Genomic DNA, 72,089 nt, shown 5'->3' with positions numbered 1-72,089 from the left:
TTGGATGGAACCCACGATGGAGAGCCCAAAAGAGCAAAGAAGCATTACAAGACTGATTAAAATGATAATGGGTTAGACTTTGTAATAGAAAGGCCACCCTAGATTGACCATAGATCCATTGCGGGTTCAGTGGATCACATGCGCTTGTGATCATCCAACAAGGGCGTGCCAGGATTGTTTTGCATATGGTGTATATTTTAATATTTAAACTATGATGTGTTTGGAATGCATCTGTTTATACTCCATGATTAAAACTAATACATGCAAAAATCTAATAATGATGAGGTCTCAGTTACAACAAACTTAACTCTCACTTGGATGGTCCAAGTTATATATTAGGCTCATAATGGATTAAAATTCAAATAGTTTGATTAAATCCAATCCTTCCATCCACAATAATATGGTGTCTGTGCTACTTTCATCCATTCGTGGTCTCACTACTCATGGCACGTTTGAAATGGAAGAAAGCTACACTATTATTATGAACAAATAGAATATAATCCTATTTCCTGTCTCATGAGTCGTGGGGGGCAGCAGTTGAGATATTCATTTGGTTGATGGATCGGGCCTAATGCTGAGTAGCATGATTTGCTTAGAGTCATCGGGATTACGTTAAGAAGCGAGGCAAAACAACTAATGAATCTCATTAGATGAGAACGGTATGGTTACCTCCCATAAAGCCTTTTCCTGTGTAAATCGTAAAAGTGGGACATGGGAATTGCATTTGTGGACTCCAAGCACATTGTAAAATGATTTTCCAGAACCCTACTTGAGAGTGGTGGAATTGTTTGAAGAAATAATGCGATAGGTTAATGACTGAAGGTCAAGTCTTAAACTTGATATTTAATATTACAATAATCTATTAAATTTCTATTTACATTTTATGTAGATGTCTAAGAATTCATTCACTGTAATTCTTGAGGGTATAAATTTAACGAAACAAACTACAATGACTGACTGCCAAATCTTAGGATTGTCCTAAATTTTGAGAACCATATCTATGTTCTAGAGAGATCTCTTCCTCGGGCCTTGCCAGAAGGGTCTACATGCGAAGAACGTTTGACGTTGAAAAAGTGGCATGAGGACAACCGGAAGGTTTGCTGTACCGCACTGGCGCCAATGACCAATGACATCCAAAAATAGTACGATACCCATGATGATGTCCAATCGATAATGCTCTACATGAGCTAGGTTTATGCAGTTCCGGACCGGCATATTAGATATGTCGTGACAAAAGCATTTTTCAATGCCAAGATGATTGAAGGGTCTTTTGTACAGGAGCATGGGGTTAAGATGCTATCCATTGTGGAGAAGCTCAAGGACATCAAGGGTGGCCTTGAAAATGAGACGCACATTTTATCCTTTAGTCTCTTCCTCCCTCCTTCGATTCGTTTATTATGAAGTATAACATGAATGGTCTTGACAAAGTCTTTCATGAGTTGAAAAAGATGTTGGTCCAGCACGAGACAACTGTTAGAATAGATGACCAAAAGCCAATTAGATTGGCGGTTTTGAAAACCATTAAAGAAATCTTTATTTAAGAAATATTGTTTCGACGAAAATGGTAAGTATTCATCTTTGGCTCATGTGTCTATTATGCCTACTAAATTAAGTTAAGCACTGCTTCGACGTCGTAACAAATGCCCGCAGACCACTTAATAACCCATGTAGTTGGACTGTGCATTAGATGGCGGCTATGTAACCAACTTTTGAGAGTTGCTCTGAAATGTTCCAAGTCGAGAACCTCTAGACGGGTATCGAGAGTCTTACTGAGACTTGCACTAAGTATTACGTTCATTGGATAAGTGCCGCGTTTCATCAATGAAGGACATTAGATGTTTATGCAATTTCAGTGGGTTAGTTGACAAGGTAGTCAACTGACTGAACTGAATCATTGGGATCATCATATGGAAACTTCGAGGTTTGGTCTGTATGACTTGAGTCCCCAGCTCTGGTTGTACTGGAGTAGTCCTCAGACTTGAGGAATCATGGCAATTAGGTATATACGATAATTGTATCTTGGATCTGTGGGAGGTGATTGTGTCGTAGAGATAATCATCATAAATCTTTTCCAGTGCAGTCCACTAAATACACATTACCTCGATCAACCGAAGGATTTAAATTTTGCAACCAATTTGGTTCTCCACTTCAAGTCTAATTCTCCAGACCTTCCAAAGGTCCTTAGACTTGTGAACCCCCTTCGGGCTCTGTGTATCCAATGACTCATAAATGTCTAATTGGATCCAATGCAATAGACCATTGGCAAGCACACTTTGTCCTACAAAGTGCTTCTCGGTCCTCATCTTGTTGAGGATGGACTTGCAAGCTTGTAGACTCAATTTGTCTATTTCTAAACTCGTTGAGTTTACCAACTTTCTCATCCTAACCAGAGAAATGTGACCTAGGCTCGCATGCCAGATTTGTGAGTTTATCTTGATTATCTATTTTAACCATTTCTTTTAAGCCCCTATAGTCCAATTATAAGATACTGTTGAAATAATTACGTAAACAACCTAATAAACAAGAATAATCATTCTTTGTCAAATGAAATAACCATCATTGGTCAAATTGTTCCAGTAACTCACTATATTTCGGCTTCCCGAGGGATTACTAAAACACCTTAGTTACCTAATACGTACAGGTTCTGAGTCTGACCAATCAATTGGACTATGATCCAAAGGCATAAGCAGAAGTGATATAGGATATTAGGTTGGATGAATGGCTTGGAGCCATGAGATTTGACATGGAGTACAAACTTAGTGTGAAACTTCTTGTATCTGGCATATTCGTTTAGACAAGGTCATACAGGGTATGGTTCAGGTCGAGAATGAGTTGGAAGGTCAATGGCAGCTTAATATTGTTTCTAGTGTTTTAGGTGCGAACGTCTTACTCATTTGGAATGATGTGAAGATGTTGGGAAGTACTGAAGCACAAACATTATTCATGCAATTCTTAATGAAGGAATTGGATTCCTTCCTTTTTCATAAGGTTAAGCTTCCAAGACTCAATTTTCATGGACTAATGAGGAGCCATGAAATATGTTTGACATTCCCTATGTGTTTTGCCGTTGACATCATGCGTATGTGGTCCGATGCACTGGGCCGAAAGTTATGTGTGCTTTGATCATAACAATGGATATAAGGAGTATAATGAGAAGTCACTGCATAGCAGTCAAGATTACTCTTTAGTACCTCAAGAAAACAGGTATCAGAGACGAAAATTTCCGTCTCTGAAAGTCGGATTTCCGTCTCTAAAGCAAATTAGCGACGGAAAAATCCATCGCCGAAGTCTGTGGCTGAAAGCCCCGTGGCTAAATTATTAGCGACGGAAACATTCCGTCTCCAATTCTGAGACGGAAAATTCCGTAGCTAATTCCGTCAACAAACGAGAAGAAAGTTGAAGTGTAATCCGTCTCTGATTTCCGTAGACAATCCGTCTCTGATTTCCGTAGACAATCCGTCTCTGATTCCGTCGATAAATAAAAGAACTTTTCGTCTCTAATCTGTCTCTAAAGTAAAGTATTTGCTTGCTATTTTCCATCTCTAATTCCGTCTCAAAAATAGACAAAATGTTCTGTCTCTAATCCGTCTCTAAAACATTACAAATGTCCGTCTCTAATCCGTCTCTATTTCGGCCTCTAATTTTTCAAATTTTCCGTCTTAAATCCGTCTCTAATTTTTTTTTTATTTTTGTTGGATATATTTTTTAATTTCTGTACCCAAATTAATATCTTGGTCATTATATCATCAAATACATTCCATCAATACCAAAATTTGAATTTTCCAAACAAGAACAACAAATATTAACAAAAAAGATACTCATAATACAACAACACTAATATAATTAATGTCATCCAAATACTATCAAATAATAATATCAATGTCTGCACTCACAAGTCAACAAACATAAGTCAAAGTACAATCGAAAGCAACATACACTAAGTCATAAACAATGAAGAGAAAAAAATAAACTAATTATCTTTCCTGGAATGTTGTTCCTCCTGCTGTCCAGACCCACCAGCAAATTGATGGTTTGTGTATCTTACATCTTGAATTAGTTTTCGAACTATTCTTGTAGCTCTGCCTCCCTCTTCCGAGCCTCTTCCTCCCTCTTTCGAGCTTCTTCAAGAGCACTTTCAAGTAGACTGTGAATTAGTTCCTCCCTTTAGAAGGACCTCCAGTGATATCATACCAATTTGAGATATCGAAAGAAGACTGTGAAGAAACATCAGTACAACCCGTTTTTGCAAGGTATTCTTCCTGTACAAGTACATTAGATACAAAGGAACATTTATGCAATAAAAGTCTAATAAAATTTCTCAATAAATATATATACTAACCAATATTTAAATCTAATGACAAATTATACTTACACTAATTCTTTTGGATTTGTTGTCGATGAACTCCCCAATTCCTTTGATCTTTCTATGACATCTTTGAAATAGCTCAAGATCAGTCACTTCTCTACCAAGTTCTTTTTTCTATAGTTTACAAAACAATATTAATTCACATGTCAATAAATTGCATAAAAGATATCTAAAAACTTATATATACTTAAAACTTACCAATTTTTGCCTATGTGCCCCTACAGGAATCGAACCACCAGTGTGTTTTGTTATCGAACCATATTTTTCAGTCAAACGATTTTTTTGGGCAGTTCGACATTTTCCTAAATAATCTTCTAAGGCCCAATACTTCTGAACTAGATCATTCCATAATTGATTATTCAACCAATAAGGACCTCTATCAATCATATCACTCATCTCTGGTTCTCTACCTAACTGTTTGTGAGCATCATTCAGTGCCTTTTGCTTAGCTTTGTACATTATCTCTTTGAATCGATCACTCGTATTTTCATTCCACACCTTCCTCATTTCCTCGTCGGTTAAATTATCCCCTTCCTTTGTCTACGTAAATATATAATCTCCTTCCTTTGTCTTTTCCAAAACCTTTTAAATTGCCTTCCAATTTTTAAACACATTCAAATATGGAAATCAACATTGTGACCACACCTACACTCAAATTTGTGTTGGTAAGACAATTGGGCCAACTGAAACTTGACCCCAATCTATTCTCATAATTCCAATTGATAGAGAATGAGAACCAGCCTGCTATGTTTAAGGGTCCAAGCCCAACAAATTACCATTACTTCTGGACTGTACAACCGCCTCACCACCATGTACACCTCTTGCTTCATACACATAGAATCACACACACAGACTGCTCTCCCACAACCCATCACGCCTTCAACTGTTGTATTTTTTACTAACACAAAGCACACGCACTCCCACCCACTTATTTTCACTGTCACAACACGAAACATCAGCTCCACTTCACTCAAACCCCAATTTCTCATCATTAACCTCAAGAACAACAATTACACAACGACTAGAATTGCAGAAATTGTTTCACACAACGGGAGGGAAATTGCAGAAATTGCAGAAATTTCACACAACGACTAGAATTTTCCAGAAATTGCAGAAATTTTTCAGAAATTCCAGAAATTACAACATTACATACAACATTAGATAAAGAACAAGGAAGAAAAACGATAAGAAGAGAGAGAAAGATATGAGTTTTTGATTATTGACTTTTTGTATAATTATTATTATTATTATTATTATTATTATTACTACTGTTATAAGTATTAGTATTAGTATTAGTATTAGTATTATTGTTACTATTATTATTATTATTATTGTTATTATATTATTATTATTGTTAGTATTACTATAATAATAATAATAATAATAATAGTTATAATTATTATTATTATTATTATTATTATTATTATTATTATATTAAATCATGAGATCGAATCATAAAATTTTTACATAGATATAGTTGAAATTAATATATGTTCACAATCTGCAAAATTTATATATTTATAAATGTTAGTATAACATTGATATAACTATCATCATATATTGTTGAACAACATGGGTTAATCTGGCCATCAAAATTCAGATCAGACCATTAGATATAATAAAACTTACAAAAAAATACATTTGGTAAAGTTATAAACTTATTGGATATACGGATGTCGAGATATCGTACTCGAAACATAAGAGTAATCATTCAAGAAGGTGTATCGTTGAATCAGACCATGTGATTTTAAATCATACCGTCTGATATGATCTAACGGACATAGTCTTGTATATATTTAAATTTCGTATGAATAAGGTGCCCAAATTTTAAGATATCGTAATTATTGATTAAATTTTTTAATCTCATTATATATAAAATCAAATAATAATTAGAATTATTCAACTATCATCATCATCATTATTATTATTGTTGTTGTTATTATTATTATTATTATTATTTTTAGATTAATTCATAGGAATTACTAAATTTTGACATAAATTTATAAATAATAAAAAATTATATATGAATTACTTGTCAATTTAAGAAAAATATAACGTAATACAAATATATATTAAAATATAACATCAAGTTTATATAGGTCATATTAAATAATAATTTAAATTATAAAAAAATATAATTTACTTAAGTTGTTGATTAAATTTATTTTTATATAAAGATTAAATTTTGACATAAAAGTACGATAATTTATTATTATCCAAATATGATATTGATTAATAATTATAATATATGGTCAATTTTGATTATAAAATTTATCAAATATTAAATATAAAATAATATATATAAAAAATTCAAAAATAAAAATATATATAAAAAATAAAAAAAATTAATATTTTGACATAAAAGTACGATAATTTATTATTATCCAAATATGATATTGATTAATAATTATAATATATGGTCAATTTTGATTATAAAATTTATCAAATATTAAATATAAAATAATATATATAAAAAATTCAAAAATAAAAATATATATAAAAAATAAAAAAAATTAATAAAAAGTTTTAGTTTTATTGTAATTAATTAAAATTAAAAATACATTATAATTATACAAATATATATATTATCATGTCATATAATTACAACTTAATTATTTATTACATAAATAAAAAAAATCTTATTTTGTGTTTTAATTCTATTTAGACCATCAGAGACGGAAATTTCCGTGGCTAAATTAAAGAAAAAAATTAGCTACGGAAACAGAGACGGAAATAACCAATTCTCAGCCATCTCGATTTTTAAGCAATAATTTAACAGTATCAGAGACGAAAATAGAGACGGAATTTCGCGAAATTATAAATCCGTCTCTAAATCTGTCTCTAAAATAAAAGTTATTAATAATTTATCATAAATAAGAGTTCCGTCTCTAAATCCATCTCTAATAAAGACGGATTTTGTTTCGTCTCTAAATTTTGGTCTCTGATACCCTGTTTTCTTGTCTCTAAATTTAAATTTGGCGATACTAGCTTCTTATTATATGTGAATGGTGACTAGTCTCAATTTGAATGTACATTCAAACTTGGAGGATAACATCTAGGCTATGGCACAAGCAAAAGGGCCAAGATTTCATCCAAGAAATATTCTCAGACGGCACCATCAGTTTGGAAAGATGGTAGGAAGAGGTGAAGTGCGGTTGGGCCACGTTATTTTGACAAAGGATATGGTAGACCCATGAGACGAAGCAGGTACCGTAGATTGCTCACTTAGATAAGTTTGAGGGATATGGAGGATTGGCTTTAGGTCAAGTGAGAGATTGTTAGAAATGGTGATCAGAAAGCCAATTGGATTGGTGGTTTCGGAAATCATTTAGCAATCTTTATGAATGGGCTATTATCTTGATGAATGTAGTAAGCATTAATCTATGGCACCGTGTGTTTGTTGTGCATACTATTTACGTTGAACAGTATTTTAACATGACAATAAATGCCCACAGACCAATTGAATAACCCATGTAGTTGGATTGCGCGTTGGATGGCAATTATGAAACCAACTTCTGAGGGTCGGTCTGAAACTTTCCAAGTCGAGGACATCGACACTAGATATCGAGAGTGTTATAGAGACTTTCACTAATTATTGTATTCATTTGATGAGTGTCATGTTTCATCGACGACATACATAGGATGTCTATGCAATTTTAGTGGATTAGTTGACATCGTTATTCACTGATTGAACTAACTCGTGGGAATAATCATATGGAAGCCTTGGAGGCTTGGTCGGTATGCCTTGAATTCCCAACTCCGATAGTACAGGATTAGTATTTGTATTTGAGGAATCATGGCAGTCGCATGCATATGATGGCTATACCTTGGATCTGCTGAGAGATTATCTATTGAGGACGGTGGATTTCAAGATAGAATTCATTCCCTATCAGTATATGATGGATATATCTCCTATGTGCTCTGAGATGGTTTAGACTCTTTAAGTCTATGGCCATGGCGATTGATCGAATAGGAAATGACTTTCGTTTGTCGATTAATAGAGTAAATACATGTCAAGTATTCAATATAGTTGTCTGGTCGAGGATGGGATCGACGCCCAATTTCATGCCCTAGACTAAAGCCGAGAGATAATCGACGAAAGGAACATACCTGCATGGAACTCGAGAGCCTAAATGTTTACTCCGATATTCACCTAGTCACTAGTGCCATAGACCATTGCTAGACGATCACCAATGGTAACGGGCGTTTCTGATTAATGTTTAATTGAAAATATTTTTATGTTGAACACATTGTCCAAGTCTAACTGAGAGTGAACCTAAAGAGTCATACACAAATCACTATAGAATTGGTGGAATTAATTTAGAATTAATTCGAGAATATCATTTATTTAATTTGATGGATTGCTCAATAATTAATTAATTAGATTAATTAATTTTGGGTTTAACACCTTAAAATTAATTGGATTAATTTATTAGGTTTGGCTTAATGAATTTGTTAGATAGTGTTTGGACTTATATTTATTTAATTGGATTAAATAATTAGTGCGGCCTACAGTAGATGAGTCGTCTGTTGTTTCAAACGGCTGGGCCGTTTTGTGCCCTTTTTTCTTGTTTCAGAAATTTGGATTTTCCTAATTTCTGCAATTTTTCTGAAATTATTAATTTTGAAAATTTTTATTTTTAGTTAAATTGGATTTTTTCTAAAATTAAATTGTGCCTTAATTAATTTGGATGTATGGTTGATATCCTTTTTTCTTCGACCTCAAAAGTGAAACGCAAAGGGGCCAGATGCCGGAGAGGGAAGAAGGGTAAGACAGAATTAGCTGCTGCAAAGCGCTCAGAGCGTTCCTGTAGGCGAGCTGGGCATGGGCAAAGGGAAGACGAAGCGGCTCGACAGTCATGGATTCCAAAATATGTTTGTACTAATTGCCATGAAAATTAGAAGACGGAGTGTCCTAAAGCCCTATATAATCAAGGTATAATCTGTTATTGAGCCTTAATGTGACTACTGTTACCCTTCTTGGGTATTGGATACCAGGTGTAAAGCTCATATTTGCAAATGGTTAGTAGGTGGTGAACAAGAGTAGAAGGTTGAGACAAATGGTACTGAAACTTAGCAATGGCAAAGATGTTGCTACTGAGGTTAAGGAACTAGATTGATTTAGCTACTAGTGATCATGTTAGGATAAAGTTGATAGGATATAATTATGTAACCTAGCATGATCAAATTATGTTTTTTCGTTGTTGGACAATTTAGATTACATGATTTGGATCAATGATGGTCATTTCATTTGGCAAAAAATGATTATTCTTATCTGCTAGGTTGTTTACGTAATTATTTCAACACTATCTAGTAATTGGATTTGAGTGCTAAAAACGAACGTTAAAATGGATAATCAAGATAAACTCACAAATCTAGCATGCGAAGGTATGTCACATTTTCTAGTTAGGATAAGGATGTTGGCGAATTCAACGAGTCTAGAAATAGACAAGTTGAGTCTACAAGCTTGCGAGTCCTTCTTGAGCAAAATGAGGATCGAGAAGCACTTTGTAGGAAAAAGTATGCTTGGCATTCGTCTATTGGATTGGATCCAATTAGACATTTTTGAGTCCTTTAAATACACATAGCCAGAAGGGGTTCACAAGTCTATGGACCTTTGGGAAGGTTCAAAAAATTAAACTTGAAGTGGAGAACTAAACTGGTTGCAAAATTAAATCCTAGGATTGGATCGAGGTAGTGTGGATTTAGTGGGGGTTTTAGAAGTATCTGATGAGAAAGGAATTCCACTCAATGGAGTTCTTTTCTAGAGTGCCACAATTGAACTGTGTCTTTGATAAGGAAGGGATCGAACCTTGTTGGACTTGGTTCAACTGTTCTTTTACTGAACTACCTTGGCTCATATGGCGTGGCAGCGTATTTCCACAACGTACTTTAGTATATGGGATATTCCTACATACATGAAAGGACTAGTGGGAGGCAAACTAAGTTTGTACAGGTTCATTTGTTATCCTAAGAAAATTGAATTTCATTGGATAACTGACTTGACGAGTAGCTCTTGAGGAGCTACTCGAAAGCGTAAAAGAAAAAAATTATTTAAAATGTTTCAAAGGGGTGTTTCCTTTTAAATTCTTGGTCATTCGGTGTTTGTCAAAATCAAAAATAATAAACATATAAACATGCTAGACAAGTGGCTAGAGGATGAAACAAAAAGCATAGAAATAAAACATGTAACTTTACCTTTTGTTTCTATAGATGAGCAGCAACATGCATTGTTTCCCTTTTCGTTCCTCTTCCGTTCACTTTAGGATCCAAATTAGAACCCTTGTAACTTGTCCACACCACACTAAAGAATAGATGTAGTTGTTTTCCTATTACTAGATTGAACAAAGAACAAGAAGAAAAATAACTCTAAACTAACACTATTGTTCAGTGCTTTGGATTGTTTTATTTTCTAATTTGAATCCAATTCAGTATAGAACAAAAACGAGAGTATTTTTGAGAGAAAAATTCAGCAAATTTCATGGCTCATTAGTTGTTTTATTGGATATGTCTATAGTATTTTATATTACATATAATTGAATTCAAAATTCAATAATTACCAAGTTTGCCTCCAAGGGAACCTATACATACACATGCATATCATCTTCAACCATGATAACGACTCCATTATCTTCATCATGGTGAGGAGTTTCAACTCCTTAGCTTGCTCTAACCTCCCTCAAATGGGCTTGGACTTCATGTATGGACCGGACTTGATTTAATCAAATTAAATGAAGCCCAAAAAAACTCCATTGAACAGTAATTAATTAAATGAATTTTACCCCAACTAAGTTCAAAGAATTTATTTAATCCAATTAAATCAATTTAAGTCCAAACTCTAATTATTTGATCCAATCAATTAATTAAACCAAACCTAATAAATTAATTCAATTAATTGAAAGGTGTTACGCCCAAAATTAATTAATCCAATTAATTTATTCTTGAGCCATCCATCAAATAGGTTATTAAATAAATGATCCAATCATTAATATATTCTCCTTGAATTAATTTAATTTGAATTAATTTAATCAAATTAAATTAATTCATTTCTTCTCGAATTAATTTTAAATTAATTCCACCAATTTCGTAGTGATTTGTGTGTGACTCTTTAGGTTCACTCTCAGCTAAACTTAGGTATTGTGTCCAATATAAATAATTATTAAATTTAATTGAATTAATATTTTCAATTAACCATTAATCGAAAACGTCCGTCACTATGGGTGGACGTCTAGCAACGATCAATGACACTAGAGATTAAGTGAATGTTGGCGTGAATAATTAGGCTCTCGAGTTGCATACAAGTCCTTCCATTGACCATCTCCTGGCCTTAGTCTGGGGCATAAAATTGGGTGTCGGTTTTCATCCTAGACCAGGCAACTATACTCAATACTTCAGATGTTTGTACTCAATTAATCAACAAAGGAAACTATTTCCTATTCGACCAACCACTATGACCATAGACTTAAAGAGTCTAAACTATCTCAAAGTACATAGGACATATATCCATCATATATTAATAGGGGACATATTCTATCTTGTAATCCACGATCGTCAATACATAATCCGACTACACTGGATAAGGCTTATAACGGCCACATAGACGACAAAGTCATCTCTCGCCAGATCCAAAGTAAGTTATCATATGCAAGCGACTACCATAATTCCTAAATTTCAAGGACTAATCCTGTATTATTAAAGCCGGAAATTCAGGTCATACCTACCAAGCCTCCAAGACTTTCATATGATGATTCCCGCGAGTTAATTTAATCAGTTAACAACCTTGTCAACTAATCCACTAAAATTGCATAAACATCCCATGTTTGTCACCGATGAAACATAACACTCATCCAATGAATGTAATTCTTAGTGCAAGTCTCTAGAGGGCTCCGTTGCCCTGTCTCGAGGTACTTGACTTGGAACGTTTTAGACCAACCTTTAGAAGTTGGTTCCATAGCTGTCATCCAATGCGCAACCCAACTTCATGGGTTATTCAATTGGTCTGTGGGCATTTGTTGTAATATTAAAACACCCTTCAGCTTTAATAGTGAACACAACAAGCGCATGATGCCACAGATGAATGCTTATGACATTCATCAAGATAATATCACATTTATAGAGATTGTTAAATGGTTCCCAAAACTGAAAATCCAATTGGCTTTCTGGCCACCATCTTTAACAAAGTGCCCATGGCTTCAATCTATATGTAGCGGGAGAGTAGAACTATGGTACCAAGGCCATACTTAGAAGGAGTTCAACTATTGGGATGAACTTGTGGTCAATGTTCTGGAGAGACTTGAGGATCTGGACAGTAAGAGGGTTATGAACAAGCTTCACCTGTAAACCACTGTCAATGCTTACTTAGAGAGGTTTGAGTAACTTAAGGATCAAATATTGATATTTAATTGGAATTTAGAAGACTACTTCTTCATTATTAAATTCATAAGTGGACTTAAAGAGGAGATGAAGTCCTTTGTATCAACCTGCACCCCAACATCATTAAATCAGGTTGTCATATTGGCTAGGAAGCAAGAGCATACTAGCAATGTTGTTAGAATAGGTGACCTAACAACCAACTGGATTGGCATTCTTATAATTTATTCTGATAATAACTCGAGTTTATGTGATATATTCAGTGAATAAAATGAATATTCACTATTGCCATTTCATTTGTTGTGCTCATTACATTTATGTTTAATTTCTTTCAAACATCACAACAAAATCCACAGACAACCTTGAACAACCGTGCAACAGTTGGACTGCACATTGGATGGCGGACATGAAACAAACTATTTAAGGTTCGGTCTGACATGTTTCAAATCGATGACCTCGAGAATGGGCATCGAACTGTCCGATAGAAACCTGCATTAAGAGTTGCATTCATTTGATGAGTGTCGTGTTTCATCAGCGACCAACGTGGGACGTCTATGTGATCTTAATGGGTCGATTGACTAGGTGTCGAATCGACTGATGACTCGTGAGGACCGTCATATGGAAGCCTTGGAGGCTTGGTCAGTATGACTTGAGTTCCCGACTCTAATAGTACGGGAGTAGTCCTCAAACTTGAGGAATCATGATCGTCACATGCATGCGATGACTGTATCTTAGATTTGTGTAAGAGGTTATCATGTTCAGACATGGTCATCATAAGCCTTGACTTGTGCATTCAAAGTATGTAGCAAGGATGGTAAGTTCCAAGAAGAGGATCCGTCCCCTGTCAAAACGTGACAGAGATATCCACTATGCACTTGGAGATGCTTTAACGCTCTATAAACCTGTGGCCACAGTTATTGGTTGAATAGGAAAAAGTGATTCCTAGGTTGAGCAATTTGGCGTAAGACGATCTCAAGTATTAAGCATAGACGCACCCGAAAAGGGATGAGGAATTAATTGGTAATTAATTCCATAAGTAATTGGATTACTTGTATATAAAAAGGATCTATTGGATGGGTAAGCCCAAGGATAAATTAATTGGATTACTTTATATTGGACTTGCCCTTATTATTTAATAAGTTTGGACTTATTATTTAATAAAGGCTTATTGGGTTCATACATTTAATTGGATTAAATATGTGATGGACTTAATTAAGTAGAATTTAATTAAATTTGATTGAGTTATGATTTATTGGGCCTTGTATTTTAATTAATTTAAATCGGCGCAAGCCCATTTATTAAGTTGCTGGAAATGATTAGAAAAGAAAATTATTAACTAACAAATTGACTTTTAGAAAGTGCCATATTAGTGATCCTTTATTTGGAATAAAGGATTTTATTACCTTATGGATAGTTAAATGAAGCTAGACATATTTTAATGCATCCATACAAGGTATATATATGTATATTAGTTATTGGAATAACTAATGAATACATAAAAAAGCAATAAAATAATTTCCCTCTCTCCAATCACTCCACTCGGCGGAACCCCCTCTTGTGCACACTTGGTGTGTTTTTTTCCTCAATTCTATTCTCGTAAATTGAGTTGAGGAGTCCTAAGTTCCAGTGTGGTGTTGGATGCAATTATCAAAGCCTTGCGTGAACGGATCAAACAAAGGAGGTTTGAAATAAATCAAATCAAAGGTAATTCTTGATTTATGATTTATGCACCTCTCATTTTACATTCAATCATTAGCCCCGTTAATTTCATTGTTGTTTCATTGTACTAACTACATCGACCTGGGAACTAAAACTATGGATTTATTGCGTTTTTATTTTAATTTAAGGATTTTATTATTGCCGCTTCCACTTGCAAGTTCCCGGGCCGATCCACTCTCACTTTGAGGTGCTTTGAAATGCTATTCCCAAGAGAGTACACCGACCAAATAGAAACAATTCCACCAAAACCTCCCTTCAAACCACCTAACAAAAACCCTTCACTTAAAACAAATAATCAAGCAAGGAGATTCTTTACTGACGCTAAGGTTAGAGCAAAGGAGGAAAAGAACTTATGCTATAGATATGAAAAACCCTATGTACCATGGCATAGGTGCAAATATAGGCAAGTCTACATGTTACTAAGCAATGAAGAGGCCCAAGACTTTGATCAAGCTGAGCAAGGAGAGTCAGCTACTAAAAATGAAGAAGCAGAATCAGACATCACATTCTCTCTGCATGCTATGAAGGGAAATGTAACTTGTAAAACCTTGAAGGTTGTTGGCCTTGTACGGGATAAAGAAATACTTATTCTCATTGATACTTGAAGCACTCACTACTTCTTGGATGAAAAGATAACTATTGTACTGGGTTGTGAGTTGGAGGATACCACTACTATGACCATTAGGGTGGCTTATGGGAGTAAACTCATTAGCAATTTAGTATGTTCCAAATTTAAATGGGAGGTAAAAGGGCATAAATTCCTACATCCAGTCAAGCTGCTAAAGTTAGGGGCATATGATCTAGTGTTGGGGTGTGATTGACTCAGTAAGTATAATCCAGTTGAACTGGATTTCCATCAGCTAAGATTCACTCTTAATCAAGCAGGCAAAAGAGTGATTCTCAAAACTCTACCTCACTCGCCAGGGGCAGAATGATGGTTGCATAGTCTTTAGTAAGAATAATTAGAAGGAGGAATTACCAGGTAGAACGAGAGTTGTACATGAATCACAAAACTGTGGTTCATAAAGGAGAGGAAGCCAAGGTGTTTGTTACTGCAGCATTATGGGGATGTGTTTTAAGAACCAAATTCTCTTCCCGCTAAAAGGAATATAAAACACTGCATAGAGCTATTTCCTAATGTCATACCCAAGAAACAACACCCCTATAGGTATGCTTATGGGCAGAAAACTGAGATTGAGAGGATAGGTAAGGACATGTTCAAGAATGGGATCATAAGGCCTAGTCAAATATCCTTTGCGTCTCCTATACTCTTCGTCAAGAAAAAATATGGTGGATGGAAGCTTTATGTAGACTACATGTACCTTAACAAAGTCACAATTAAGCACAACTTCCCTATCCCTGTAATTGATGAGTTACTTGATGAATTACATGGGGCTACGTACTTCTCTAAGATTGATCTAAGATCGGGTTACTTTCAAATACGAATGAGAAATGAAGATATTCCAGAAAACTAGCTTCATAACACATAGTGACCACTATGAGTTTTTGGTTATGCATTTTGGATTGTGCAATGTTCTTTCTACCTTTCAAGCCCTTCAGAACACTGCGTTTGAGCCTTATCTTAGGACGTTTATCTTGGTATTCTTTGATGATATTCTAATCTATAGCAAGGAATGGGGCATGCACCTACTGCACTTCAAGAAGGTCATGGACTTGTTAAAGAAACATCAACTCTATGCTAAGAAGAGCAAGTGCTCTTTTCCTCAACTGAAGATAGAGTACTTAAGGAATATTGCAAGCATGCTTAAGTGGCCAACTCCCACCACTGTCAGGGCACTTAAAGGTTTCTTGGGGCTCACTGGGTATTATAGAAAATTTATCAAGGGATATGGTGCAATCAACAAGCCTCTAACAACTTTCCTTAAGAAGGACGGCTTTGAGTGGAATCCTGACGCTGAAAGGGCCTTCAGTCACCTCCAGGAAGTGATGACTACAGCACCTGTGCTAGCTATGCCAGATTCCTCTCAATCTTTCACTATTGAGACTGATACTTGTGGAAAGGGGATTGGTCCTGTTTTGATGCAAAGGGATAAAGCCTATTACTTATCTTAGTAAAGCTTTGTCCACAAAGAACATGGGCCTATCTATTAATGAAAAGGAATTTTTAGCAATTCTCCTAGCTGTCACAAAGTGGAGGCATTACCTGCAAGACAACCACTTCATTATCAAAATAGACCAAAAGAGTTTAAAGCACATCTTAGACCAAAGGGTTGACTCCATGTTGCAACAAATGTGGGTAACCAAACTATTGGGACTTATTTATTAAGTTCAGTACAAGAAATGTACTAAAAACAGAGCTGCAGATGCTCTTTCAAGAGTGGAGCATGAGGGAATTGGGCTCACTTCTAATGCCATCACCACTCATATTCCTCTATGGATAAAAGAAGTGCAATCTAGCTATGAGGGGAACTTCTTTCCAAACAATAATTCTAAGTCTGTGGATGCAATATCTTATCCTGATTATGGTTATGAGGCAGGACTGCTAAGGAAGGGAAGCAAGGTAGGTGTGGGATGCCATGGAGATATCAGGAAAAAAATCATTAAATTACTTCATGATGTAGCTTAAGGGGACACTCTTGAATTAATGGCACTTATAAGAGGATAAAGCTACTGTTCTACTAGCCTACAATGAAGCAAGATGTTCAGAAATGGGTGAACAAGTGTGAGACTTTACAGAGGTCTAAGCATGAAAACAACCCCTATCCTGGGCTGCTGCAACCACTGCCTATGCCAGAACAAGCATGGTCTTGCATAGCTATGGATTTCATTGAAGGCTTACCTAGCTCTGAGGGGAAGGACTTTATCTTAATAACTGTTGAAAAGCTAACAAAGTACTCTCATTTCATAGCACTTAAACATCCTTACACAACTGTTGCAAAGGTTTTTTTTTATAACATCTATAAATTGCATGGTCTTCTAATTAGCATAGTGATAGATAGGGATAAGGCCTTCACCAGCCATTCCTGGAAGGAGCTATTCACACTCTCTGGGTGTCCTTAGACATGTCCGCTTCCTATCACCCTCAGCGTAATGGATAGACATAAAGAGTAAACCAATTCTTGAAAACCTACCTTAGGTGCATGTGTCATCAAAAACCAGAAAACTAGGTTCAATAGCTTACTTTAGCTGAATTTTGGTTCAACACGAACTTCCATACAGGGTTGAAGACCACACCATTCCAAGCACTCTGTGGATATCCTCTCACCAGTTAACTATGGAGCCTTACCTCTAGAATCACCATACTGGACTTGAGGAGCTGATTAAGGAAAGAATCAGGGAAATCCAACTATTGAAGGACAATCTCCAACAAGCCCAACAACGAATGAAAATTTACGCTGACAAGAGAAGAACATAAAGAGAGTTTGAGGTGGGGGACGAGGTGTTTTTGAGGCTGCAAGGCAGACTTCAGTCGCATTGAGGAAGAAATTGAAGCTCATAGCCAAATATTTTGGGTCAGTCAAGGTGACTATGAGGATTGGGAAGGTAGCTTACAGGTTTAAATTACCCCAAGTTCCATGATCCACCTTTTTTTCATGTTTCGCTTTTAAAGAAGAAATTTGGTTCCAAATATTTCCCCTCAGCTAGCTTGCAAGAATTGGTGGATGAAGTCTATAAGGTATATCCAGCAGCTATTTTAGCACGAAGGTTGATACCCAGGAATAATGAAGGAGTTCCACAAGTGCTTATACAGTGGTCTCATTCGTCGCCTGACCAAGCTACGTGGGAGGATTACCGACAACATCGCTACCAAGTTTACAGGATTTGATCCTTGGGGACAAGGATCAAGAAAAAGAGCGGAAAAAGTCGTGTTAATAGGCCAAAACACGATTTTAAAGGAAGGCCACATGATTAAAGGAAAGCAGATGGACCTTGGATCAAGGACAGATTAAAAATTGGGGTCGAATTGAAATTAGAGGGAGAAGACAATGTTGTTTCCACGGGGTGCAAGCAGCTGGGAATTAGGGATAAAATTGAGGGATCCAGCTTACAACCCAGCCCTAATTAAGTTGAGTAGGAGGACGCGTGGAGGGTCCTGATGCATTCGTGAGTGTTACTGTGGAATTGCCTTTTTCCAAGAAACAAGACCACCAAAAATGGCAGCCTTTGGCTATGGACGAAGAGAACGACTGTTTTCCTTTTATTGTATTTCCAATTTTTGTTGTTTTCCTATTTTGTCAGCAAACCATGTAAAAGGCCCCTCAAACGTGTAAGAGAGATTATTATGAATTAAATCGAAGTTTTCTTCTGCATTCTCATCTTCATTTTTCTCCCGTTTTTCCTCATCCCTTCTTCAATTTTTCTGCAAATTTTATTTGTTCACTACACATGCATATGACGACTATATCTTGTTGTTGTGTGAGAGATGATTGTGTCACAGACACGATCATTATAAGTCTTATTCAGTACAGTCGGAGTATGTAGCGAGAAAGGTGAATTCCAAGAATAGGATTCGTCCCACATTTAATAAGTTGGACCTTATTAATTAATAAAGATAATTTGGGCTTATGTATTTATTTAGATTAAATACCAATTGGGCTCAATAAATGGATTTTTATTATAATTAAATTTAAATAAAAATTCATTGAGCTGCTAATTTTATTCTATAAAATCGGCCAAGCCCATTATTTTGAGCCAATGAAAAACTCCGTGGAAGGAAATAAATGCCTAGCAAATTGCAATTTTGGAAAGTGCAATTTTATTCGTTGTTGGGGATATCTTTGTTTACAATGAACTGAAATATACCTTCTAGAGAAAAGACTGTATTTAGAAACACTCTTAATTATCAATACAAAATATATATGAAAAATAATTATTTGAAAAATAATAACGATCATTATTATTACCTGAGAAGAACGTTTTTAACATTCGGGATTAAGGCATGAGGACAATCGTAAGATCCACAGCATCATACCTGCTTCTATCATCCATGGGCAGTATGGACTTGCGAAAGGAGTCCTTACTTGAAAAGAACGTTTCACGTTCGGGATTAAGGTATGAGGGCAATCGTAAGGTCCGCAGCATTATACCTACTTCTATCATCCATGAGCAGTATGGAAAGCTGGACGTTGTTGGCTCAATAATGCTCCACATAAAACAAATTTTTGCAGGACCGAACCGGCATATTGGATATACCGCGACAATATCATTTTTTATTCGAAGACTGAAGGTCATCTATACATAAACATTGTGTTAAGATTCTATCACTTGTGGAGAAGCTTGATGACCTCAACGTTGATATTGAAAAAGAGATATGCATTGACGCAATCATTGAAGTCCCTTCATCCCTCCTTCGACCTATTTATCGTGAACTCTAAATAGGCTTGAGAAAATCATTTCATCATTTGATAAAAATGGTTGGACCAATACGAGGCAATGATTAAAGAATATGTGCCATTGGTATTGAATTTGCAGGGTTCGACCTCAAGAGTTAAAGCCAAGGGTACCGGACGCTGAAAGAGAAAGAAGTATGAAGCAAAGTTAGGCGCTTCAAGCACTTCGAGTGCTCCTATCACCTCGATAGGCGAGGGTAAAAGGAAAAGAGAAAATAGTTTGGCAGTCAAGATTTACACAAGAGACATCTGTAGGTCACTAAATACACAAAGCCCAGTGGCGGGTTCACAAATCTAAGGACTTTTGGAAAAAGTAGGGAATTAGACTTGAAGTGGAGAATCAAACTTGTTACGGGAAAAACCATTCGATTGGATCGAGATGGTGTGTATTTAGTGGGAGTTCTTGAAGTATCTAAATGAGAATGGGATTCTCATTTAGTAAAATTCTTTCTGAAGAGACGATGTTGAACTGTCTTAGATGAGAAAGAAACCGAACCTTGATTGAACATGATTCGATCGGTATTTCACTGAATTAGCTAGCCCATCAGGATATCGACTTTCAAAAATCAACAAGTTGAAAAAACATGACATTTTCTTGAGGTCATGATCTAGACACCATATTTGATATGGATTGACAAACCTGTATCCCACAAAAGATGTTGAGTATGGGAAGTGGTCCTACATAGGTCAAGGGACTAGTGGAAGGCAAATTAGACTCGGATTCTGGTTTACTACATATGATATTTGCATAAATTGCCAAAGGGCATTGGAAGAGGGAGTACCGTGAATCCTCTCCACCTAAGCCATGGCATTTGTTGAGCAAATATGATTACTATTTATATTTCAAGGTGTTGGACACTTTCTCTCAAAGGGCATTTCTGCATACCATTTGCAGAAATTACAAGGAATGAAACACTAAGACATATAGTTTTAAAGTTAGGGGATGGCTAGGCCATTACTACAAAAGCAATAAGACGAACTACATTTGTCCATTAGTATTCAAGTTAAAATAGTATACAATTATGTAACCCAGAATGATAAAGGTTTTTGTTAGTCAATTATTGGACAAACTAGACTACAAACTTGATCAATAAAAGATCTTTTGAGTCTGGTAAGTTGTTAAACTGTCGTACTTCATGTCATAATTGGATTATGCACGCTCAAAATAAATGACTAAATGGATAGTCAAGAACAAAACTTACAAAGAATAGCATGCATGAGCTAGGTCATATCCCTCTAGTGAGGATAAGTTGGTTGGTAGATTCAAAAAGTCTAGCAATAGATGATTTGAGTTTACTAACATATGAATCCTTCCTGAGAAGGACGAAAGTCATGAAAGCACTTTGTGGGACAAAGAATGCTTGTCAAAAAGATTTGTTGGATTGGATCCAAAATAGACCTATGTAAGTCACTAAATTCATAATACCAGTAGAGAGTTCATAAGTCTAACAACTTCTAGAAAGTTCGAAGAAATTAAACTTGACCTGGAGAACCAAGCAGGTTACAGAGACACACCCTTTGATTAAATTAAGGTATTGTGTATTTAGTGGGAGTTCTTAAAATATCCAAATGAAAATGGAGTTCTCATTCAGGAAATTCTTGCGAAAGAAATGATGTTGAACTATCTCATGTAAGGAAGAAATCGAACATTGACTGGACATGGTTCGTATCGCACTGAATTGCCTGGCTCAGTTTGATATGGACTTTCGAAAATCGTCAAGTTGAAAAACATGGCCTTTTTTATTATCGTAATCTAGATAACATATTTGATATGGATTCACAAACCTGTATCCTGTAAAAAGCCATGAGTATGAAGAATGGTCCTGTATACGTCAAAGGACTAGTGGAAGGCAAATTAGCTCGGAGTCTAATTTATTCGGGTTCGTTATCAAATAATGCAAACATTTGTAATTGAAACTTCACTGACCATATCTAAGTTCTCCAATGGATGATTAGAAAGCTCTAGTTATTTGAAAGGTACGAGCTTCTTAATCTAACCAAACAAGGAGAAACAATGTAAAACATCAATCTAGATAAATGGCTTAGAGCCACAATATAGAGTTCAAACTAGGTTTGAAAGTAGTGTATCTGGAAGACATGTTTCGACGAGTTCATGAGGTACATGACTTGGTCAAGAATTAGGTGGAAGGTCAGTGGGAGCTAAATCGTGTTCTTAGTGTTTTAGATGTTAAAAACATCTTGATTATTCCGAATAATAGAAAGATGTTGTGAAACGATAAAACATGATTATTGTTCATAAAATTTTTCATATAGGAATTGGATTCCTATCTAGGGATAAGCTATCCAAGATTCAGTAATGGTAGACTAATGAGGAGTTTAGATGTTTGACATCCCGTGCATCTTTGCTGTAAGTAGCATGGGAATGTTGTTCAGTACACTGAGCCTGATATTGCTTATGCTTTTTAAGCATAACAACGGTTATCGAGTGTGCACCGATGAGGCAACAAACAGTTGTTGAAGGGCTATCCTTAATACCTACATGAAGATTAAAAGAGACCTCTTGACACACATTAATGGAGAATTGATTCTGGAAGGCTATAGCGATAGTAGCTTCCAGCATCTCAAAACGACGATAGATTGAAGCTTTAATGATAATGTGGTAATATTGGAAAGGTTTCAAGTGGAATACCACAAGGAACTTCATCACGAAAAATTTAATTTATGGCAACTTTAAAAGTTATAGTGAAAAGCAGTTAGGATTGAAAAATAACTCCCAATTGTTAGGTGTGCTACCTAGCATGGCCGTGCTAGTAGTCACCTTGGAGGATGACAACTGGGCTATGGCACAATGTAAAAGGAGTGAGATCTCATCATAAGTCTAAGAAAAAATCTTAGACGCCATCATTTGCTTAGAGCGATGATAGGAAGATGTGACGTGCAGATGGACCGTAGGCAGAAACTTCGGAAGACCCATAAGACCGAGCTAGTATCGCATATTGCTCATGACCAGGATAATCTAAAAACAAAAGTAATTGGCTTTAATGTCAAGTGGGAGATTGTTAAAATAGGTGACCAAAAGTCAATTAGGTTGGCGGTTTTGAGAACCATGCAATCTTTATTTAAGCAATATTTTCCCAACGAATATGGTAAGTATTCCTTTTTTGTGCATGTGTCTGTTGTGCTTATCAAATTATATTAAGCATTAATTTGACGTCACAATAGATGCCCTCAGACCACTTAATAACCGATGTAGTTGGGTTGCACATTAGATAGCAGCTATGAGACTAACTTTTTATGGTTGGTCTGAAATATTCCGAGTCGAGAACCTTGAGACTAGGCATCGAGAGTCATACTTGAAAAGAGCGAGTGGATCAGCCCGAGAACCAGCAAGTGGAAGTGGTAGTTGAAATTCATAAATTAAAAACCGAATACAATAAGACCATGGTTCCAAGGGGTACCCTTGGAGTTCTCGGGCATTTGATGTAGTTAAGTAAATAAATAATAAAACTAAAATAGGGTTTATGGTAAAAGTAAAATCGAGGAGCATAAGGAACATAAATCAAGGTTTACATCTTGTTTGATTGACTTTCAACCTCTTTTTGTTGATTTGTTCATGCGAGACTCCAACGTAGAAGTCCTCTAAAGACACGTTCACACCATACCGAAAAATAAGAATCCCTTAATTCCCTTTTCTAGAAGAGAATTAGGGCGAAAACACATGAAGTGTGTTTGGAGAGAGAGAGGGTGGCCAATTGGAGTTGTTCTAGGCTAGGAGGATTAGTTTTCTTGTGCATTGTGTAATAATTAGTTATTCCTATAACTAACTAGAATACATATATACCTTGTATGGATGTACTAGAATGTGTATAGGTTCATTCCATTATCCATAAGGCAATATATTCTTTATTCCAAATAATGAATGACCAACATAGCACTTTTCAAAAGTGAGAATTGCTAGTCAATTATTTCCTTCCCTAGAATTATCCAATGTGCTTAATTTAGGGGGTGTTTGGCTGATTTTATTAGGATAAAATACAAGGCCGAACCAATTTTTATTAAATTCAATTTAATTAAAAATACACCTAATTAAGCCCATTATGTATTTAATTCAATTAAATACATGAGCCCAATAATTTTTATTAATTAACAAGTCCAACTTATTAAATAATAAGGGCAAGCCCAATAAAATCAATCCTATTAATTTACCCCTAGGCTCCTCCATCCAATGGATCTCTGTCATTTGTAGGTAATCCAATTACTTATGAAATTAATTCTTAATTAATTCCTCGTCCCTTCTTGATGATTTGTGTGTGACTCTTTAGGTTCACCTCTCAGCTAGATATGGGCTGGTATCAAAAATTATTATTAATTAAATCTAATTTAATAATAATTCTCGAGCAACCCTTGATCAAGAAAACCCGTCACCATTTGTGGACATTTAGCAACGAACCATGGCACTAGAGACTAGGCAAATATCCATGTAAACTTTTAAGCTCTCAAGTCCATACGGGTATGGTCCTTCCGTCTACCGTCTCAGGGCCTTAGTTTGGGGCATGGAATTTGGTGGTGGCTCCCATCATGGACTAGACATATACGCTTAATACTTGAGATCGTATTACTCCAATTGCTCGATGTACAACCACTTTACCTATTCCACCATATGACTATGGCCACAGGTTCATAGAGTATAAACTCATCTCCAAGTTATTGCCAAAATAGATTACAAGTGTGCCAATCTAATTGGCTTCTAGGTCACCTATTCTAACAATCTCCAACTTGGCCTAAATCCAATTACCCATCAACCTCAAACCAATCTTATCCAAATACTGAGTATGGACAATATGCGACAATGGCTTGGTATGTAGATCTGCTGTGTATTCTACTGAGCTGACTTGGTCCATCCTGACATCACCTCTGCTCACCATCTCTCTATGTAGATGGTAGCATCTAAGAATGTGTTCAGAACATTGGTGAGATCTCGGTTTCTTTGTTTGTGCTATCGCCCTATTGTCATCGCAGAAGATAACTACGGGCTCAACAATGCGAGGCACCACACCCAACTCTTGGATGTAGTTTTTCATTCAAACCGCTTCCTTAGCTGCTTTTGAAGTTGCTATGTATTCAACTTCCTTCGTGGAATTTGTTGTGGTATCCTGCTTGAACTTTTCAAAGCAACCACACCACCTTTTAGATTGAATACAAATCTAATTGGGACTTGGCATCATCATCGTCCGACTGGAAGCTAGCGTCGCTATAGCATTCCAGTATCAAATATCCATCACCGTAAATCAAGAACATATCTTTAGTCCTCTTTACGTACTTAAGTATGGTCTTGACTGTGCTCTAGTGCTCCAGGCGCATACCTGATATTCGCTTATCATGCTCAAAACGTACGCGACATCGGGCGTAGTGCACTGGACAGCATACCGAATAGTTCCTATGGCTGAAGCATAGGGTATGCCTCATCAATCTTAGAAAACTGCTTTTTTGACATCTTAATCCCATGCCTCATGGGAAGGGATCCTTGTTTTGAGTTCTCCATCTTCAATCTCTTCAAGGCTTTCTCAATATTCGAGGATTGGGTCAATCCTAACATCCTTCAAGATCTATCCCTATAGATCTTGATTCTAAGGATGTAAAAGGCCTCACCATATCCTTCATGGAAAATTGTGTGGACAACTATGCTTTAATGTCACCCAACATCTTGATATCATTCCCAATGAGCAAGATGTCATCTATATAGAAGACAAGGTACGCAACTGGTCTCCCACTGGTCTTCTTGTATACAAAAGGATCGGATTCATATTTATGAAATTATAATCCTGTATAACTTCAGCAAAACACGTGTTCCAGCTTCGGCTTGTTTGAGGCCATAGATAGACCTTTGGAGACGACAGACCTTTTCTTCTTCTCTAACAGAAGTGAAACCCTCCGTCTGATCCATGTAGATCTCTTCCTCAATGGAACCATTGAGAAAAAAGTCATTTTCAAGTCCATCTGCCATATTTCATAGTCATACCATGCTGCTATGACAAGCATAATCCGAATGAACTTGGCCATGGCTAAGGGCGAATAGGTTTCGTCAAAATCAACTCCAGATCGTTGGGTGTATCCTTTCACCATGAGCATAGCTTTGAAGGCTATAACTTCCCTATCAGCTCCAAGATTACGTTTCTAAACCCATTTCCACCAAACAGGTTTAACACCTTTAGGTGGGTCTACGGGGGTCCAAACTTGATTTGAATCCATTGAGTCCATTTCAAATCTCATGGCCTCAAGCCACTTCTCCGAATCGATGTCTAACATAGCTTCTCTATATATCTTTGGATCATTTTCCAATTGACTAGTTAGTCCCAAGAATACATACATATCAGGCGGTCGTAATTCCCTGGTCGACCTACAGAGAATTGAAATAGTATTAGTGGAAACTATAGGTTCAAATGATGTTCCATCATTCTGCTGAGTTGCCTCACTTATTTCCTCAAGTAGCAGTTCATCGTGTTGGCTATTTGCAGGAAAACCCTTTTCCAAGAACACTGCATTTCTTGATACAAAAACCTTTTCTCAAATGGATCATAGAAGTAGCCCACACTCTCATGTACTTGTAGGATGCAAGTTTGTCATGCCATATCTCATATAGTGTTTGGGGCACCATCTTAGATGGCGCTATCTTAAGTAATTTGGTTGTCGTCTCAGGAGAGTGACCATAGAAGGAGGGGTGCAATTCTGTAAAACTCATCATGGATCGAACCATGTCCAATAGGGTCAATTATTCCTTTCAGCCACGCTATTAAGTTGTGGTGTTCCATGAGGAGTCCATTGCGAGAGAATTTCATTCACTTTTAAGTAATCAATGAGGTCACCACTCAAATACTCTCCGCTTCGGTATGACCGTAGGGTTTTAATTTTACGGTTGTCCTCACGTCACTTCTCGAACATGACAAGTTCTTTGGCCGAGGACCCTGCTGGCAAGGCCGTTGGGAGTGGCTTGTCCAAGACAGTCCTGGTTCTCAAAATTTAAGAAAATCCTCAGATTTTGTAGCTAGATGTTGTAGTTGGTGCCATTGAATTTGTTAGTCTCTATTATCATGGACAGGTTCTAGAAAATAGAAAATAAATAAAAATCAGCAAGTGATTGTAATGTTATGAGTAAGCTTAAAGACTTGGTCTTTAGTCTTTAACTCTTCCACCATTTATATGGAAGCCAACCACTCCCAAGTGGGGTTTCAGGAATAACGTTTCCTAGTGGGTCTGGGATCCACAAGAAAATTTGCTATGCCTTGCTTTTACGATTCACATGGCCAAAGCCTCATGGGAGGTGTCCAATACCAATTTCATTCTATGAGATTCCCAAAATCTTTTACCTCTTCACATGATTCTCAAGATTCCAAGTGAATTATGCTACTCGGTGTTAGGCCCGGCCCGTCAACAAAATCATATTTCATTCATCGCCCGCCATGACTCATGAGACAGGAAAACGTTGAACATGTTCCTTTGTTCACAACAATGATGCAGCTTTCCTCTATCCCAAATATGTCACGACTCGTGAGACCACACTTGGGTATCGGTTGCTTCCTCACCACATTAATATGGATAAAAGGCTTGGACTGATCAAAATCATTTCGATCCAAGTCATTATGGGCCTAATATTTAATTTGGTCCAACAACGTGAAAGTTAATATTGTGTTTTTAGACCGAGACCTCTTCACATGATAGCATTGCATGCATAAATAAAGCATTAAGTAAATGCACACATGCAATGTAGCCTAGCATACCCCTGGTGGATGATCACGAGCCCAGCCTATGTGACCCACTGAGCCCGCAATAAGTCTAAGAATTGTCTAAATTGTCCCTATGCTATTACAATAGTGATTTACCCATGAACGTATAATTGGGACTTGAAACTCCTTCCTCTCTCACGGGCCTTCATCTCCATGGGCTTGCTTTCACATAGAAATCGTAAAACCTTACCGAAAAACTTATGCTACTCCCATTACAACTGAAATAAGAAACTTCGACCAGAAGATGGGGGAAGGACATAGTGGGGAGGAGAGCAAGCCTTATTATTTCAAGGAACAAAACGAGAGAAACGAGGAAAAATAAACCACGAGGGCAAACGGGCACACGTAAAAAAATTAAAAGATATACATGCGGTCCAGGGCTCCATGATCATCCATCCACATTGAACTAGCACATAATGTCAATTAATCAATGCTAGATAAAAAAACTAATATCCCAAGAAAGGACAATGTGATATCCAATATCACAACATTTATATGCAAAAACCAACAACCTTAAAATTTGCAATTTAAAAGGATGACAAAGTTCCGTGCGTCCAATGCACATAAACAAACCAAATTAATTAAATCGATTTAATTCTAGAAAAAATATAATTTTATTCAAAAACTAAAGAAGCAAAATTAATATCTTTCAGAAAATGTGCAGAAGTTAGAAAATCTAATTTTTAAGAAGAAACGGTGAAAAACGGGCCCAGCCATCGGCCATCAGTCACAGCAGCCGCCCAGCGGTCGTATTTCCTGCGCATAGTGCGGGCGCAGACCGCCTGCACGTGCCCCTACCGCGTTCTCACTTCCTTACAAAGCACACACGCGCACGCTCTGCACTGCCGATCGGCAGTGCACTGCTACAGTACCAGATTTATTTTTTTTATTCTACACAATAATCTGAAAGTAAAAACAAGTATTTTACCAAAAAATTCAATTTCTTAAAATACTTAAATCATCCAAAAATTACAAAAATTAAAGAAGTTAATTTTCTCAAGTAATCATCCAAAAATAAGCAAAATAAACAATATGCTTCAAAAGCAATAAAAATCATGTTATCATGCTTATTCACATATAATCATAGCCCCACATCGAACCGAGCTCTAATACCAATTGAAGGTAGCGAGTGAGTAGATCGGCCCGAGAACGCGCAAGCAGAAGTAGTAATTAAAATTCATGAATTAAAAAAACTGAATATAATAAGACCATGATTCCGAGGGGTGTACCCTTGGAGTTCCCGGACAATTGATGTAATTAATAAAATAAATAATAAAAACTACACTGGGGTTTATGGTGAAATTAAAACCGAGGAGCGCAAGAAGCATAAATCAAGGATTACCTCATGTTTGATTTTCTTCAAGCCTCCTTTCGTTGATTTGTTCACACGAGACTCTATCGTAGAAGTTCTCTAAAGACAGATCCACACCAAACTGAAATGTAGGGATCCCTTAATTCCCTTTGCTAGAAGAGAACAAGGGAGAAAACGCACCAAGTGTGTAGGGAGAGGGGGGCTGCTGATTGTGAAGTTCAAGGATTGTAATATTTGTTTGTGTGTTTGTGTAATAATTGGTTATTCCAAATACCTAATTAGAATATATATATATATACCATATATGGATGTACTAGAATGTGTCTAAGTTCATTCCATTACCCATAAGACAATACATTCTTTATTCCAAATAAAGAATGACCAACATAGCACTTTCCAAAAGTGAGAATTTCTAGTCCCTTTCCTAGGATTATCCAATGTGTTTAATTAGGAGGTGCCTGACCGATTTTATTGGAATAAAAATACAAGGCTCAACAAATTTTAATTAAATATAATTTAATTAAAATTCACCCAATTAAGCTCATCATATATTTAATCCAGTTAAATACATTAGCCAAATAAGTCTTTGTTAATTAATAAGTCCAACTTATTAAATAATAAGGGCAAGCCACTATATATCAATCCTATTAATTTATCCTTGGGCTCCTCCATCCAATGGATCTCTCTCATTTGTAAATAAACCAATTACTTATGGAATGAATTCCGAATTAATTCCTCTTCCCTTATAGGTGATTTGTTTGTGACTTTTTAGGTTCACCTTTCAGGTAGACTTGGGTTAGTGTCAAATACTGTTATTAATTAAATTCAATTTAATTAATAATTTTTCGATCAACCCTTGATCAAAAAAGCACGTCATTATGGGTGTCCGTCTAGCAACAGTCCATGGCACTAGAGACTAGATGAATATTCATGTGATCTATTAAGCTCTTGAGTCCATACTGGTATGGTCCTTGTGACTTTAGTCTAGAGCATGGAATTAGGTGTTGGCTCCCATCCTGAACTAGGCATCTATGCTTAATACTTGAGATCACATTATCCTAAATTGCTCGACATAGGAACCTCTTTTCCTTTTCGATCCATGACTGTGGCAATAGGTTCATAGAGCGTGAACTCATCTCCAAATGCATAGTTGATACCTCCATCACGTATTGACAGGGGATGAATCCTCATCTTGAAACTCACCGTTCTCGATACATGCTTTCACTGCACTGGACAAGACTTATGATGACCATATCTGAGACACGATCACCTCTCGCATCTTTCTCCTTCCTCTCACTAATGTTCGACCCTTCACTCTCCCTCTCACCTTTACTCAACAAAGAGGTTTGAGCGATAGCGAGATGTTTGTCCATCTATTATCTATTTGTGCTCTTTGTCTCGCTTCAAGTATGTATCTTCTTCCCTAGCGCTACCGAAGAGACCGATTGCCTGAACTCTCTATATACCATGAAAGGTAGCACTAGCGAGTCAACCAAATTCAAGATACAATCATCGTGCGCACATAATTGTCATGATTTCTCAAGTCTTAGGACTACTCCCATACTATCGGAGCTAGGGGTCAAATCATACCGATCAAGCCTCTAAGGCTTCCACATGACCATCCTCGTGAGCCAGTTGAGTCGATTCAACAGCTAGGCAATCTACCCACTAAGATCCCATAGACGCCCGTCTGTCACCGATGAAATGCGATACTCATGAAATGAATACAACTCTTAATGCAAGTCTCCATAGGACACTCGATACCCATTCTCGAGGTCCTCGACTTGGAATATTTCAAACCCAACCCTTAGCATTTGATTTTATGACCGTCATCTAATGCCCAATCCAACTATTGCACGTTGCCAAAGTGGTCCATGGACTTTGTTATAATGTCTAAAATAAATAAAAACATATATAATGAGCACAACAAAGGAAATACCAATAGCGAATACTCATTTTATTCACTAAATAATATTATATAAAATCGAATTATTATCAAAATGGATTACAAGTGTGCCAATCTAATTGGCTTTCATATCAACATGTTCCAATGTTAGTCGTTTTCCAATAAGTGATTATTTTAAAGATTTTATTTATATTTAATTGTTCGCCATTGCTTTTAGTAATTCTATTATGTTTTTTGGCACACTTGTGAACATGTTTCTTTAGAAAAAATAAATACAAATTATTAAGAAATGAATGTATAAGAAACTTGTTTTCATTAAATATGAAAAAGATATCCTAATATTGTTTTTTCTTGGTACGACAAACTTGTTCAACCACAAAATCATCCAACACCATAAGAAGAGTTGTCCGATAACTAATGTCACAATATGTTAGACTACCACTATAAATTCATTGCTATTAACATCACTTTTTAACTTATAAGATCATATATACCATATATATAAAAGATCATGGGAATTAAATTTATTACAATCAACGCAAATGTCCAATACGTGACATATGATGTGAGAAAATACGGTCCAAAACCTGATCAAGATATCAGCCAGATTTATATCAATATTATCTACCTCGTTTGTTTGTTAAGAATTTAATGCTTTCTTAAAGGGAAAAATATAAGCAATCCCCTTTTGATATTGCAAATGAGCAAATTATCCATTTTATGAAAAATAATAGCGACTTACCTTCATGTATTTTTTAAAACACAACAACTTAGCCCCCTATGATTTTACCTCCCTATAAGGAGGTAAATTGTTTCATTTAAAAAAGAAAACGGGGATAAATTGTTATATTTTTTTAATAGGAGAGTAATGTGCTCATATTTAATATCACATGGGTAAATTACTATTCAGCCCTTTTTTAAATATAATAATATTTCTAAAAAAAAATAAATTACATGCGCATGTCAGGTTGTATTGGATGCTTGGAAGGAAGCATGCAATTAAACATAACCCAAAAATTTGGGCTTGAGCTTAATTCCCTCTAATCATCCAGAGCTTTTTTTAATTTTTATATATATATTTTTATTTTTAAAATTTTTATATATTTAATTTCATATTCAATACTTTATCAATTTTTTATACTCAAAATTGACCATATATTCTAATTATTAATCAATATCATACATTCTTTTTTGGATAGGAATAAATTATGGTACTTTTATTTATACATTTAATCTTATATTAAAATAAATTTAATCAACAACTTAGTAAATTATATTATTTTTATAAAATAATTATTTAATATGACACATATAAACTTTATGTTATATTTTAATATATATTTGTATTCTATTATACATTTTTTAATATTGACAAGTAATTCACTTATGATTTTTTTTATCTATTTCTGAGATTTATATTTATATCAAGATACCAACTATGCATTATACAATATATCTTATTACTTATAAATTTATGTCCAAATTTAGTGGTTCCTATGAATTAATCTAAAAATAATGATAATAATAATAATGATGATGATGATGGTTGAACAATTTTAATAATTTTTATTGTCATTTCATTACATATAATGAGATCAAAGAGTTTAATCAACAATTTACTATATCTTAAAACTTAGGCACCCGATTCATACAAAATTTATATATATATATATAAGACTGTGTCATTAGATCTTATCATATGGTATGATTTAAACTCACATGGCCTGATTTAACGATATACCGTCTTGAATGATTACTCTTATATCTTGAATACGATATCTCGACATCCGTACATCCAAAAAGTCTCAAACTTTACCAAATGTATTTTTTTGTAAGTTTGATCATATCTAACAGTTTGATCTGAATTTTAATAGCCTCATTAATTGATGTTGTTCAGCAATATAAGATGATAATTACATCAATGCAATACTAACGTTTATAAATATATAAATTCATTGCAGATTGTGAACATATATTAATCTCAACCATAAAATATTTTATGTATTTCAATTGCATTATTCCAGATAATGGATACTTTTCTACAATTTTAAATTATTTAGTAAATTTTTTTTGGTAAATTTTATTAATTGTATTACTATTAAAGTAAATAGTAGTTTATATTTATAACAATAAATTAAAATATAACATAGTATGCATTACGCAATCTATTTTATTATTTATAAGTTTATGTAAAAATTCGACGATTCTCATGATTTAATATAATAATAATAATAATAATAATAATAATAATAATAATGAGCTTAAAGTCAGCTGGAGCTAAGTTTAGGTCGAGCTCGTCAGATCGAGCTTGAGCTCGAATTGTAGGAGCTCGTCGGTCTCGTGCCATACCAGTCAAAATCGAGCTCGAACTCGAGCTCACCAAAATACATCGAGCTCAACTTGTTTACTCCCCTAATCTACATCCCTTATATGTGATTATTCACAATTCATTCAAATAGAATGGGTATATAAATTAATTGGCCTGTAATTTACATGCACTATGTCAGCACTCAAAGATAGCCCGAATACTGATGGTATCCACGTGACGCATTCCACAAAGGTCAGTATCACCAATTCCATCATAAAAATATGAGATGATTATATCTCAATGGCCAATGAGACCAAACAATTTACATTTAGAATGTAGCTTGTGGGCCTGGACATGGTATAAGTATCAAAAGTTAATGATGGGTAAAACCCTAATCTACTAAAAATACTCATAATGAAGCGCATTTCTGTAATTTTCTGGCACAGGATCCGCGTCCTACTCCAACGAGTCGGGCAAAACCCGCCTCAAGAAAAGAAGACCCGATTTAACAAGAGTCGTCCGGTCTGAAACGCTATCGCTTAAATGGTGACACGTGGTCCCAACCACTGTACACCTTAGGAGCTATAAAGACCCCAACACTTTATTAATTGAGGTCACTGTTGTCTATTATTTTCGACATAATATCTCAGCTCGCACATTTTTACCTCGATCAACTCTAACTTGAGCGTCGGAGGGTCGTTGTCGGGGACGCACCTAACGAGCCTCACGTTCGTGTTTTCATTCTCAAGACCCAATCACTAGATCGTGTGAATATATGTGGCCTTGTCCAAGCAACAGTTGTAGTCGCATATTTCGAGCTTGATCAGTTGGCGCCGTCTGTGGGGACTGAGAATCACCAGGTTTGAAATGGAAGGATCTTCGAGGAGAAATGTGTATACTAGAGAGGAAGATGTAGAACAAGGAAGTCCCACAATACACATAACAAAAGGGGAGTTACAGAGAATGATGGAGGAAGCAAGTAGGAATGCTATAGTTGCGTACGAAAGGCGAACAACCACACCGGTTGTGAAGGAAGCAGCTAGAAGACAGTTATTCAGAGAAGAGGCAAAGAGAACGTTGGAGGTGGCGAGTCAAAGGGATCAAGGACAGACACGAGGACCTATGACCTCAGAAGCAGGATCTAGCAACCGAGGAAAAGGTAAAGGGCGGGAACCGCTATATCACGAGCAGAAGTGGATAATATGAGCAAGCAAATACAGCTCTTTGGGAAGCAGATCGAAGAGTTGAAGAGGCGAGGAGAGATGGTTGCGCATAATCAGAGCTCGCCTTTCAGCAATAAAATACTAACACAAGTGGTGGAGCCTAGTTTTAGGATGCCTGACTTGCAAAATATGACGGGACAAAGGATCCATTGGAGCATGTGGCAGCATTTGAGTTAGTGATGAACCTATAGGGACAATACGGTCCAATCATGGCTAAATTTTTTGTGACTACTCTTGCAAGTAAAGCACAGGAATGGTTTATGAGTTTGCCTAATGGGAACATTGAAACATACGAGCAGTTAACACAGAAGTTTAGTTTCCATTTCGCGAGTAAAAGAAAAAAGAAGAGGTCGGCAACTCACCTGTTCACCATCCGCCAAGGGGAGAATGAGCCTCTCAAAAAGTTCATAGGCCGATTTAATAACGAAACATTGGAGGTACAGGATCTAACAATCGATATGATGGTGAGTATATTGATTCACGGATTGAAGAAGGACCCGTTAATCTCGGCGTTAGCGCACGACCCACCAGCAGATGTGGAGCAGTTGATGGCAATTGCACAAAAGTATATTGATGAGGAACAAATGAATCCCATGAAAAATGGAGAGGGGAGAACGAGGGACGGAGATTGAAACTTTTTGAGGTCGCAAGAAGTTAAGGAAGGGGGTAGCAGCAAGATCGAAAAGGCAAAGGAACCACTTTACAAGCCAAAGTTTCACAACTATACTCCGTTGGGAATGACTAGGTCGAGAGCGTTGATGATCGTGGAGAACACGAATGTGCTGAAATGGCCAAGGCACACCAGGTACACGCCCTCCAAAATATTTTCTAAGAAATATTGCACGTTCCACCGGGAGAAGGAGCACGACACGGAGGAGTGTTTCCAGTTGAAGGATGAGATCGAGAGATTAGTTAGACAAGGGTACTTCCAGAACCCTACATTAAATGAATGTAAGACCAGACGAGAGGAACCTAGGAGGAGCAAGTCAAGAAGCAGAGATCGCTACCCAAATAACCCACGAGTAGACGCACCGACTACCAGAGATAACGCCCCAATGAAAAGAGTAATTCATACGATAGAGGGAGGCTCGAATGGAGGAGATTCTAGGAAGAAGGAAAGCAGTATGAAAGAGCAAGTTCCTCGAGTCGAGGTCGTGAGTTCGTAATGAGTGTAAAGGAAGAGGAGGAGATTTCATTTAGCAATAAAGATAAACTCCAAGAGGTGGGCTCACAAAATGATCCTATGGTTATAAAAATGGATATTGCAAACTTCACTATACATAAGGTGTTGGTAAATAATGGAAGCTCAGGACATCATTTTTAAGGATGTAGTGAAGAAGATGGGATTGGAGAACGTCAAATTGGAACTTGTAAGAATGCCACTGGTTGGGTTTGGAGGTAGTAAAGCCATGTCATTGGGCACCTTTGATTTACCAATTTTCTTGGGAGTCAAGCCAAAACGCCAGACTGTGATGGTTAAATTTTTTATGGTAGATACCTCGTTCGCTTATAACGTGATACTAGGAAGGCCGGGTTTGAATCTGTTCAAGGCTATTGTTTCGACGTACCATATTTAGATGAAATTTCCAGCAAGGAACAGTGTGGGGGAAGTAGTCTGCGACAAGAAGGAAGCTAGAAGATGCTACAACCTCTCTATTAAGGGGGCTGAAGGGAAGAAGAGAAAGATTGAAGAGGGCCCAGAGCCGCAACCATATAAACCTGATCACATGAGGGCTAGTGAAGAGCACAGAGTAGTTGAGCTCGTTGCGGGGGACCAGAGCAAAACTACTAAGATTGGGACTCACATTGGAGGATTGGAGACAGCCATGATCCAGTTCTTGAGGGAAAACGTCGATATGTTCACTTGGAGCCTATTGGATTTTAAAGGTATCAATCCTGAATTGATCGTGCACAGGCTTAATGTTGACCCAGCAGTGCGACTTGTGTGGTAAAAGAAGAGGTCGTTCAGGATGGAGAAGAACCAGATCATTGAGCAAGAGGCTACTAAATTGTTAACAACTAGATATGTGTCAGAGGTCCAGTACACCGAATGACTGTCAAATGTTGTGATCATCGCAAAGGCATCAGGAAAATGGCACATGTGCACGGATTTCACGAATTTGAACAAAGCGTGTCCTAAATATCCTTACCCCTACCTCGAATAGATGTTCTAGTCGACTCCACGGCCGGATATGAGATGTTCTCAGTGATGGATGCGTACTGAGGGTATCACCAAATTTATATGGCAAAAGAAGATCGCGATAAGACCTCTTTCATAACGTAGGGAGGAATTTATTGCTATAACGTGATGCCGTTCTGTTTGAAGAACGCAGGAGCCACTTACTAGTGTTTGGTGAACAAGATGTTCAGTGAGCTTATAGGTAAAATAATGGAGGTGTACGTAGATGATATGCTTGTAAAGTGCCGGAAAGCAGATTGTCACCTTAAGGATTTGAGGTAGGCCTTCGACATAATGAGATCGTATGGAATGAATCTAAACTCGGATAAATGCATGTTTGGGGTAAGCGGAGGAAAATTTTTAGGATACATGGTTAGCGAGCGCGGCATCGAAGCAAACACACAGAAGATCGAGGCAATCTTGAACTTACGATCCCCCACAACGATCAAGGAGGTGAAGAAGCTGACAGGTAAGATCGCATCTTTAAATTGCTTCATCTCTCAATCTGCTGATATAAATTTACCATCTTTTAAGATTCTGAGAAAAATTAAAAACTTTAAATGGGACGAGGAATGTGAGAAAGCTTTGCAGGATCTGAAAAGTTACTTGACAAAACCTCCATTGTTGGCTAATCCGAGGAAACAAGAAGAGTTATTCCAGTATATGGCGGTGTCAGAATATGCCGTAAGCTCAGTGTTGGTGCATGACGAGAAAGGAAGCCAGAACCCCGTATAAATTGTTAGCAAAATGTTACAGGGGGCAGAGAAGCGATATTCGGAGATGGAGAAACTGGCGCTCTCGTTGGTCGTAACAACGAGAAAGCTTCGGCCTTATTTTCAATCCAACAAGGTAATTATTCTCACCAGTCATCCCCTAAAACATGTCATGTCATGTCCCGAAGCCTTGGGAAGATTAGTAAAATGGGCAATATAATTGGAGGTGTATGACATAGATTATCAAGCTAGGGTCGCTTAGAAAGAGCAGGTGTAGGTCGATTTTATGATTGAATTGTAGGAGACCCTATTAAAGGACTAAACAAATGGATGTTACATGTCGACGGGTCTTCGAATGCTAGTAATGGAGGAGCAGGAATTTGGATTCAAGGACCGGAAAGGGTGGAGATCGAGATCACGGCAAAGTTATCCTTTCCAGTAACCAATAACGAAGCCGAATATGAGGCCTTGATCTCGGGTTTGGAGTTGACACACGAGGTGGGGGCCAGGAATCTGGAGGTATTCACTGATTCGCAGTTGGTTGCACTGCAAGGTGAAGGAAATTATGAGATGCAAGAAAAAACAATGGTCACATATAATAGGATCGTACAAGAGTGGGTGAATAAGTTTGATAGCTGCACTATTCAGCAGATTCCCCACAATGAGAACGATAAGGCAGATGCATTGTCTAAGTTTGGGGCGACAATGGCGGGAATAAAGGATCGCAAAATCACGGCGTTGGTGCGAAGTAGGGCTACTATCGTGGAAAGTAGAGATACAAATGTGGTGAGAGAATCTAACTCTTGGAAGGACGATACCGTGACATATCTCCAAGATGGTATCTTACCTACCAACCCCACTCATGCAAAGAGATTGAAATTTCGAGCTTTCCGTTCCACGATCATCTCAGGTCAATTATATAAAAGAACCATGGATGGACCATTGTTGAAGTATTTGGATAAAGAGCGAGCAGAATATGTGATGAGGGAGATACATGAAGGAAGTTGTGGTAACCATTCAAGGGCAGGTCGCTCGCTCAGAAAATCATGAGGCAGGGATATTTCTGCCCCTCCATGGTGAATGATGGTAAGGAGTTCGTAAAGAAATGTGATAGTTGCCAGCGATACGCGTCACTGAGATATCAGTGGGCCACCCCCATGGAACCGATCAAGATAGCATGCCCCTTTAACCAATAGGGAATAGAAATAGTGGGACAGTTCCCTTTGCCCAAGGATAAAAAAAGTTAATCATTGTAGCGGTCGAGTATTTTTTGAAGTGAGTGGAGCCAAAAGCTGTGGCGAAAATATTAGAAAAAGAGATGATCAATTTTATCTGGAAGAACATCATTTGCAGGTTTGGGGTACCTACGGTGCTGGTTTCCAACAATGGAACTCAATTCCACGGCAGGAGAATCACAGAATGGTGCAAGGAGCTAAAAATCACACAACACTTCATGGTTGTAGTCCATCCTTAAGCAAATGGGCAGACGGAGGTAACCAATTGCACCATTCTTCAATACTTGAAGAAGCAAATTGAATTGAAGGGATTGTGGGTCGAAGAATTTCCTGGAGTTTTGTGGGCCTACCGAACGACCCAACGAACCGCGACAGGTGACACCCCATTTTGTTTAATTTACGGAACTGAAGCTATTATCCCTGCAGAAATTAGCGAGGAATTGCAGCGAGTCTTGGCGTACGATCCTGAATCTAATAATCATGATAGAAATTTTGACCTTACTACAATAGAGGAGAAAAGAGATGCCTTACACGAAGATATTGCACCACAAGGGGACGACAATGAAGAATTATGATCAACGAGTGAAGCCAAGGCAACTACAGGTAGGGGATTTTGTACTAAAGAAAGTAGAGGCATCTCGACACATGAGAAAGCTCGATCCAGCATGGGAAGGACCATACAAGGTGATCGAGATTAAAAAATGGGGAACTTATAAGCTGCAGGATCTGCACGAACAAGACCTTCCGCAATCCTGGAACATACAGAACATGAAGAAATATTATGCTTGAGGGATCGTAATTTTGGAGCCTGCAAAAAGCCATCAAATCCAAACCGTAGAGCCTGGGAAAGGCTAGCTCGCAGAAGCTTGTATTGGGCTTTACTACTTTCGGGCGCTTTAAAGATACCTCATCACATGTTTATCTTATGGCTTGCTATATTGGAGAAACTACCTACGACGGACAAATCATGGTTATCTCACTTAGGTAGATGTGTATTATGTGATGAGGATGAGGTGGAGACACACACACCCCTATTCTTTCGATGTCGATACAGTCGCCAATACCTTCACGCTACTAGACGAGTTGTACGCTTTGCGTGGCCTAATAGAGACTGGATGACAGATGTTGAGTGGGCTGCAAGGAAGTGGAGGGGTAAACATATCGTCAATGTGGCCTATCGCGCATTATTCGATTCGTGTATCTATCATATATGGAGAGAGAGAAATCATAGGCGATTCGAGCATACTGAGCGGAACCCGAAAATTGTACTATCTTAATTGTGGAGGATGTTAGACAACATATACTTGGCATTACCTTAGCTAGCTCTGTTAGTACACATACACTTTAATAATTGTGGCGTATCCCTTGGCCTGTCGAAGAAACACTACTTGATTCATTATTGTTGTACTATATCTTTTTCTATTTATGAAAATTAAATTTACCGAAAAAAGCTTATATTGGAGGAAATCTGGTGCCTGAGAAAGGCCAGCCTTTGTAAATTGATTTGAGAAAGATCGTATCAACTTTGTACGCGTTCTGAAAAAGACGTATTATTATTTTGGGTGCCTGAAAAAGGCCATCAATTATTCGATCCGAAAAAGATGCATATTTCTTAAGTGCCTGAAAAAGGTCATCATTTATTTGCGATCTGTAAAAGATGTATATTTCTTAGGTGCCTGAAAAAGGCCATAAACTCTTTGTGATCAGAAAAATACGCATATTTCTTAGGTGCCTAAAAAAGGCCATCAATTATTTGCGATCTGTAAAAAATGCATTTTTCTTAGGTGCCTTAAAAAGGCCATCAATCTATTCGCGATCAGAAAAAGATGCATTATTCCCTAGGTGCCTGAAAAAGGCCATCAACCATTGAATGCGATTTGAAAAAGACGCAGTATTCCTTGGGTGCCTGAAAAAGGCCAATCATTCATTGTGATCTGAAAAAGACGCAGTATTCATTGGGTGCGTGAAAAAGGCCAACTATTGTATGCGATCTGAAAAGATGCATTATTCCCTAGGTGCCTAGAAAAGGCCATCAACCATTGAATGCGATTTGGAAAAGACGCAGTATTCCTTAGGTGCCTGTGAAAGGCCATCAACCTTTTTTTGATCTGAAAGTCTTAATAATGCGATCTAGATAACTTATCCAACGTATCAACAAGGGGAAGATCGCAAAATGAGATTACTTCATTCCCATCAAGAAATTACATCGTTTAGCATATAATGAGATCGAAGACTAGCTGAGAATGTTGCATATACAAGAGTTGTGTCAAAAGCTGATCCTATAACGGTCAAAGAATTGCACTTCACAAAAAGGATCTAAAAAAAAAGGGGGGAGGCTAAGTTCGAGTCTATTTCATGGTCTCCATTTCATCAAGCAGAACGTCGAACTCGCTTCCTTGGTTTGGGAGTGCAGGGGCGTCTTTGTAAGGCTAAAGATCCTTGTCCAGTACGGGATTTAAGCGTCCTTGGTCGAAATCTTCAGCAAAGGCACCAAGGGTGTTTGAGCTTTGCAGGTATTCAAGCCATCATTGAAGAAATGTGCAGCCTTCATCTCCACTGCCATTTGAAAAGCTGTAGACTTCAGAAAATCGCGAGCAGCTTGCAATCGTGCTTTAGTGAGCAGCCTCTCATGCTCTTCAACATGAATGCGATCAAACTTACGTTCCTCAATGCCATCCAGGCGCCCTGCTTTGTGACCTTCTTTCAAACCCTCCTCCCGACCAACAAACATACCTTCTCTGCGACCGTCAGAAAAGGCTTTGTCCTTGGCCTTCTCCAACACCGCAGTGAGATCGGATAATTCACCATTGAGGCTCTCGTTTTCAGCGACCAGGGTTTTCTCATGGGACTCCTTTTCAGCGAATTGCTTCCGGAGATCCTTCAGCTTCTTGGTCATGACCATATGATTCCTCTGATGGCTAGTGCACTTCGAAGCCATGTTATAGGAAAGGGCCGCTGCCTGCAAAGATCACATTAATGAGTGGTGATAGTTACTAGGAATGAAGTCGTGCCTACCAAATTTTATACCCATAGGATTGTATCTGCATTAAAGCGTGGGCTATGTGCTCCTCTATGCGAGTATGGGAGGTCATTAGTATTGAGGCCTGGTCACGGGGAAGGATGGTGTTGCTGTATATCTCCCAGGAAGCTTGACCAGCCTCCCTATATAGAACAGTACTATCTGCTAAGATGTTCCACTTAGGAACAAAGCGCTCCACTCGCAATTCTTCGGTCTTATGGTGGTCGTTTTTAAGCTCTTTGCGAGCCTCTTTCCACCAAACAGTCACCTCCTTGAGCATCTGATAGTTTAGACTTTCTTCAGCCTGATCAGCCACTCCCATAGCCAGATCGCCCGCGTCCAGAGATTTGCCCCCTTCCTTGGACTTTGCGGATTTGGAGGATCTGAAGCTCCCACTACTGCCCTTACCCTTGTGTTTATGTTTCTTGTGCCTCCCAGAGGGAGGATAATCAGGTCGAGATCGCTTTTTTGGGCTAGTGCCCCCTGGTCGCTCAGTTTCCTCTTCTGACGGATCTTGGCCTATGTCCATGGGCGCACCAGGAGCTTCTTTGCTACCTATCCGAATTGGGGCAAAGGTTTCCTGATCACGAATTGAGGACATGGTCGCTGAGTGGTCTGCTGTGGGAGTAACTGGCTACTTCCCTAAAATATGCTGCAAGCCCTGAAGGCGTAATGCGATCCTAGAATTCATGACGACCTTGACTGCAACAGAAAAGGAAGTAAGAATACACAAAATGGAAGCGTACGTGAATGAAAAATCAGCAAAAGCGAGTGTAAGAAGGTCACCTAAAGACACGTTTACTTGGAGGGGCACTGTAGGAAGACGAGCGAGCAACAGAACCTTTTCCGCTAGAAGCATTTTCAAACAATACAGATAAGCTGTAAGGCTATTTATTTGGTCGCCTTTCAACCCCCCTCATTCAATCCTAGGTTGGGGTTTGTGTTTATTCCAATTGCAACAAAAAGGCCACACTTGACTGGAGGAAGGTCGCAAAAAAATGAACTTCTCACACCAGGGACCAACGTTGGATTTCAAAGTTTCTAGATATCCACATTGTCTTTTAGCAGATAAATAAAATAACCCTCTATCTACTGACCTTGCCGAGGTCATAAAGGAATACAACGACCAAAAGTTGTTAAAATTAGGCTCTATGCGAAAAGCCTTCATTATTATGATGAAGAGAACTATATTGCTAAAGGAGGTGAGGAATAACTGCATAGGACAAAGCCTTAGTCGCTGGAGAATAGCTGCGACCGGGGGAGTTGGAGGAAGCCTCAATTCAAAAGTAAAGTGAGGAATAGAAAAAGCACAAAATCCCAAAGGAGGAGGATGCATGCGTTCAAAGGATTTCGGAATCATGATCTCATATTCTAAAGGAATGAAAAAACGCTCACGTAACTTTTTTATGGGGGTTTTAACCTGACTAACTACAGCAGCCCAAAGTTTTTTCTCCATCCGAGCTTCAAATTTCTCAAGAGTGGTACGATCCTAAAGATTGCCTACAGTTGTATCTAGGGGGTGCTTGGATTTAGGAGTTTTCCTAGTTTGAAGACTATTAGAGGGAGTGGGTGAAGGTGCAAGATCGGACAAAGGGGAGGTCGTAGACGACCCAGATCCAAAACTAGTACCAAAGCTAGGTCAGAAGCTTTGAATGCGAGCAGATACAGAGGAGTTTGAATAGGAGGTCTATATATAGGAGTCGGCCATGGAAATACGAACCCATGGAGAAGCGACAGGACATTCGTCAGATGATCAACGGACGCGACTGATCAACTTCTTGAAAAGGAAATAAATTCCACTTTTAATGAAGTGGGGGAGTAATGATGGGGAAAACCCTAATCTACCAAAAATACCCTTAATGAAGGGTATTTCTGTAATTTTCTGGCACAGGATCCGCGTCCTACTCCAACGGGTCGGGCAAAACCCGCCCCAAGAAAAGAAGACCCAATTTAACAAGAGCCGTCCGATCTGAGACGCTATCGCCCAGATGGTGACACGTGGTCCCAACCACTATACGCCTCAGGAGCTATAAATACTCCGACGCTTCATTACTTGAGGTAACTGTTGTCTATTATTATCGACGTAATATCTCAGATTACACATTTTTACCTCGATCAATTCTAACTTGAGCGTTGGAGAGTCGTTGTCGGAGACGCACCCGACGAACCTCACGTTCGTGTTTTCATTTTCAGGACCCAATCACAAGATCGTGGGAGGATACGCGGCCTTGTCCGATCAACAGTCATAATCGTATATTTCGAGGTCGATCAGAAGTCTTAGTGGGTCTGCTACTGAAAATGATGTCACGGAAATATATGCGATGAATTACACCTTTATTGCCACACAGAATGGTGTCAAAGTGAAGACATGACCCTTTTGCCCTGCGCAAATGAGCATCACAAATTTGCATTTTGAGGATTTAATTATGGATAATCTAGACAGTCCCGTTGTTATTGATCAAGAATACTGTCCAAACACTATTTATATTAAAAACGTAAGTTCCTTCAATTGTTCAATCCAATATTCTGACCATTCATTTCATTATACTTCATGCCCGTGGACAATTAATTTAATTTTTCTTTGATAATTTTCAATGATTATCTTTGATTAAGACCAGTAATGTTAGCATTAAAAACATACGGGGCATGGCGAGCACTGCAGAGGCGATGTTACTTATCTGCAGCAGTATTAAGTCTAGCAATAATGGGGACGTTTGTGAATTATCTTACATATGTTGGTAATCAAGTTCCAATCACCACCAAATGCACGAAAATCAAACCTAAATTTGTCGGCAAGCAGAATCCGTTAGTGAGTGCCGCTACTGTTTAGTTTGCTTAGTCATATTTTTGCATGAGTTCTATATATATTTAGCCAAGAATAAACAATGGAGTTTAATTTATACTTGTGAACATGGACGAGATTTGTTAGATTTCAGTTCACTAGAAATGTGAACCTCTTAGTTTTCCCCTTATCATGATTGAGCAATTGAAAATCAAAGTTTAATTATTTCCTCAATAGTAGTATGCCTCTTACATATATACATTAAATTGGCTTGATCATCGAAATATTATATTGTTATTTTTGGACTTTATCAATCAATATTTTAATATTATTGATGTGGTCGAGGTTTTTACAAAGGAATAAAATGAGAATTTTACCTACAGCACAATTATTTTATAAGAAAAATGGTCACTATCAATGAATAGTGGTTGCCTTAATAAATTAATATTTTTGGTATTTATAGTATTGTTGGAAATTATATGATATGGTGGGTTGCATTTGTTTAATATGTGCCTCATATATATAAAATTATTTTTTTACCATTGTAAGTTAAATTTTTTTATCAATATACATCATAGAGCCCCCACTCTCGGATGGAATATGTAGCACCCCGTACTCACTACATTTAATTATTATTATTTCATCCTTTCTTTAATCAAAACTCATTCTATAAGTAATTCTCTTTCAACCCGTAAAATAAATTCTAATTTATCAATATAAAATATATATACCACAAAAGGTAATAGATACATCCGAAAGTTTATATTCACCTTCACTAGATGTTCTCATGTTCATAACCTCAAGAAAAATCATACCACAACTTAAAACACAAATCCCGATAAAAGACCAAAATATTTAACAACCCAACAATCAAAAACTCAGGCTTCATAAGTCACGACTGATCCACATAATAAAGACGACGGCACCGCTCAAAGTCCAATATAGCTAATCAGTGTGACCTATTTTCTAAAATGTACGTGGCAAGGAATGAGCTGCCTACTCTATAAGTATAGCTGATGAGTCTATATATATACACAGACAAAGATTTACGTACATGCAGTCACACCGACAGTAGTCATTCGTCATACAACAACGTCAAATATAAGCAACAATACATACTCACACCTGTAAATCAATCCACGACATAATATTCATTCGTTATCATTTATTAGTTAAGGGCCCCACTTACTCTAATTGGTGTACATCAGTCAATGGTTTCGCCGGCCATCATCATATCATATACAACATAGGATACCTGTTGTGTTATATCCCACACTCTTTTACTCCAACTGTGTAGCAATATAGCACAGGACACCACAACAAATATAGTACCCCCACACCACCCCAGTGTGTAGCTAATAGCACAGGATATTCCCCGATGCCCCGTAATACCCTGGTACACTACGCGCCATGGTACCTAGCTTAAATCATATATTTTTCATATCTCATTATCAATCACATTTTCATAAACCATTAACTTTGTTCCCAAATAGGTAAGCATCATGTTTTATTTCAACTCACAATCGTCATTCTATTCTTTATAATAATCACTTCCTCAATGGCAACTCCCAATTTGATTTCATCAACAATCAATTATCTGATTATCACATAATCATATCCCGCATATCTCTACATTACCATCACATATCACATAGTAACAATTTCACCAATATTATGATAATCTAACAAATAATCAACAACTAATTATATAAACATTCAATATACGAAAGCCACGCATACTAATAAAAAGTCAAGTCCACGTTCGCATCCAAGAAACCAATATATATAGTATATACAATACTACACATATAGATATATATATATAAATTCAATTAGCTATACTTACCGTAAATCCCAAAGTACTTCGATTCACGAGGGACTGCTCAACCCTCTACTTTGTTGTCACGTCCTATAACAGAATGTTATACGTATAATCAATATATTTAATTTACCAAATAATTCATAAGAATTCACTTAATCAAACCCCTTATATATTTATAACTATCATTTTTAATAACATTCGTAAATTATATTACCACTGAAATCTCCTTTTCCCTCATTAATAACATAATCTTTCTAAAAATATAACTTCCGAAATATTTCTATGAATTTTCTGTCAATTTATTGTTGCTATACAATTTAATTAAGCAATAATACATAGAATTATATATTTGGTTAATCATTCTGATGTAACTGTGTAAATTAGCTATAATAATAATTAAATCTAACAAATCTAATATTTTAATTACCCAACTATTTTATTTTTATACCAAATGTGATATTTAATTCAACATCAACTTAAATAGCCAAAATCATAAAATACTCATATTAAATAGTTCATCACTTAATATAATCAATATTTAATAAACGGACTAATTAAATAATATAATTATATAAATTAATAAAAATTAAATTACAATTTTCGTACCTCTATTTTTGGGAAAATGTGTGTGCGCGTCTGTGGTGTGTGTTAAATGTGATTGTGTGTTAGTGTAAAACAATTAACATACATATATATATATATGTTTAATTGGTGAGGCGGTGGCAGCACATGCCATTGCCCACTCCTTTTTTATCTTTTTTTTTTTTTAAAAAAAAAAAATTAATAATTATTATTACGTCCTTCTTAATTTTCTTAATTAATATAATTTGCCTCCAAATATTATTACGAACTCCAATTTAATCAGTGGAAATTTTATTATATCCTAAATTCATTCTATAATTATTTACTAATTAAATTTAAATTTCTAATAATTATCAATTAGTCTCCCAATTACGTGAAAAATTCTACGGACGTCATAATTCTCCCCTCCTAATAAAAATTTCGTCCCCAAAATTTAACTAACTTACCCGTTCAATGGAATAAATAGGGATACTTCTCTTTCATGTGCTCCTCAACCTCCCAAGTCGCCTCCCTCGGGGAATGATGACTCCATCTCACTTCTACCATCGGCATATCATTATTTCTTAATTTCCTTACATTTCTATCTAAAATCTCTACAGGCTCCTCCACATATGTTAACTCCTCAGAAATCTTTATCTCCAGCTCATGAATAATATAGCTAGGATCAGACCGATATCGTCGCAGCATCGAAATATGGAAAACATCATGTATTTGTGACAACTCTGCTGGTAATGCTAGTTGATAAGCTAGTGGTCCGATTCTTTCAATAATTTCATATGGCCCAATGTATCTCGGACTCAACTTCCCTTGCTTGCCAAACCTCAGAATTTCCCTCCAAGGAGATATCTTCAGGAAAACTTTATCACCTACTTCCTACTCCATCTCCCTTCGGTACTGATCAACATAAGTTTTTTGTCGATCTTGTGCGCTTTCAAACACTTCTTAACTACTTGTACCTTTTCACCTGTTTCCTGCACCAATTCAGGACCTTCTAGTTGTCTTAATCCTTCTATATCCCAACAAATCGGACTGCAACACTTTTTTCCATATGAAGCTTCATATGGAGCCATACCGATACTAGAGTGGAAACTTTTATTATATGCAAACTCCATTAGAGGTAGATGATCATCCCAGTTACCCTTAAACTCCACTGTACAAGCTCCCATTATATCTTCTAGGGTTTGAATTGTTCTTTCTTATTGCCCATCTGTTTGAGGATGAAATGCGGTACTGAAATGTAACTTTGTGCCCAATGCCCTTTGTAAACTTTCCCAAAAGCGTAAGGTAAATCGCGGATCTCTGTCTGACATAATCGATACAGGCACTCCATGTAATCTCACTATCTCAGAAATGTGTAACCCAGCTAACTTATTCAGTGAATCAGTTATTCGTACCGGCAAGAAATGAGCAGATTTTGTCAATTGCTTCGCGTAACCCATCCGTATCAGGCACACAAACTCGTCCCCCATTCACTACTACTCCATCAACTCTTATTGAAAAATTTATTTTCTTACCAAGTCTTATTCTTTCCAGCATTTGTAATAAGGAAGGATCTCGAGTTTGTGCTTTTTTGATCTGATCTACAAAGTCTGGCTTAATTTGCAAGGCTGCCAATAAACCCGCTATTTGATCAACCTCCAGTTTCGTATTCATAGACCTCATCTCCAGTAGTAATGTCTGATTATGACTCCCCAGATTGGTTAATGTACTTGAACTCTTTCTATTCAAGGCATCTGCTACCACGTTCACTTTCCCTGGATGGAAGTCAATAGTGCAATAATAATCCTTTAGCAGTTCTATCCATCTTCTCTATCTCAGATTCAATTCCTTTTGCGTCAAGATATATTTCAAACTTTTATGGTCAGTAAGGATCTGAAATTTTTCTCTGTATAAATCATGTCTCCAGATCTTCAGTGCATGCACAATCGCGGCTAACTCCAAGTCATGTGTAGGATAATTTAACTTATGTTTCCTCAATTGGCGGGACGCATAAGCAATTACTTTTCCGTTTTGCATCAACACACATCCCAACCCTTGTTTAGAAGCATTTGCATACACTATATATCCACCGCTACCAGACGACAAAATCAAAATCGGATTGGAGGTCAGTCTCTTCTTCAACTCATCAAAACATCGTTGACACTGTTTCGTCCACTAAAATTCTACCCCCTTTTTTATCAACTTGGTTAGAGGACCGATAATTATAGAGAAACCCTCAACAAATCTCCTGTAATATCCAGCCAACCCTAAGAAGCTTTGGACTTCAGTGGCATTCTTTGGCACTCTCCATTCCACAATAGCATTTACTTTTTGAAGAGTCAGGCACAACCCCATCACCAGATATTACATGCCCAAGAAAAATCACCTGATTTACCCAAAATTCACATTTGCTTAACTTAGCATATAACTCCTTCTCTTTCAAAATCTGTAAGACTATCCTCAAATGTTGTTCATGCTCTTCTCTATCCCTCGAGTATACCAGAATGTCATCTATAAACACAATAACAAAGTGATCCAGATATTCCTAAAATGTACGATTCATCAATGCCATGAATGCCGCTGGTGCATTTGTTAACCCAAAGGCATCACCAAAAACTCATAATGACCATAACGAGTACGGAAAGTTGTCTTCCATATGTCATTCTCTGCTATCCTCAACTGTCAATAACTTGACCTCAAATGGATCTTTGAAAATATTGTAGCTCCCTTTAACTGGTCTAGTAGGTCATCCATCCTCGGCAATGGATATTTATTCTTCATTGTTACCCTATTTAATTGGCGGTATTCGACAAATAATCTCATACTCCCATCTTTCTTCACAAACAGCACTGGTGCTTTCACTGGAGTGGATCCGTGTGCCTGTGCAAGTAACTGCGCTTGGGCTTGTGCTTGAGCTTGAAAAGCCATTTGAAATATTTGTGCATACTCTGGTGGTAATCCTACCACTGGAGCACCACCGGGAGGAATAGGAGCATCAGCACCAACACCCTCTCGACCTACCTCCACCCCACCTGCACTTGCAGGTGCCACTGAGCTTCTCTACGGACTCCTCTCACTCTTCCCTACTAGCTACTGGGTCAGCACGTGTACCTTGAAAAGCCATCCTACATTAAACAATTCAATCATTAGGGACATCTCACAATCATTACCCTAGAAACGTAGACCTTCTCTGATACCACCCAATGTAGCACCCCTTACTCGCTACATCAAATTATTACTATTTCATCGTTTCATTAATCAAAACTCATTCTATAAGTAATTCTCTTTCAACCCGTAAAATAAATTCTAATTTATCAATATAAAATGTATATACCATAAAAGGTAATAGATACCTCCGAAAGTTTATATTCACCTTCACTAGATGTTCTGATGTTCATAACCTCAAGTAAAATCATAACACAACTTAAGACACAAATCCCGATAAAAGACCAAAATATTTAACAACCCAACAATCAAAAACTCTAGCTTCAGAAGTCACGGCTGACCCACCTAATGAAGACGGCGACACTGATCAAAGTCCAATGTGGCTAATCAGTGTGACCTATTTCCTGAAAGTACGTGGCAAGGAATGAGCTGACTGCATCTGCCCAAAACATCTTTGGTAGTCCGCTCTTCAATCGCATGCATCTCGCACGCTCATTCAGTGTTCTGTTCATCCTCTCAGCAACGCCATTTTGCTGAGGTGTCCCCGGGATTGTTTTCTGCATTCGGATTCCATGGTCGGCGCAGTAATTCTTGATACCTTCACTACTGTACTCGCCACCGTTATCCGATCTGAGACATTTCACTTGTAGACCTGTCTCATTTTCCACTAGTGCCCTCCATCTCCTGAATGTATCAAAGGCATCAGATTTTCTTTTTAAGAAATACACCCATACCTTTCTAGTGGAGTCATCGACGAATGTCATGTAGTACGTTGATCCACCAAGAGATGACACTGGTGCTGGTCCCCACAAATCGGTGTGAACAAGCTCCAACTTTTCTTTCCTCGAAGTTCTTCTTATGGTCAAGAAGCTCACCCGCTTCTGCTTTCTGAACACGCAGTGTTCACAATGCCCCACCTCCACCGATTTTAATTCGGGCAACCGTCCTTTCGACTTCAACATGTTCATTCCTTTCTCGCTCATGTGGCCCAAGCGATTGTGCCACAGGTTAGCCTGCGATACAGTTCCTGCAAAGGGGATGTTTGAACTGGATCCTCCCGCCATGTAGAGCGTTCCCGACTTTAGTCCTCGAGCCAAAGTCATTGCTCCCCGACTGATCTTCCACTTCGCGTCTCCAAACGTCGTGTGGAATCCATCACTATCCAGCTGTCCGACTGAGATCAAGTTCCTTTTCAGTCCTGGTATGTGTCTCACATCATGTAGGGTCCAGCATGACCCATTCGTTGATTTGATCCGCACATCTCCCTTTCCTACAATCTTGAGGGGTTTGTTATCTGCAAGATAAACTAAGCCAAAATCACCTGAGGTGTATGGCTCCATGATGTCTTTGTTGCTGCATGAGTGGAATGAGGCCCCTGAATCCACAACCCAATCATCGGAAGAACTGCTCACACTCAACAAGAGTGCATCCGTGATCTCCTCCGTCGCGGCATTCGCTGTTCGGCCCTCCTTTTCCTTCTTTGGCGCCCGACATTCGCTTTTCATGTGTCCGGGCTTCTCGCAGTTCCAGCACACCATCTCCTTCTTGCCCTTGTTCTTCCCCCTGGACCTTGACCTTGACCTTCCACGGTATTTACCCCGTGTGTCAGGTCTCCCTCTGGACTCTGTATGTAGCGCAGAGCCAGATGATCCACCCGTTTGCTTTCTACGGGTTTCCTCGTTCAACATCATGTCTCTGATGTTGTCGAACTTCATCTTCTCCTTCCCAGACGAAGTGCTCACTGAAGTAACAACCACATCCCAACTGTCAGGTAAAGATGAAAGCAAAATTAACGCTTTTACCTCATCGTCAAACACGATATCCACAGACGCCAGCTGTGTCGTGAGTTGGTTGAAGTCATTGAGGTGATCGGCCACCGACTTCCTCTCCTCCATCTGCAACCTGAATAGTTTTTTCATCAGCATAACCTTGTTCATTGCTGAGGGTTTCTCGTACATATCGGCAAGAGTCTGTAGAACTTCCTTCGTGCTCTTTGCTCCCTTCACATGATAGGCGACATTCCGAGAGAGCGACAGGATTATTGCGCTCATCGCCTTTCGATCGAGCACCTTCCATTCTTCATCACTCGTCTTCTCGGACTTCTCTGCAAGTGGTTCGTACAGGTCCTTCCCGTACAGGTAGGCCTCCATCTGCATACGCCAAAATCCAAAGTCGGAACCATTGAACCGTTCGACTGGAAACTTTCCCTCCATCTTAACTCCTTGAACCAGGCTCTGATACCAGTTGTTAGGAAATGGATCGGGTTAAGATGGATAACAGGTGGAATATGAAGGCAGTAAAAGACACACGAATTTGTTAACCCAGTTTGGATATAAATCCTACGTCTGGGGGCGATACCAAGCCAGGAGAAAACACTCAAAGAGGAGGAAAATTGAGGAGTACAACACACACGCACTTGTATGCAAGTCTTCACCACACGTGAAAGACAACACTCACCCTCGTCTCAACTCTTTCTTTTCTCTCTACTCTATTCTACTCTACTCTACTTAACAATGCTAATAAGAGTAGTATATATATAGCCATGACTTATCCTTTTTCAACTCAACTTGGGATTTCTAAGTTGAATCGGGTTATCCTTCTCCAACTCAACTTTGAATCGGGTTATCCTTCTCCAACTCAACTTGGGATTTCTAAGTTGAATCAGGTTATCTTTTTCTTCTTCAAATCAATCTTCACAACTTAACAGAGAGTAACAGTGAGGAGGTCGGAGTCACCGAGGTGTCTGCCCGGCCGTGTGTAGTTGATGGGCAGCGTCAGGTGTTGGGAGTTGATGGGCGTTGGGAGTTGATGGGCAGCGTCAGGTCGTTCCTCGTTGTCGCATTCCACGTTGTCGTACGGTGGATATCGGTACTTGTGATAGTGTTTTTACTAGAGAGCAGCTTGTCGTAATGCACGTAACTTCTAAGGTACCTTCCGCACACAAGTTTATTCTTCCCTGTCGAGGTTGGAGGATTAGGGATCCTCCAGCTGGGTGTTTCACTGTTTATGCCACTTATTTCGATAGTGGATTTTATATTACTCCTCATCCTTTACTTGTCAAGGTAATTCTGAGTTATGGTATTTGTGTTAGCCAACTTACACCAAATTCGTTTATGTGTTTTGATGGTTGGAGACGTCATCTTTTAGAGTTGGGGCTTCCGGTAACTCTAGAGAGCTTTCACGCTTTATGGACTGCCTGCCGCGTGGCGGAAGTGTCTGCTTCTTTTGATGACAGGCAATAATTTTACTTCAGTCCGTAGAAAGACTGTAGGTTTTTAGATGAGTTTGTTTCCTCTAAGGGTCTTTGGAAGGAAAAAGTTTTTACACGTTAGACATGATGGTTGGGGTTTGGTCTTGAAGTGGAATAGCTCGCATATCAAGATTACTCACCGTAAGAAGTTTGAAAAATTGCATCAGGGGTTTATGGTAACGGGGTTGTTTGGCCGAATGATGGACATTGCTCATTATTTCCCCTCTGGTATTGACTTATAATTGTCGGTGTTCAAATTGTTCTGTTATATCTTTTACATGTTTTTTTGTGTGCAAGAACTTGATTTGGGTTTCCTTGTCATAAATTGATTCTATTTCAGGTAAGAAGCTTTAGATCAACGTCGTACATGCCCGGAAGGCAGCAATTAAGGAACAAAAGAAACATGACCAAGAGTCGGCACCACCACAAGTGAGGAGCTCTTTATCGCGCCCCATGGGGTCTCCACTAGGAGCGGCCATTCCGATTCTCTTCCGACTCCACTGATTGGTCCTTCTCCTCCCCCAAAGAGGAAAAGAGGCGCCGCTTCGTCGGCGGAGGACGATGCTTGTGCTTTGGGGCGAGCCAAGCGGGCGGTGCTTCGCTTTACTAGAGCCGCACCCGAGGCGTCATGAGTGAAGATGACTTAAGTCGGGTTGCGGACCTTTTGGAGAGTTGCTGGATGAGAACATAGCTTTGGTTTGTGTCTTATATTTTTACCCATCCACTTCGTTTGATTCTGTTGGTTTTGAGTAGTTGTTTTATTTTTGTAGGCTCTGGTTATGACAACGGCAGCCAAAAATCAACGAGCCGCCTGACTAGCGAAAATGAGGCATTTGAAGCAGCAGGAGGGCGACTTTTCCTAACTTAAGGAGGAGAGGGATGAGGCTTTCGAAAATATTGCCTCTTGGGAGCGTCGATTTGAGTGAGAGATATCTACTAGGAGGAAATTTTTTGCCTCTGCCTTCAGTGTTGCTTTTGATACTAAGACTCAAGAGGAGGCGGTCTCGAGGTTCTAGGAATCAGAGGAGTTTGATATGATCTTAACTGACAGGGCAACTCCTATTTACGATGATGCAATTCGAAGGTGTCGTCGTGTCTTTCGTCGGACCTGTCGCGAGAAGGGCCGAATTGTTGAAGAAGACATTGGACTCCTTGATCTTTAGGTGTCGGAGGGTGAAGAGGAGGTGGTGGAAGTTGCCAACGATTGAGCCCCCCAAGTTTAAAAGTTCCGTAGTTTTTCATTTGCTACTTAGGATTTAATCTCCGCATGTACTCGGATTATTTTGTTTAGTATGAATTTAACTGTCGGCATGTAATCAACTCATATCATTTAGGATGACCGCTTCGCCTCATATGGGGCGCTTTTGCAAGTAGGCGGTTCTAACTCATAAATGTAGTATTTTACTTAATTGGCTTTTTATGTTACTCGTGTTGTATCTTTCTGAGATAAGTTTGCCTTTTTTACGCTACGTGTTTTGATTGGGTGTTGCCACAAGGGATGATTTTGCTCGAGTCCTAGAGTTGGATCTCTGCCAACTTCATTTAAGGATGGCAAAATTCTCCTGGGACGACATCGCTGGGGGTTGATCTTAGCGGAATTTCGATTAGGGGTCCCGGGGCAATTGGTACCTCAAGGAGGGAAAAATTCTCCTGGGACAACCCTTGCTCGTTGCAATCTGGGTTGTATTGTTTCACTACGGCATCTGTCCCACAAGATAGGTTAAACGGGAATTCTCCAGTAGGAGTTCTTGGCGTCGTTCGATATGCGCATAAAACGCTAGAGAGCTCATCCCATGCTCCCTTTGCAGTTCCTAATCGAGTCTTCAAGTGTTGAAGGATTATCCGGTTGGTGACTTCCGTTTCTCCGTTTGCTTGGGGATTACTAACTAATTTGAAGAATTGTTTGATCGTTAGCCCCTTACACCAGTCCTTAAGTTTATTCCCCGAAATCTGAGTCCTATTGTCGGATATTATGGCGCGGGGGATGCCAAAATAGCATATGATGTTCCTTCAACACTTGCTTCAAAGGATGATTTCTCAACACCACCACTTGGTGTAACTGAAAATACGGCCTCAACTTTCTGGCTGCAGTGATTAAAGAGAGGGCTAGTTTTTCGATTTAGGAGTACTTGGATTCGACCCCCTGCAACATCTTGCTAACATAGTACACCGGCTGGTGTTCTCTGTTTTCCTGTTGTACCAAAACTGAGCTAACAACATTTTTCGAAATCGCCAAGTAAAGGTAGAGAGTTTCTCCTGTTTTAGGTTTCGTCAATAAAGGCGGTGAAGACAAATACCTCTTCAGGTCGTTAAATACTTCTTGGCTAAATTTGTTCCACACAAACTTTGCCTCGCCGCAAGGATCTTGAAGAAATTTAGTCCCTTATCCGCGGATCACAAAATGAATCTATTCTGGGATGCCAATTTTTCCGTGAGTTTCTGTACCTCTTTGGCCGACTTTGGTGGGGACATGTTCATGATAGCGCTGATTTTTTCAGGGTTTGCTTCTATTCCTCTCTCGAAGATCATGTACCCGAGAAACTTTCCCCCCTCACTCCAAAGGTACACTTAGTGGGATTTAACTTCATACCAAAAGCTTTCAATATTTGGAAGCACTCTTCTAGATCCTTGATGTAATACTATTCTTTCACACTCTTAACCAGCATGTCATCTATGTAGACCTCCATATTTCGGCCAATTTCGTTTTTGAACATGCATTGACAAGTCGTTAATATGTTGCTCTGGTATTTTTCAAGCCAAATGGCATGACATTGTAACTGAAGATCCTTTGGTCCATGACAAAACTTATTTTCTCTTGATTTTAGGGGCCAACGGAATTTGATTGTAGCCTTGATATGCGTCTAGAAAGCTCAGCATTTCACATTTGGAGGAGGAGTCAATCAAGAGGTCAATCCATGCGAGGGGGAAGGGATTCTTTGGACATGCCTTGTTCCGATCTGTGAAGTCGATACGGAGGCGCCACTTTCCATTTGGCTTCAGAACCAAGACAACACTAGCCAACCACTCGGGGTACTGCACCAGGCGTATGTGCTTGGCTTCAAGCAGCTAATGCACTTTCGCTTTTAACGCTTGAATTCGCTCTAGCCCGAATATCCTTTTTTTTTTGCTTTATAGGTTTTTGCTTCGGGATTTACATTGAGGAGGTGAGTGATAATGTCAGGTGAGATCCCATAGAAATCCGTCATGCTCTACGCAAACACTTCCTCATTTTCGATTAAAAATCAAGTTAAATTCTCTTCGATAGACTGGCACATCGTCGTGCCTACCTTCATCATCTTCTCTCTATCTACGGAGAGATGGATCACCTTCAACTCTTCCACGGCTTCAACTTGTTTTCCCCACAGGATGCTCTACGTGCTCTTCTGGGGCGTCTCCCATCTCATGTCTGCCATCAGTCATCTTTCTCTTTGTTTTTTCATCAGCCGCTTCATTCAGTTCCTCATGCGATCTTTTAAGAGTATTCATGTAGCATTCCCTTGCTATTCTCTCGTTCCCATGGCTTCCCCCACGTCTTCAGGAGTGGAGAATTTAAGTTCAGGTGGAAAGTAGACGCTATTACTCGAAAGAGGTTTAAGCTTGGTCTCCCCATGATAACATTGTAGGCAGATGGAGCCTTCACCACGAGAAACTTCGCCAATTTGGTGGACCTCTTTAGATAAGAACCAAGGGATAATGGTAGCGTCACCTCCCCTACTGGTTCGATCATTTCGCCGCTAAAACCTGTGGGTGGGGTGTTCACCTTTCAAAGTTGTACATTATCAATCCCTAATTGGACATATACGTCGTCGAATATAATATCCGCTGAACTCCCACTATCCACTAAAATTTTTTTGACCCAAAAGTTGGACATCGTGGCAGAGATTACAAGAGCATCGTTGTTTTGATTCCTCATTGGCTCCAAGTCTTGCTGGCTGAATGAAATCTCATCCTCTTGTTTCAAACAAATATTGTGAACTTGAATTGGGGCTTGCGCATGGTTTCCCCTAGCTGATCGTGCGAGAGCCTTTCTTGCATTAGCCGAGTCACCACCAGCTGGGCTGCCCAAAATTACGGCGATAACCCCTACAGTGGGGAGGTTGTCATCGTTCCCAGTCGGTGTAAATAGCATGCATCCATTTTTGGAACTTTTTTGTTCATGGAGAAGTGATGCAAGAAACGCTGAACCAACTGCTCGAGGCCAGAAATAGTTCCAGCAGGCAGATGGTTGTACCAGGCTAATGTACTTTTCTAGAGCGTAGTGCGGAAGACCTTGCAGTAAGTGGCTTCACTCAAATCGTACTAATCAATCATGGCATAAAATTTGTCTAAGTGTTCTTGTCGGTCTCCTGTCCCATCATATTCTGATAAGTTCGACACCTTGAGACCTGCTGGGAGCACTTTGGCCAGAGTGCTCGGGCAAACGGGCTACGTCTTGGAGGGGCCGCGGCTAACGGTAAGTAGGAATCCTCGACTCCCCAGGTGATGGGGGGGGGTGCGGAAGATTCTCAATTATGGTGATTCTAATCTTGAGTTTGTGCGACTTCAGGTCTGGAGATCCTTCTATTCACTTCCTCTCGCCTCTGCTCCTCCTCCTTGGGAGCCAAACATAATTCTCGACTTCTGCAAGGGGAAGGAGGGGGCGGGTTCGCAGGTTGTTGCGCTACAAATTGGACCACGGCTTGTGCCCCAGCTCGAGTAGACGCATCGCGTATCAGGGCTAACAAGGCTTTTGCGCTAGTTGAATCATCGGTTCTTAGGGTGGAGCTTCTGGGGAAGGTCTCTCGTGGGAGGCGCAGGCAGAGAATGTCAATACGGTGTGGGAATTTTCCCATTGAGGGGTTCTTGCTCATGTGTCAGGGGGTTTACCTCTTGGGGTATTGACTGTTCGCGATGCAGGTCTTGATCCATCCCGTTCATTTGGGCTTTGCGGATGACGTTAAGATCGTGGATGTCACGAGTTTGAGACCTTGTTTGCATAGTCTTTGTCGAGATTAATCTTCCCACATACGACACCAATGATGTGCTCGAGGTTTTTATGAAGAGATAAAATTAAAAATTTTACCTATGGCACAATTATGCACCAGGTGAAACACGATTTTCGAGTGAGGTCTTTTTGTAAGAAAAATGGTCACTATCAGTGAATAGTGGTTGCCTTAAAAAATTAGTATTTTTGGTATTTATAATAGTGTTGGTAATCATATGGTATCGTGGGTTGTATTTATTTAATGTGTCTCATACATATTAAATTACATTACCTTGCAGGTTAATATATTTTATCAATATACATCAATAATTATGGGTCTTTGTTGTATAAATCACTTATCAATGCATGGAACAGAACTAAAAATTGGCTAGTCATTATTCTATCTAATAAGTTTATATGTCAATTTAAATTTCATGTTGAAGTAAGTTTTCCACATGCTATATGCTATTTTTCATCCACAATTAATAGAGGAAAAATTGTCCAATTGACAATTACATCATTCACCTATCAAAGTTTGTTTCTTTACCACAAAGTAAATAATTCTATTTAGAAGACTTCTTAAAATTCTGAAAAAGATTTTGAAAACCAACTTTTGGAATCCAAAACATGACTAACTTATTTTAATTAATTTCAAGTTAATGCAAACTAGTTTCTGTACTTATTTTATCATCTCATAAATTTTAAAAAATAAAACCTTTTAAATTTATTAATAATATTATAATATTAAAATTTATTTGAGTAAAATACATGTTATTCATTAATCCAAATTTATTTGTTTTTGATATCTTTGGAGAGATTTCTTAATTCGGTATGCTCAAATTTAGTTCTCTAATAAAGTTCAGCTGAAATTTGACATTTTTCAATTAGTCATTAATCTTAAAGTTTTATTTTATATTTTTATGTCGTTCGTACATCAAGTCACTTAAACTTATTACAATTCTTTTCTTTTGCCATTATTGGCACTCAACACCTAATGCCCAACAGTCAGTGGCATTTGACGTCAGAAAATACAGTGCAAAATCTGGTGGAGATATCAGCCGGGTTTAATCAATATTATCTACCAAATTTATTTGACAATTTAAGGCTTCTCTAAATATAAAAATATTTCTGAAAAAAAGTTGCATGTGCATTTCAGGCTGTATTGGAAAAAAAATTTAAGGAAGCATGCAATTCAACATCACCAAGTATAGTATTTATCCCACCAGGAATTGATGGAAAGAAAAAAAAATGCGAGTGCATCTGTTCGAGAACGCACAAGTGAAAACGATAAATAAAAATTCGTAAATTAAAAAAAATCAGATATAATAGTACCATGATTTCAAGGGGTATACCCTTAGAGTTCCGGGCGTTCGATATAGTTAATTAAATAAACAATAAAAATAGAATGGGGCTTATGATAAAATTAGAACGAGAAGTGCTAGAACGTAAATCGAAGATTATCTTTTTTTTCTTGATTTATTTCGATTTTCTTTTCATTGATTCATTCACTCGAGATTTCAGTATAGAAACCCTCTAAAGACATGTCCAAACCACACTGCAATATGGGATCCCTTAATTCAATTTGCTAGAAAAGAACAAGGGGAAAAAAAAACATACCAAGTGTGTAGGAGAGGAGGTGGCCGATTAGGAGCTTCTAGGGTAGGTAATTAATTTTGTGTTGTATAACGTTATTAGTTATTCCAAATAACTGATATATATACCTTGTATTGATGTACTAAAATGTGTTTAGGTTCTTTCTACAATCCATAAGGTAATGTATTCTTCATTCCAAATAAAGAATGACTAATGTAACACTTTCGAAAGTAATAATTGCTAGTCAATAATTTTCTTTCCTAGAGTTTTCTAGCAAGCTTAATTTAGAGTGATTGGCTGATTTTATGGAGATAAAATAGAAGGCCCAACTAATTTTTATTAAATTTAATTTAATTAAAATCTACCTAATTAAGCCCATCATATATTTAATCTAATTAAATATATGAGCCCGATAAATCTTTATTAATTAATAAGTTCAACTCATTAAAGAATAGGCAGGCCCGATATAAACTAACCCTATTAATTTATCCTTAGAAGGTTGTAACCTCCCTGTCAACTCCTTTCAACCAGGCCATTAAGTTGTGGCATTCCAAGAGAAGTCCATTAAGAGAGAATTTCATTCCCTGTCAGTTAGGTAATCAATGAATTCACCACTTAAATACTCTCCGCCTCGGCCTGACCGAAAGGTTTTAGCTGTACGGCCAGTTTCATTCTCAACTTAAAGTTTGTACTCCTTGAAAAATCCAAAGGCCTCAGACTTGTACCTCATTAGATAAACATAACCACACCGTGAGTCATCATCTGTACAGTTTATGAAGTACGAGTATCCTCCTCTAGCCAGAGTATTTAATGGTCCATAGACATCCATATGGATCAAATCCATAAGATGGTTGGCAAGCGGACTTTATCAAACAAAAGACTTCTTGGTCATTTTCCCTTTTAGACAGAATTTGCAAGTTGGTAGGTTGTCCAAATCGTCTACCTCTATATTTTTTGAGTCTACCAACTTACTCATCCTATCTTTGCGTATCATAACTGTGACATTCGTAGAATTTTTCACATAATTGGGAGACTAATTGGTAATTATTTAGGAATTTAAATTTAATTAGTAAATAAATTATAGATTTAATTTGGTACAAAATAAAATTTGAACGGATTAAATTGGTGTTCATAATAATATTTGGTGATAAATTATATTGATTAAGAAAATTACGAAGGACGAAATGGGTATTTTGAGAAAAATTAAATTAAATAAATAAAATAATAATAATATTAAATATATATATAATATTATGTACAATGAGTGAGGAGAGAGAGAGAGTTTTGAAGTGAGGCGGTGGGGCCTCTCTTTTTACCCTTTCTCATTTTAAACACACACAGACCTTTGCACACACAATTACGGAAGAACTGAGGTAAGATTTTAGATTTTAATTTTTATTAATTTATATAATTATATTATTTAATTACTTCATTTATTAAATATTGTTTATATTGAGCGATGTACTATTTAACTAGAGTATTTTATAATTTTGGCGATTTAAATTAGTGTCGAATTAAATATCACAATTGATATAAAAATGATATAGTTGGTTAATTAGATTATTAGATTTATTATATTTAATTATTACTATACCTAATTTACATAATTCTATCGGAATGATTAACCAAATACATACTTCTATATATTATAGCTTAATTAAATTATATAAAAACGATAAATTGACAGAAAATTCATGCAAATGTCTCGAAAAAATATATTTAAAAAATTGTGTTATTAAAGAGGGAAAATGAGGTTTTAATTAATATAATTTACGGTTGTTATTAAAAATAATAGTTATGAATGTATAAGGAGTTTGATCAAATGAATTCTTATGAATTATTTGATAAATTAAATATATGTTTGAGAAGTTTAGAAAGTTTTAGTTATCTAAAATAAAATGAAACAGGGGCTTGGACTTTAATATAAGTAGAGTATTAAAAGATTGGTGGAATATGTACGAACATCATATAATATTTTATTTAGAGTTTATGATATTCTATATATATTGATTATACGTAAAATATTCTATTATAGGACTTGACGACTAAGTAGAGGGTTGAGCAATTTCTCATGAAATCGAAGCATTTTGGGATTTAAGATAAGTATAGCTAATTGGATTTATATATAGCTATATGTGTAGTCTTGTATATATTATATACATTGATTTCTTGGATGTGGTCGTGAACTTCACTTTATATTTATGTATGTGAATTTCGTATATCGATTTTATATAATTAGATGTAGATTATTTGTTAGATTACCTTAATGTCGATGGAATTGCTACTATGTGTCATATGTGTTTCCAATGGATGGACGTGAGAGTGGTATGATTACATGATCGTATAATTGATTGTTGTTGAAATCAAATTGAGAATTACTATTGAAGAAGTAATTATTATAAAGAATAGAATGATGATCATGAATTGAAATAAAAGATGATGCTTACATAGTTGGAACATAGTCAATGGTTTATGATAATGTGATTGATGATGTGATATGGAAAATATATGAATTGAGCTAGGTACCATAGCACGTAGGGTACCGGGATATTCCGGGTAGCAGGGAATACCCTGTGTTGTTAGCTACATACTAGGGTGGTGTGGGGATACTATGTTTGTTGTGATGTCCTGTGCTGATATTGCTATACGGTTGGAATAAAAGAGTGTGGGGATATCACATACAACGGGTATCCTATGCTGTATATGATATGACGATGAGATGATGATGGCTGGCGAAATCATTGACTGATGTCGTGGATTAATTTATAGTTGTGAGTATGTATCACTACTTATATCTGATGTTGCTACATGACGAATGACTGTCAGTCCATGTGACTGCATGTACGTGAATCGTTACTTGTGTATATATATAAACTAATTAGCTATACTTCTTGAGTAGCCAGCTCATTGCTTGCCACGTACTTTTCAGGGAATAGGTCACACTGACTAGCCACATTAGACTTTAAGCTGTTCGTATTTATTAGGTGGGTCAGCCGTGACATTTGAAGCCGGAGTTTTTGGTTGTTTGGTTGTTAAATATTCTAGTCTCTTATCGGGTTGGTGTTTAAAGTTGTGGTACTACTTTTCTTGAGGCTATGCACATGAGCTCATCTAGTGAGGGTAAATATAAACTTTTAGAGGTATTTATTACCTTTTGCGATATATATATATTATATTGATAAATTAGAATCTATTTTACAGGTTGAAAGGGGATTACTTATAGAATGAGTTTTAATTAAAGAAAGGATTAAATAGTGATAATTAGATGTAGCGAGTAGGGGGTGTTACATTGGGTGGTATCAGAGAGGTCTACGTTTAGGGTAATGATTGTGAGATGTCCCTAATGATTGAATTGTTTAATGTAGGATGAATTCTCAAGGTGTACGTGCTGACCCAGTAGTTAGTAGGGAAGAGTCAGTGGAGTCCATAGAGGGTTCAGTGGTACCTGTAAGTGCAGGTAGGGTGGAGGTAGGTCGAGAGGGTGTTGATTTTGATGCTTTAATTCCTTCCGATGGTGCTCTAGTGGCAGGATTACCACCAGAGTATGGGCAAATATTTCAAATGGCCTTTCAAGCCCAAGTACAAGCATAAGCGCAGTTACTTACACAGGCGCACACATCCACTCCAGTGCTAGCACCAGTAGCCCCTACAATTGATCGTAATTATGAAAGAATCAGAAAGATGGGAGCTACAGAATTTGAGGGTACCCTAGACCCAGAGATTGCTGAGAGATGGTGGGGAAAAGTCGAAGATGTGGTGAACTTAGTAAATTGCACTCCAGAGAATCGGAGATGTAAATTTACTTGTAGACCTTATAGTGCTGGATTTGAAGGAGTTCGATGTGATTTTGGGGATGCATTGGTTAGCACAACATAAAGCAATAGTTGACTGTTATAAAAAGGAAGTGATGATCAAATGTTCCAGTGAATCAAAAGTAATATTTGTGGGGGATCGTCAGGTAATACCAGTTTGTGTAATATTAGCCATGGAGGCAAGATGATTGATGTTAGAGGGTTGTGAAGCATATCTAGCCCATGTGGTAGATTCCAAGAAGGTTAATCCCACAATGGAGGAAATTCCAGTAGTGAGAGACTTCCCTAAAGTATTCCCTGATGACTTACTAGGTTTGCCACCGCATAGAAAAGTGGATTTTGCCATAGAAACTCTCCCAGGAGTTGCTCCAATTTCTATTGCGCTGTACAGAATGGCCCCAGTTAAATTACATGAGCTCAAAAAGCAAATCAAAAAATTGTTGGGCAAAGGGTTTACCAGGCTGAGTACTTCGCTGTGAGGAGCACCAGTGCTGTTTGTGAAGAAGAAAGATGGGAGTATGAGGTTATGCATCGATTAATGCCAATTCACCAGGGTAATAGTGAAGAATAAATATCCATTGCCGAGAATTAATGACCTGCTAGACCAGTTAAAGAGAGTTACAACATTTTCAAAGATCGATTTGAGGTCTGGTTATTGACAGCTGAGGATAGCAAAGAATGACATACCGAAGTAAACTTTCAGTACTCGTTATGGTTATTATGAGTTTTTGGTGATGCTCTTTGGGTTAACAAATGCACTAGTGGCGTTCATGGCATTGATGAACCGTACATTTCAAGAATATCTGGATCACTTCGTTATTATTTTTATAGATGACATATTGGTATACTCGAAGGATAGAGAACAGCATGAGCAACATCTGAGGATACTCTTACAGATTTTGAAAGAGAAGGTGTTATATGCTAAGTTAAGTAAATGTGAATTTTGGGTAAATCAGGTAGTTTTCCTAGGGCATGTAATATCTGGTGATGGGATCATGTCTGACCATTCAAAAGTAAAGGCTATTATGGAATGAAGAGTGCCAAAGAATGCCATTGAAGTCTGAAACTTCTTAGGGTTGGCTGGATATTACAGGAGATTTGGTGGCCCCACCTCCCACTGTCAATTCTCTCTCTCTATTTATATATATAGATGTATATATTATTTACCAACACATACATATATGTAATATTATTGTTTTATTATTTTATTTAGTTAATTTAACTTTTCTCAATATACCCATTACGTCCTTCCTAATTTCTTAATTAATATAATTTATTCTCAAATATTATAACGAGCTCCAATTTAACCCGTTCAAGTTTTGTTATATTCTAATTATGGAACATAATTTATTTACCAATTAACTAAATTTCATAAAGATTTTCCAATTGATCCCTCAATTATATATTATAATTTTTGGGGCGTCACAATTCTCCCCTCCTAATAAAAATTTCGTCCTCGAAATTTAACTAACATACCGGCTCAGGGAATAAATATGGGTATTTTTCTCTCATGTCCTCTGCATCATTTCAACAAACTGTTGCATAAAGGGGTTCATTTCTGGTTGTGAGGCATTTCTATTTTGGGATCCTAACCCTTGATGTTCTGATCCAGACTCATGACACTGCACAGACTCTAATGACTCAGTTGGGCCAGCAGCGTTTTCTCTTGACGCTTCCATCCTATATGAAATGCACACATGTAAGTAGATTCCTCGTATATACATCTTATGTATCATATTATATTTCGTCTACTATCCCTAGGGAATCTAATCTCTACTATGATACCGCCTAATATAGCACCCCCTTCGCTACAAGAGCTATGTCTACCCTAAACGTTATAACAAGCATAATCAACCTATAATATCATATATGCACATCAAACACCACAAGTAGTCCATCATAAGTAATCTCCACGCTTACGTTCTCTCTATACAACAAAATGTGATTTGTACTCTAACTGACAAAGAGGAGAAAACAGCATACTGGCCCGACCTGCCTGAGAATAGTGACCTATTCTTCAACAGTCAGACACCTCAAAGTCTACTCCTGAAAGAAAATGTCAGCAGAGGGATGAGCCTGCCACTCAGTAAGTAAATAACCAGCCCTATCTATATATGCATATTAAACACAGCCCAAACAAGATAAACAAGCAACACGCATTGGATACAATCAATTTAATTCCAACATAATCAGCTTTTATTACACCACATGACTATCTCATAATAAGACAATTAACCAAACTCCATTTTTCCTAGTTTGCTTACCAAAATGTGATATTATGTTTTTCCCGTCAACTCAATCTCACTGTTATATAAGTTCAAGTGAATTCCATTGACAACCGGCTCATCAATCTCATTTTGCATCTTAGCTCTTTCAATTCGCATCATAGCTCTTTTATTTCGCATCATAGCTCTTTTATATCGTAGCATCGCTCTTTTCATATCACATTTTTTTCATATCACATCAAAGTTCTTTTCATTTCATTTCTTTCTCATATCGCATCAAAGCTCTTTTCATTTCATTTCGCCTTATAGGCTTTTCAACACGCCAAGGGGTATTCACACCACAATTACATTCAATTTCCACCACTCCCTCATTTCTACATATCACTATTCTTGTAAGCAACTAGTAATGTAAAATAATATATTAACATATTCTCATTCCAGACATCCACAATACATTAAACAACAAACATAATATGTCAATGCATTTCCTCATTCCACATACACAATACTGTCAATTAATCAAATCATTTCATCACTCATATACTTTTAGGTAAATCAATGTCAGCATGAACCACAAATTCATATAACAGTAAAACCACAAATAAAGGGGACATAAGATAATACTAATTATTTACTTACCTCGACCTTACAATGCTTTTATCTATCCAATAGGTAGTGGTTCAGTCTTTTCACTTTACCCCCGTGTCCTATAATGAGTTATATCACATACAGTTAATATATCAAAAATATCATAATTTCCTTTAAATATAATATTAAATATTGTTCGTGCAACTTCTAATAATACTTCAATATTCCATTTCTATCGAAGTACAAATCTTCATTTTTCCTCTTTATTAACATACCATTTATTAAATATAACATTCGGTATATTTATATGAATTTTCTATCAATTTCCCGCTACTATACAATTTAATTAAATAACAATACATAGAATTGTGTATTTGGTTAACAATTTCGATGGAATTGTATAAATTGGCTATAGCAACATTCAAATCTAATAAATTTAATAATCTAATTAATCAACGATATTATTTTTATATTCGATTTGATATTTAATTTGACACTATTTTAAATAGCCAAACTCGTAAAATATTTCGGTTAAATAGTACATCGTTTAGTATAAACAATATTAATAAAAGAACTAATTAAATAATATAATTATCTGAATTAATAAAAATTAAAATTACAGTTTTTCGTACCTCTGTTTCTTTTTCTCTTTCCACCAAAAAGTTGCAATTTACACTATGATTTGTGTTGTGTGTTATGTGTGTGTGTACAGCAACAAAGAGAAAGAACAAAAAGGGGGGGGGGGGGGGGGGGGGGGTTGGTGGCCCCCCCTCCCACTCTCAAGTCTCTCTCTCTATTTATATATATATATATGTATATATTATTTACTAACACATATATATATAATACTATTATTTTATTATTTTATTTACTTAATTTAACTTTTCTCAAAATATCCATTACGTCCTTCCTAATTTCTTAATTAATATAATTTGTTCTCAAATATTATAACGAGCTCCAATTTAACCCGTTCAAATTTTATTATATTCCAATTATGGAACATAATTTATTTACCAATTAACTAAATTTCATAAAGATTTACCAATTGATCCCTCAATTATATATTATAATTTTTGGGGCGTCACAAAATATATCTTGACGCAGAAAGAATTGAATTTGAGATAGAGAAGATGGATAGAACTGTTGAAGGATTATGATTGCACTATTGACTTCCATCCAGGGAAAGCAAATGTGGTAGCAGATGCCTTGAGTAGAAAGAGTTCAAGTAGATTAGCCAATCTGGGGAATCACAATCAGACATTGCTACTGGAGATGAGGTCTATGAATACGGAACTAGAGGTTGATTAGGTAGCGGGTTTATTGGCAGCCTTGCTACTTAGACCAGACTTTGTGGGTCAAATCAAAGAAGCGCAGACTCAAGATCCTTTCTTATTACGAATACTGGAAAAGATAAGACAAGGTGGAAAAATAAATTTTTCGATAACAGTTGATGAGGTGGTAGTGAATAGGAAACGAGTTTGTGTGCCTGATATAGATGGGCTACGAGAAGAGATTTTGCGAGAAGCTCATAATTCACCATATGCGATGCACCCTGGTACTACAAAAATGTATCGAATATAAGACCTTACTATTGGTGGCAGACAACGAAGAAGGACGTGGCTGAATTTGTGGCTAAATGTATGACATGTCAGCAAGTAAATGCAGAACATCAGGCACCACCAGGTAAATTGCGACCTCTATCAATACCAGAATGGAAGTGGGAGAAGATCACTATAGATTTTGTCGTGGGGTTGCCACGTACATTTAGAAAGCACGATGCCATTTAGGTAATTGTGGATAGTTTGACAAAATCTGCTCATTTCTTGATGGAAAAGGCAGATGACTGAGCAATCTCCAGCAATGAAGGAATAACATATTCTCCAGATAAGTTAGCTGGGTTATACATTTTTGAGATTGTAAGATTACATGGAGTGCCTATATCGATTGTGTCAGATAGAGATCCTCGATTTACCTCACGCTTTTGGAAAAGTTTACAAAGGGCACTCGGAACAAAGTTACATTTCAATACTGCATTTCATCCTCAAACAAATGGGCAGTCAGAAAGAACGATTCAAACATTAGAAGATATGATGAGAGCTTCTACAATGGAGTTTAAGGGGGGCTGGGATGATCATCTACCTCTATTGGAGTTTGCATATAATTACAGTTTTCACTCAATTATTGGTATGGCTCCATATGAAGCTTTATATGGAACAAGGTGTCACAGTCTAATTTGTTGGAATATAGAAGGATTAAGACAACTGGAAGGTCCTGAATTGCTACAGGAAACAGTAGAAAATATACAAGTAGTTAAGAAGTACTTGAAGGCAGCACAAGATCGACAAAAAAGTTACTTTGATCAACATCGAAGGGAGATGGAGTATGAAGTAGGTGATAAGATTTTCCTGAAGATATCTCCTTGGAGGGGAATCCTGAGGTTTGGTAGGCAAGGGAAGTTGAGTTCGAGATATAATGGACAGTATGAAATTATTGAAAGAATCGAACTACTAGGATATCGACTAGCGTGACAAGCAGAATTGTCACAAATACATGATGTTTTTCATATTTCGATGCTGCGATGATATTGGTCTGATCCTGGTCACATTATTTATAAGCTGGAGATAGAGATTTCTGAGGAATTAACATATGTGGAGGAGCCAATAGAGATTTTGGATAGAAACATAAGGAAATTGAGAAATAAGGACATACCAATGGTAAAAGTGAGATTGAGTCATCATTCCCCGAGAGAGGGGACTTGAGAGGTTGAGGAGCAAATGAATGAGTAGTATCCCTATTTATTTCATTGAGCGGGTAAATCAGTTAAATTTTGGGGACGAAATTTTTATTAGGAGGGGTGAATTGTGACGTCCGTAGAATTTTTCACATAATTGGTAGACTAATTGGTAATTATTTAGGATTTAAATTTAATTAGTTAATAAATTATAGATTGAATCTGGGATATAATAAAATTTAAACGGATTAAATTGGAGTTCGTAATAATATTTGGGGGCAAATTATATTGATTAAGAAAATTAGAAAGGACGTAATGGGTATTTTAAAAAAATTTAAATTAAATAAATAAAATAATGATAATATTATATATATATATATATGAATCATATATATATGTACAATGAGTGAGGAGAGAGAGTTTTGAAGTGAGGCGGTGGGGCATCTCTTTTTAACCCTTCTCATTTTAAACACACACACACCATTGCACACACAATTACGTAAGAACTGAGGTAAGATTTTAGATTTTTATTTTTATTAATTTATATAATTATATTATTTAATTACTCCATTTATTAATATATGGAGCGATATACTATTTAATCGGAGTATTTTATGATTTTGGCGATTTAAATTAGTGTCGAATTAAATATCATATTTGATATAAAAATAATATAGTTGGTTAATTAAATTATTAGATTTGTTATATTTAATTAATAGCTAATTTACACAATTCCATCGAAATGATTAACCAAATACGTAATTCAATGTATTATTGCTTGATTAAATTATATAGCAACGATAAATTTGTAGAAGATTCATAGAAATGTCTCGAAAAATTATATTTAAGAAATATTCTGTTATTAAAGAGGGAAAATGAGGTTTCAATGGTAATATAATTTATGGATGTTATTAAAAACGACAGTTATGAATGTATAAGGGGTTTGATTAAATGAATTCTTATGAATTAGTTGATAAATTAAATATATATTTGACAAGCTTAGAAAGTATAGTTATCTAAAATAAAATGGAACAGGGGTTTGGACTTTAATATAAATAGAATATTGAAAGATTGGTGGAAAATGTACGAATAATATACAATATTTTATTTAGAGTTTATGATATTCGATATATATAATGATGATACGTATAATATTCTATTATAGGACTTGACGACTAAGTAGAGGGTTGAGCAATTTCTCGTGAAATCGAAGCATTTTGGGATTTAAGGTAAGTATAGCTAATTGGATTTATATATATAGCTATATTGTGTAATATTGTATATATTATATACATTGGTTTCTGATGTAGTCGTGAACCTGGCATTATATTTATATATGTGGATTTTGTATATTTATACAATCACTTATGGATTAGTTGCTAGATTACCTTAATCTCGGTGGAATTGCTACTATATGTCATATGTGTTTATACTGGATGGACGTGAGAGTGGCATGATTACGTGAAAGTATAATTGATTGTTGTATGAAATCAAATTGGGAGTTATTATTGAAGAAGTAATTATTATAAAGAATAGAATTATGATCGTAAATTGAAATAAAAGATGATGCTTACCTAGTTCGGAACGCAGTCAATGGTTTATGATAATGTGATAGATGATGTGATATGAAAAGTATATAAATTAAGCTAGGTACCATGGCATGTAGGGTACTAGGGTATTACAAGTAGCGGGAAATATCTTGTGCTGTTAGCTACACACTATGGTAGTGTGGGGATACCATGTTTGTTGCAATGTCCTGTGCTGATATTACTACAGAGCTGGAGTAAAAGAGTGTGGGGATATCACATATAACGGATATCCTGTATTGTATATGATATGACAATGAGATGATGATGGCCGACAAACCGTTGACTAGTGTACTCCAGTTAGAGTAAATAAGGCCCTTAGCTAATAAACGATAACGTCAAATATTATATCGTGGATTGATTTACAGTTGTGAGTATGTATTACTGCTTATATCTGATGTTGCTACATGACGAATGACTGTTAGTCGATGTGACTGCATATACGTGAATCGTTGCCTGTGTGTGGATATACATATAAATAAATATATATATATATATATATAAACTAATTAGAATGTTGGAGAATATAAAGACCATTACTAATGTACCAAGCAGATGAGGCTTATTTTCAATCATCAAATAAAAACTATTTTTATTCATCGCAAATTTATAACCATCATTGTCTTAAACAGGAATGAAAATAATATTTTTCATCATACTCGGTACAGAATAACTGTCTTTTAATTCTATCTGAATATGATCACTAATAACTAAGTTGAGAGATATATTGGCTTCCGCTGCGATGGCCTTCCCTTTGCCTAGCCTTAGAATCATCTCGTCCTTACTTAGCCTTCAGCTTCTTTCCAGCACCTGCAAGTTATTGGAGATGTGAGCTCCACAGCAGGTATCCAATACCCAAGTAGCAGAATTAGTTATCATATTTAGTTCAATCACAAACATACCTAGGTTGGAGAGGAGTAGTGGGCACTCTCTCTTCCAATGCTCCTTTTCTTGGCAAGTCATGCAGACATCATTTGTCTTTGATCATTGAGAACAACCAACCTTCCCTTTCCCTTTGCCCATTCCCACGAGAGCAGTAGAGGCACTCGGAGTGGTAGCAGTGGTTCTCACAGCTTTTTCCTTGCCCTTCTTCCTCTTCCAGTGTTCGGCCCTCTTGTCTTTCGCTTTGGAGGTTGAAGCCTCTCCTACCAATACCACTGGCGTAGACTTTTGGGTCGTCACCTCGTATTGGACCATCATATTAATTAACTCATGAATAGACTTCTCAAGTTCGTTCATGTTGTAGTTAATAGGACGGAGGAAGTGACTGAAGGATCACGTCAATGTACGTGTCATTGTCAAGTCCGACTCTGAGGTCAGCGAGCTTATCCACTAAGGATAGCATCTTAACCACGTGTCTTTGTACAGACGAACCTTTGGCCATCTTAATCCATAAGAATACTTTTGTGGCGGCATATCTAATATGCTTATCACGAACCGCATAAACTTCCTTCATGCGGAGCATTATCTAGGTAACATCATCCAGCCTATGATATTGCTTTTGGATGTCATTGGACATCGAAGCTAATATGATACTGCGAACCTTATAGTTGTCCTCAAGTCACTTC

Source organism: Sesamum indicum, unplaced genomic scaffold (genome assembly GCF_000512975.1).
Source record: "Sesamum indicum cultivar Zhongzhi No. 13 unplaced genomic scaffold, S_indicum_v1.0 scaffold00057, whole genome shotgun sequence".
NCBI lineage: Eukaryota > Viridiplantae > Streptophyta > Magnoliopsida > Lamiales > Pedaliaceae > Sesamum > Sesamum indicum.
This window is presented reverse-complemented; position numbering follows the sequence as displayed.